The sequence below is a fragment of the Euleptes europaea genome, chromosome 10 (genome assembly GCF_029931775.1).
Source record: "Euleptes europaea isolate rEulEur1 chromosome 10, rEulEur1.hap1, whole genome shotgun sequence".
NCBI classification, from domain to species: Eukaryota; Metazoa; Chordata; class Lepidosauria; order Squamata; family Sphaerodactylidae; genus Euleptes; species Euleptes europaea.
In genome coordinates this window covers 11,773,323-11,845,411 of record NC_079321.1, presented here as the reverse complement: position 1 = coordinate 11,845,411, position 72,089 = coordinate 11,773,323, and positions in this window count along the sequence as shown.

Genomic DNA, 72,089 nt, shown 5'->3' with positions numbered 1-72,089 from the left:
GTGATCCTTCGGCTGCCAGAATTTAGAAAAAGCACATGACTCCCCAATCAGGAACATGCTCCGATCAAAACTCTTGATGATGCAGCGTCGGTTATATAAACTCGTCTAGAACGGCTAATGACACAGTGCAAAATCCCCCTGCACTGTGAACTGGGTTATGAATCTGGCAGAGTGGGATTTTTCCACTTTCCCTTTCTGCTGAAGCCCATTGATCCCCATGGAACTCTGTTGAGGCGAAGAGAACCTCAGGAACAGTAAAAAGGGGGGAAACTGGCCAAACTGGCAGGAGGAGGGAATCGGCAAAAACTCGCCCTCCTCTTCTCCACCAATGGAATTGTTGCTTTGCTAGTGAAGGGCACCTTTGAATCCAGGCCAAACTCTTTTGCACGCATTATGACTCTATAAAATTAATCTATCATTATAGCTTGAGGGGGAAACCCATTACTGTTTTAAACGGTTTATTTTTCATATATAGCAATTCAATTCTGATAGGAAAGTCTCCTCTAGGTGGTGGCAAGTGCCATCAAGTCACAGCAGACCTATGGCAACTCCTTAGGGTTTTCAAAACAAGACAAACAGAGGTGGTTTTGCCATTGCCTGCCTCTGCATAGCGACCCTGGAATTCCTTGGTGGTCTCCCATCCAAGTGCTAACTGGGGCCGACCCTGCTTAGCTTCTGAGATCTGATGAGATCAGGCTAGCCTGGACCATCCAGGTCAGTGCCCAAGCTAAGTATTAAAGGTAATATTTTATTAAAGTTAAAAGTTAAAACTGCTAAATACTCTCAATTAGGGTTGCCAACCTCCAGGTACTGAAAGACAAAAGACAGCACTGATAGCTAATTGGTGATTATTCAAAATAACAGGCGAATTCAAACATTGCAGAACAAAGGGGATTACAATCTTGACCACGAAGATACCGTGCTCTAACCCGACTCTCAGTACATGAGACCGGGCGCTTTCTTATCACCCTCAAGCTCGGGCAGACATGTTCACCCAAAGCGTCTGGAAGTTTATCTTGTGTCCTGTTAATTCTCAGAACTTTGAACTTCACTTTGTATATTTTCTCGGGACTTTTTATTGACACCATACCTTTGTTCTGCAATTGTTGATTTTGCCTGTTATTTTGAATAATCACCAATTAGCTATCAGTGCTGTCTTTTGTCTTTCACTACCATTACTCAGCACGAGGTTATTTTTGAAAACCTCCAGGTACTAGCTGGAGATCTCCTGCTATTACAACTAATCTCCAGCCGACAGAGATCAGTTCACCTGGAGAAAATGTCCGCTTTGGCAATTGGACTCTATGGCATTGAAGCCCCTCCCCTCCCCAAACCCCACCCTCCTCAGGCTCCACCCCAAAAACCTCCTGCCGGTGGCGAAGAGGGACCTGGCAACCCTACTCTCAATCTGCCCCATGGTTTCAAGGTCAGATCCCTTTCCTTCCTGATTAACTGTGCAATCCTAAACAATTGACTTCTATGGACTTAAAAGAGCATAACTCTATTTAGGATGGCGCTGCAAATCTCCCAGCCTGTCTGCGATTTTATTATCATTTCCACCATCTTCAACTCCTTAGGGTTGCATCTATTTTTTTTCCAAGAAGCATCTCCAACTTGAAAGAAAGAAAGAAAGAAAGAAAGAAAGAAAGAAAGAAAGAAAGAAAGAAAGAAAGAAAGAAAGAAAGAAAGAAAGAAAGAAGGAAAGAAACTGACTCTGCTTAGGGTTTTACTAAGTGGATTTTAGAGGTTATGTTTCAGTCCCAGTTCACTAAAAACCTTATCTGAACTGGCTCTTGAACAGGCTCACATTCAGTTTTAACTGCCTGCTTCTAGCAGCAAGCCATCTTCCATCTCACAACTGAAATATGCATGCATGAGAACGGCAAACTGTTTACGCATCATTATTATCCTTTGTTAAAACACCATCCTCCTAGTGCATCATTAACACCACAAAATATCATTCCTTCATTAGGATTTACAGATTCCTCATTTGCATTTTTTAAAAAATTACTTATTTAAATATTTCTCTTCCACCTTTTTCTAATTAAAAACCAACCTATCGAAACACAAGAGATACAACAAACCTTCCAATGCCTTAGGGGAATAGGCCTCAGAACGGGGCCTGGAGAGCTCCCGGGTTTACAACTGATTTCCAGACGACAGATCAGTTTCCCTGGAGAAACCTGTTGCTTTGGAGAGCGGACGGTATGACAGTATAGCATGCTGAGGTCCCTCCCTTCCCCAAACCCCATGCTTTCTAGGCTCCACCCTCAAAACTCCAGGAATGTCACCACTCAGAGTTGGCAACCCTATAAAGTCTTTATTATGTATGCTTGGGTTATACACATGGCTGGAGACAGTTCCAACATCAACTGCTTTCTTCAACTAACGGGAGAGGGAGAGGAGAAAAACTGGCTACTGCACAACAACCCAACCGATATACAATTCCCAACCACCCGGATGGCCCAAAGTCCAGGGACTTCAATGCCATAGAGTCCAATGGCCAATAACAGCCATGTTCTCCCAGTGATTTGATCTCTATCAGCTGGAGATCAGTTGTAATAACAGGAGATCTCCAGCTATTACCTGGAGGTTGGCAACCCTACACGTGTGATTATGGTCTTTTATGCATGGCTGTTTCACTTGCGGTCATCCCTCCTATGACTTTGGGTCTTTATGTTGATTGTGCATGCCATTTCTGCCCGTCAGAGGTTGCCTCACTCTCCTCCTGCATTTCCCCGCGTTTTGCCCACGTTTTCAAATTTGAGATAAACAGGTCTCTGAAAACACGGGCAAAAACAAGGGGAAACACAGGGGGAGAGCAAGGTGACCCCTGACGGTCAGAAACGGCATGCATAATCAACACAAAGACCTAAAGTCGTAGGAGGTGTGACCGCGAGAGAAACAGCCATGCATAAAAGACCGATGTCACTTTCCCATGTCATCCTCAGGTAACGTACCGAGGCCGCTGTGTATCTGTAATGCAATTTAGTATTTGCCAACAAGTTACTGGAACCTGGCGGACACTAGGGTCAATTTTGGCTCTGGCTTGGAATCAAGTCCACCCTAGCTAGAACTTCCAAATCCAGCCCAGATTCTTTTGGGAGGAGAATTTGGCAGCATCCCTAAAAGTGGTCCAAAAGGAAAGGCAAAATAGCTGAATCCACAGATTCAATGTGTATAACTGGGCCAGCAGAATGGCCGAAGGAAATTAAATGCGCTTGTTGATCCATTTCAACCCTACGATTCTAAACTGTAAATAGGTGAGGAAGCCAGAATGATTCTCCTGGTAGGCCAAGTGAAATATTTGCCATGGGAAAGGCATTGTGGGGTCTGGCCCACCCTGCAAATATTTATACTAATAGTATTCCTGTTGCTGCGCGATACTTATATAGGAAAGGAAACGCAGTCTCTGTTCATGCTGGGGGGCAAGAGTTGGAGGAAAGTGTGATATCTGAAGGTCATAATCAAAGGCTCCAATCCAGATCCATTTGCTCTGAGTAAACACCAGATGCTTGTGCCGTTTCAGCGGGAGGAATGTCTCTGTGATGACAAGAACATCACTAGCTGGGGCAATAAAAGAACATTAGCTGGATATAAAAATGCAAATGTGCTTCCTTTTTAATTTTTTTGTGTGTGTTTTGCATAGCACACGATACATTAGCATCGGCAGAATCAAACTTCCACTGGGTCAGCTGCCTGCAAAACTGGTATGCGGAAGAATACCCCGCAGTGATGAATTACTGAGAATGTTATTAGAAATAGTGTTAACGTGGCAGGACAGGTAAAAAATGCTTTCCCCCTAAGGCTGTAAATTCTCCAAGGGCTGTGAGGACATTTAAGGTGCATGCAACTGGAGGTTTCCTTTCGAAGGCTTACTGCATCATGTGGTGGTGGAAAGCGCTGTCAAGTCGCAGCCAATTTATGGCAACTCAGTTGGGGTTTCAAGGCAAGAGACCAACAGAGGAGGTTTACCATTGACTGCCCCTGCATAGCAGCCCTGGCAGGGCTGCCAACCTGCAGGTACTAGCTGGAGATCTCCCGCTATTACAGCTGATCTCCAGACGATGAGATTAGTTCACTTGGAGAAAATGGCTGCTTTAGCAATTGGACTCTATGGCATTGAAGTCCCTCCCCTCCCCAGGCTCCGCCACAATAACCTCCTACCAGTGGCAAATAGGGAGCTGGCAACCCTAAGCTGTGGTATTCCTTGGTGGTCTCCCATCCCAGTGCTAACTAGGGCCGGCCCTGCTTCGCTTCTGAGATCTGATGAGATAGGGCTAGCTTGGGCCATGCAGGTCAGTGCCCAAGCTAAGTAATAAAGGTAATATTTTATTAAAGTTAAAAATGCTACACTCTCTCAATCCACCCCCGGTTTCAAGGTGAGATCCCTCTCCTCCCTGATTAACTGTGCAATCCTAACCAATTGACTTCTATGGACATAAAAAAGTGTAACTCTATTTAGGATGGTGCAGTGAATCTCCCAGCACCATCTCCCAGCCTGTCTGCCATTTTACTATCATTTCTACCACCTCCAACTCCTTAGGGTTCCATCTATTTTTCCAAGAAGGGATATATTGGGCAAATGACATGCCCGGTTAAATTGAGGATCACGGAATACCTGTCTTGTGTTAGAAGGAAGGAACTGTCGGCTCCTTTAACAAAACATTGCTTGGACAATAATCATGATTGTAACAAAATTAGGTTTTGTGTATTGGATTCAGTAGATAGGTGTTCTACACAAATTTCTGTTGAAAAGGCATTATCAAAATACGTTTTTAAGGAATCAAAATACGTTTTTAAATACAACACTCTTGAGCCAGTGGGATTAAACAGTGCACTGGGCTTGTCAGCTTTTCTTTAAGTATTGAAAGAATTTATTATATTTATATAAATAAAAGTTAAATGCATTAAAATGAATAAAAAGTATAGGGACTTCATGTTAGGTCCGACACTTTTCAATTGTGACTGGCAGGGGAAGGCTGTTGCCTTTAAGTATGGTAAAGGTAAAAGAAATTAATGTATGGTACTTGTATTTGATTATAAATGTGTTCATTATTATTTTTTAGGTTGATGCCTTGATAAAGATTATTGAAACTTTACCCAATCCCAGGAAATAAAGTTGGCATGGCATATGGCACAGCATAGATTGTAAGGGCAAGTAATGCTCATAGAAAAATTGGCAATTATACCAGATTTGAAAAAACTGCAAGGGCATATCATGCCTATGTATTCAGATGTGTAAATGTATATGTATGTGAGAAGCTAAATGATTGTAAGTTTGTATGTAGTATTTTCAATGCACAGTAAAAGCAAATAAGGTTTATTTGTAATTTTATTATTTCGGTATTTTTCCATATGGGACACAGCAATAATTATATACCAATTTTCACTGGTTACCAAAACCTCCAGGTAGTAGCTGGACATCTCCTGCTATTACAACTGATCTCCAGCCAATAAAGATCAGTTCTCCTGGAGAAAATGGCGGCTTTGGCAATTGGACTCGATGGCATTTAAGTCCCTCCCCTCCCTAAACCCCGCCCTCCCCAGGCTCTGCCCCCAAAATCTCCAGGTATTTCCCAACCCAGAGCTGGCAACCCTACTCCATCTTTGCATCTGCCTGTTTCTGTCTTTGCCACCTGGCTGTGACATACCAATACCGATATTAATGGCGCCCTTGGTTCTCTGGGTCTGAATTTGTTTAAATTATGAGGACTTACTAAAAGGTTTTAATGGATTTTTTAAGTAAAGGTAAAGGTCCCCTGTGCAAGCACCGGGTCATTCCTGACCCATGGGGTGACGTCACATCCCGACGTTTCCAAGGCAGACTTTGTTTGCGGGATGGTTTGCCAGTGCTTTCCCCAGTCATCTTCCCTTTACCCCCAGCAAGCTGGGTCCTCATTTTACCGACGTCGGAAGGATGGAAGGCTGAGTCAACCTTGAGCCGGCTACCTGAAACCAACTTCAGTCAGGATCAAACTCAGGTCGTGAGCAGAGCTTTTGACTGCAGTGCTGCAGCTTAACACTCTGCGCCACGGGGCTCATTAGTGGAATTTTTACTGATATGATATTTGTATTCTGTGTTTTAATCTAATGTTGTTGTTAGAGTTGCCAACCTCTAGGTAGTAGCTGGAGATCGCCCGCTATTACATCTGATCTCCAGCTGACCGAGATCAGTTCACCTGGAGAAAATGGCTGCATTGGCAATTGGACTCTATGGCATTTAAGTCCCTCCCTTCTCCAAACTTTGCCCTCCTCAGGCTCCACCCAAAAAACCTCCTGCTGGTGGCAAAGAGGGACCTGGCAACCCTTTCCCCAGATCCTACCTGGAGGCTGGCATCCTTCTTTGTAGTCTTCCCTAGTGGAATGCTGCGTTAATTCAAGGGTGCTCTGTTGGTGTATGAAAGCTGATTAACCTAGTGTTGCCAGCCTCCAGGTGTCGGCTGGAGATCTCCCGCTATTACAACTGATCTCCAGGCAACAGAGATCAGTTCACCTGGAGAAAATGGCCACTTTGGCAATTGGACTCTATGGCATTGAAGTCCCTCCCCTCCCCAGACCCCACCCTCCTCAGGCTCCGTCCCAAAAACCTCCAGCCAGTGGTGAAGAGGGACCTGGCAACCCTAGTTATTGTGCTCCAATGTAAACCACCTGAGCCTGACTTTGGTTGGGATTGGGAAAGGGTGGGTTAAAAATCTAATAAAATAAATACAATAAATAAGAATGCCAAGCAATGCTTCTTACAAGATGTATCCTGACCCACTGGGGGAAAAAAATATTTTCTGGAATGTGGAAACTGTCTCACTCTGTGTTACAAATGTCCTTATCAGTTCCCTGGAAGCCAAGAACACTAAATTGACTGAAACCTCTTCAGGGAGCCACAAATCTCTCACTGAGAAATTTTTGCCTATTTCATCAGCATTCTTTAAAGGCCAGAATGTCTACAGATAGGGTTGCCAACCTCCAGGTGGTGACTGGAGATCTCCCATTATTACAACTGATCTCCAGGCGACAGAGATCAGTTCACCTGGAGAAAACAGCTGCTTTGGAAAGTGGCTCCCATGGCATTATGCATTGTTGAGGTCCCTCCCCTCCCCAAACCCCACCCTCCCCAGGCTCCACCCCCAAAATCTCCAGATATTTCCCAACCCAGAGCCGGCAACCCTATCTACAGATCTTGGTCTTGACCAGAACCCTTCAAATGGCCTCCAATCCATTATTTAGGGTTGCCAACCTCCAGGTACTGGTTAAAGGGAAAAACAGCACCAGCTCCAATTAACAATAATCAAACTGAATTTTATAATGATTACTCAAAAATAATTCAGTATTGGTGTACTATTCTCAGCACACGTTGTGATTTATTGAGAGAAACCTCCAGGTACTAGCTGGAGATCTCCTGCTATTACAACTGATCTCCAGCCGATAGAGATCAGTTCACCTGGAGAAAATGGCCGCTTTGGCAAGTGGACTCTATGGCATTGAAGTCCCTCCCCTCCCCAAACCCTGCCCTCCTCAGGCTCCGTCCCCAAAACCTCCTGCCGGTGACAAAGAGGGACCTGGCAACCATACCATTATTCTTCAATTTACGGCATTACCCCCCAAATTTGCTTTCGGCCACATTTCCTAACTTAGGGTTGCCAGGTCCTCCCTCTCCACCAGCGGAAGGTTTGGGGGGGGGCGGGGTTCGGCAGTCACGTGCGTACATGGCCGTGCGTGATGTGCTTACGTCACTGCCGGGTTTAGTCTCAGAAGCACCGCATCGTGAAGGGGCCCTTTACCACTCAACCCGTGTTTGAGCCGTAAAAGGCCCTTTCGCTGATTATAAGACCTTAGGCAGTTCATGAGAGGGAGGGCATCTTGGCCATCTTCTGGGCATGGAGTAGGGGTCACTGGGTGTGTGTGTGTGGGAAAAGGAGGTAGTTGTGAATTTCCTGCACTGTGCAGGGGGTTGGACTAGATGATCCTGGTGGTCCCTTCCAACTCTGTGATTCTATGAGTGACGTAAGCACGTTGCATATGGTGGCTGCTTCAGGCAAGTTGCTGGACTGGCAGGCAATTGCCCGCCAGTTCCAACAACCTAGCAACCCTATCCTAACTCTGTCAGGAGATCCCTGTCTGTGCATGGGCCTGCACCTTAAATAAAGTATGCGTTCAACGTGCAGCATTTTGCAGTGCAATATTTCATGATGCGGCTAACCATACCCCGCCCCTTCCTTCCCTCCCTGAATCGGGCTTTCCGACTAGCAACAAGGGAAGATGCTCCTCTTGTTTCACTGGAACTACCAGAAGCGACAGCTCAGCATCAGCACGCGCTGTACGGGTCTTATCTGAGTGATTTCGCAAGGGGGCCAGCCGTGTGAAGCCGTGTATCCTCCTGCAGCTCTGCAAAGTCAATTTGCCTGATCAGTGGGTTGTGAAAGGCTCCACAGTCTGGGGTGTATACTCCGGGAACTGGCTGTAGCCTTCCAAGCGTGCAGGGAACGGGAAGAACAGCGTATTGAGGGGGAACCAACACAGAACGGCAATACGAATACTCATAAAACAAAGATCTGGGTTCGAGCTGACACAGCGGTAGGGTTGCCGTGTCCCTCTTGGCAACCAGCGGAAGGTTTTAGGGGCGGAGCCTGAGGAGGGTGGGGTTTGGGGAGGGGAGGGACTCCAATGCCATAGAGTCCAATGGCCAAAGCAGCCATTTTCTCCAGGTGACTTGGGGCAAAAACGCATGGTCGCTTTAGCCTCCTTTATTCCCTGTTTCAGCCAGGATTTAGCCAGGATTGAATGCACGTTCGGCGAAACGCATGCATTCGATCCTGGCTGAATTGTGGCTGAAACAGGGAATAAAGGAGGTTAAAGCGACCGTTCGTTTTCACCCTTGATCTCTGAAAGCAGAGCTGAGTCTGTGCACAGCAGAATCCTGTAGTTTGGCTGCTCGAGGAATAAGTTCACACTCAGACTTCTTACTTTAGAAAAGAAATAGAAGTTTTTTATTGTGGGAGACATGCACATACATTACAAACTCCATACTGGATAGAAAAGGCAGAGTAAAGGTTTCTAACTACCCATCAAAACTAAGATGGAGAGAGATTGTAGAACACATGTCCAAGCCTCATGGTGGACAAAAAGGAGAGAGAAGGAAGGAACTGGAAGGAAGAGAAACCCCTAAGAGTAGCATTCTGGGTGAAAGGGAAAAAGGTCCTATCTACCCACTCTACTGCCCTCCCCTGTAGCTCCAAGGCCTGTGCTAGCATTAAGCGACATTGCACAGTCCATTCCTTCCAAGAGTCTCTATCGGCTGGAGATCAGTTGTAATAGCAGGAGATCTCCAGCTATTACCTGGAGGCTGGGAACCCTACACATCAGGGTTTGGGGTGCTGACAGGGCAAAAGGATTGTGTCAGCTTCAGATGTCCAGTTGCCAATTCAGGGTTGGGAAATTCCTGGAAATTTGGGGGTACAGCATGGGGAGGGAGGGGTTTGGGGGGGAGGGCAATCTCAGCGGGATATAATGCCGTAGAGTTCACCCTCTAAAGCAGATGTTTTCTCCAGGGGGGAACTGACATCTGTACTCTGGAATTGTCATTTCAGGAGATCTCCAAGGTTAACTTGGAGGTTGGCAATCCTAAATGGGATGGAAGGGGACGGATGTCACCTGCCTCTTCTTGACAAGTTCACGGTGGCCACAGTGCTACTCCTATGGGGGCTGTTCCTTTTGTCCTCCCTCTTCCTTCTGCACCAGCCATTCAGTCTTTTCCATTCACTCTGATCTCATGAGAGAATGGAGAAGATGACTGTTTTGGAGGGTGGACTCTATGGCACTATGCGCCGCTGAGGTCCTTCCTCTCCCCAAACCCCTCCTTACCCAGGCTTAGGGTTGCCAGCTCCCGACTGGGAAATACCTGGAGATATTTGGGGTGGAGCTTGAGGAGGGACTTCAATGGGGTATAATGCCATAGAGTCCAATTGCCAAGGTGGCCATTTTCTCCAGGGGAACTGATCTCTATCGGCTGGAGATCAGTTGTAATAGCGGGAGATCTCCAGCCATCACCTGGAGGTTGGCAAGCCTACCCAGGCTCCACTCCCAAATCTCTAGGAATTTCTCAACCCAGAGCTGACAACTCTTACATAGGGGGCTGGCAGGAAAAGGGTGTGGCTGTTTTCCAGGGCTGTTTTGGCCTCCCAGTTTACCCTGATGTAGGCCTGATGAAAATAACTCTTCAGCGATGTTTAGCTCTTCTGAAGCTGAATCAGAACTTGGACTATAAGAGTTAAATTTCACATTCAACCATTGGAATTATTTTTATGTTATCAGTAAATTTACATACTTGGTGGCGGTGGCACTGGGAATTAGTTTTTGGTTTTTTTTGTTTTTTTAACACAAGAACTTCTCTGGGACTGTAAGAAAGAGCTTGTGGATGTTTGACATGCTTATTTATTTCCTGATGGAAAGTATCAGAAATCCCCTCTTGTGTGATGAGCTTATTTTCTTTTGGTGGACAGTAGAAATGAAAAGCAGCAGCTGCTACTGAGCGCACATCAGAGGAGATGGGGCCAGAGGACTGGCTGCAGGACCAGCATCGGTACAAAGAAAAAATAAATACATGTTAGAAAAGTAACAAATCATAATACCCACAAAGGCAGCCAGTCTTCAGTGACAGGGGTTGCACATCACAGGATTTATTTATTTAAAGCTTTTTTAAGTTGCCCTTCTTCCTAACTGAGCTCAAGGTGGCTTACAATATAGATAAGATACATAGGCTTGCTAGCTCTGGGTTGGGAAATACCTGGAGATTTTTGGGGTGGAGCCTGGAGAGGATGGGGTTTGGGGAAGGGAAGAAGAGTTGGTTTTCATATGCCGACTTTCTCTACCACTTAAGGGAGGCTCAAACTGGCTTACAATCACCTTCCCTTCCCCTCCCCACAACAGATGCCCTGTGAGGTGGGTGGGGCTGAGAGAGTGTGACTAGTCCAAGGTCACCCAGCAGGCTTCGTGTGTAGGAGTGGGGAAACCAACCCAGTTTACCAGATTAGTGTCTGCCGCTCATGTGGAGGAGGGGGGAATCAAACCCAGTTCTCCAGATCAGAGTCCACCGCTCCAAACCACGCTTGCTCTTAACCACTACACCACGCTGGCTCTCTCATGCTGGCCACATCCATTTCAGGGACCTCAGCAAGGTATAATGCCATAGAGTTCACCCTCCAAAGCAGCCATTTTCTCCAGGGAAACTGATCTTGGTCATCTGGAGATCAGTTGTAATAGCAGGAGATCTCCAGGATACTTGTACAGGCCAGGGCAGTATTTTGGCTGTCCAGAGGCAACCGTGTGGCCACATCCATTTCAGAAACACTGAAAGGACCAATTGCAGCCATTCTGCCACTCAATTTGCATTCACGGCATCGCCAGAAATGACTGGTCAGTGACACAATTAAAGTGGGTTAAGTTGCTAACTGGATCACTCCCAGTGAAATCCTAATCAGATTCATGGAGTCATACAATCATAGAGTTGGATGTTGACCACCAGGGTCATCTAGTCCAATCCTCTGCACAATGCAGGAATTTCACAACTACCTCCCCCACACAACTATCTCCCCCAATGACCCCCTACTCCATGCCCAGAAGATGGCCAAGATGATGGCCAAGAAGATGCCCAAGAAGATGCCCAAGATGCCCTCCCTCTCATGAACTGCCAAAGTTCATAGAATCAGCATTGCTGACAGATGGCCATCTAACCTCTGCTTCAAAACCTCCAGGGAAGGCGAGCTGACCACCTCGCGAGGAAGCCTGTTCCACTGAGGAATCGCTCTGTTAGAAAATTCTTCCTAATGTCTAGATGGAAACTCTTCTGATTTAATTTTAACCCATTGATTCTGGTCCGACCTTCTGGGGCAACAGAAAACAACACGGCCCTATCCTCTATATGACAGCCCTTCAAGTTCTTGAAGATGGTTATCATATCCCCTCTCAGTCTGCTCCTCTTCAAGCTAAACATACCCAGCTCCTTCAACCTTTCCTCATAGGACTTTGGTCTCTAAAGACAAGTGAAGTCACTGGCCTTTGAAGGAAATATCCCCATGATCTAAAACCCACTTTGTTGTTGTTTTTGACGGTCCACGGTATCCGTAACACTCTCCTCCAACACCACATTTCAGAAGAATCTACTTTATTCCTATCAGCTTTCTTCATTGTCCAGCTCTCACATCCATACATAGTAATAGGGAATACGATGGCATGAATTAACCTGATCTTGGTTGGCAGTGACACATCCTTACACTTAAGAATCTTTTCTAGCTCCTTCATGGCTGCCCTTCCCAGTCTCAATCTCCTTCTGATTTCTTGGCTGCAGTCTCGCTTTTGGTTGATGATGGAACCAAGGAATAGAAAGTCTTCAACAATTTCAATTTCCTCATTGTCAACCGTAAAGTTGTGTAATTCTCCTGTAGTCATTACTTTTGTCTTCCTGATGTTCGGCTGCAGTCCTGCTTTGGCACTTTCTCTTTTAACTTTCAGCAGTAGTCCTTTTTTTAATGTATTTCTATACATTAAAAAAATATCCTGAAAGATAGCACCACAGACCCGTCCTGAGAATACAGTAAGAGTGAAGAAAAGTAAATAACAGTGCCACTTTTAGAACTTTTTGCTAATACCCAAACCATCCTGTATTAAAAGGGAAGGGGTATATATCTCCATTAAGCATTACAGAAATGCAAGTTGCAGGATTCTTAACTTAAAACAATATCCAAGGCATCGCTGAGGCTGATCTATCAAGCTCAGCATCTCAGACAAATTTGATAACTTGGTGGCTGTATCTTGATTATCGTTGGCAGATTCCGAGGGGAAAACACTATGGGCAGAAACTGGTCAAGGTCAAAATGAGAAAAGCACCAGGTGGTGAGACCCAAATATAAGTCTATATTTGGCACCAACAAGATTATATATTTATGGCAGATATTTGGGGCACTAAGAAACAAGCGGCGGCCTCTTTCTCCTTGAGTTTGTCGGGGAAGGCTTATGTCCCAGAGTTACAGATGAAGTGGATCTTCAAGATCTATTCTAGAGACCTCTGATCATTGTAAAGTTCCTGTGTCAGAGGCCTTTTATGCACGGGTTGTTTCCGTGGCAGTCACCCCTCCCACTGACTCCCGCTATTACAACTGATCTCCAGCTGACAGAGATCAGTTCACCTGGAGAAAATGGCCGCTTTGGCAATTGGTAGGGTTGCCAGGTCTCTCTTCGCTACCAGAGGGAGATTTTTGGGGTGGAGCTTGAGGAGGGCGGGGTTTGGGAAGGGGAGAGACTTTAATGCCATAAAGTTCAATTGCCAAAGCCGTCATTTTTCTCCAGGTGATCTGATCTCTATCGGCTGGAGATCAGTTGAATTAGCAGGAGATCTCCTGCTACTACCTGGCAGTTGGCAACCCTAGCAATTGGACTCTATGGCATTGAAGTCCCTCCCCTCCCCAAACCCCACCCTCCTCAGGCTCCTCCCCAAAACCTCCCAAAGGTGGCCAAGAGGGACCTGGCAACCCTTCTGTGGTCTGTCGTTCCCCCACCCCATTCTCTTGCAATTTATAATTTAACATTTTTTACTAATTATAATGAAGGCAGGCATGATTTGGCAGCTTCCTGTGGGCTGTCTACTGCCAGCACCTCCAGGCAGTTGGCTACTTTCCCCCCCTCTATTTCAGCGTCTGCAAAATGGTCTGTGTTTGGGGGCCTTCCACCCCCCACCCCTTTGAGCATGTTTAGCATTACGACAGCAATGACGCCCAGAGAGAGCCCAGATTGCTGGGGAGTTGGCTTTGCAGCAGCATCAAGCCCCTCTAGAGCAGTGATGGCGAACCTTTTAGAGACCGAGTGGCCAAACTGCAACCCAAAACCCACTTATTTATCGCCAAGTGCCAATATGGCAATTTAACCTGAATTCTGAGGTTTTAGTTTAGAAAAAACAACTCATACATTCACATATTTTGCGTTAAAAGAAAAACACAGTAACAGAGCTTTCAATGATACAAACAACTTTTTATTGAAAGGTAAAAGTTTGCATTTGGCATGCATCTCTCCAGGACTCGTCCTCTGCTCAGCCACCGGACATTATTGTACATAAGTAAACAATTATACTGTGCCTGAACCTCCTCAAGAAGTGCTTGAAACTGTCGACAATTCAGAGCACGAGCCATGATGTAATTCACCATTTTTGTGACATCTTTGAGGACATCGTCACATTTTTTGAACAATTAATGTGATTTTTGCTGTTGTGTGCATGCTGATAATTTGTCTACCCTCGGCTCATACTTTGTAAGTTTGAGAGGAACACATGCAGCACTCAGGTAATCTGTTAGCCTGTTTCTGGAGTCAGATTTGATATAATTCAAAGCTGAAAACAGCTGCTCACAAGCATAAGATGATCCAAACAAAGTAAGGAAAGCAATCCCAAGTGCTTTCATTGACTTAAAATTATTGGGCAGAGAATTCCACACTTTAAGGATTTCATTTTCAGAACTAACTGTGCTGTCCTTTGGCATCCCTTCTATCTTCTCAAGTGTTTCACACAGGTCATAGAATTTATTTTTCCAGATAGAGCTTTCTTGAAATTCTATTAGCTCCATTTCCAGATTTTCTAAATCTAACCAGTGTAGGCAGGAAAGATCAAGTTCTTCAAATTTGGCTTTATCTGGAGAAGTAAGAAAACACAGGGTTGTCTCCATCTTACAGAACTGTAAAAATCTGTTACTAAAATTCACCTTTGCAGCTGCTACAATGCTAGAAAATTCCTTGTAGATTTCCTGATGGCTTGTAGGATTGTCTGCAAATGTTATAGAATTTTCTAAATGCTTTTTTAGACAGGCGGGGCCCCAGACAAACTGAAGATGGGCGGGGCCCCGACAAACAGCTGCCCTGCAGCTCAGCTGAGAGGGGGGCGTGGCTAGGTGCTCGGCCACAGCCTCCCGGTCCAAACTGAAGACAGGCAGGCCCGACAAACAGCTGAGCTGCCCCACAGCTCAGCTGAGAGGGGGGCGTGGCAAGATGCTCGGCCATAGCCCCCCCTTCCAAACTGAAGACGGGCGGGGGCCCAACAAACAGCTGAGAGCAGCTCAGCTGAGAGAGAAGGAGAGGCTTGACCCGGGTGCAAGGAGAGGGAGGGCACCAGCGCAGGCTTGGGGAGCATGGGCTTGGCGAGAAGGAGCACTGCCCTCACCACGGCAACACAGCACAGCCCTAGGCAGACGCGACAGGTCCGCGCGTGCCCACAGAGAGAGCTCGGCGTGCCGGCTGTGGCACGCGTGCCATAGGTTCGCCAACATGGCTCTAGAGGGTTCCTCTATCACTTTCCGGCAGGCAGTGGGTGCGGACATGGGAGTCTGGCTTGCTTGCACAGGAGAAGTTTGGGGAAGGGGGAAAGTGGAGGAAATCTCAGCGGATTGCCCATTCCCCAGCCTACGCTTCTGTTGACAATCAGCCGAGAGTGAGTGTAGGATACAATATTCTCATAGGGATTTAAAAGTGTTCGGTGGTATTCCAATGGCAAAGCTATATATATGTATTTAAAAAAAATAAAAATAAACCAGCCACCACAAGCCAGATGGACATTTAATCTATCTCCAATGCAAGATTTTAAAAGCAGTTTAATTAACGTTTGAAGATTGACGAGGCTCTGGCAGCGGGCCTTCGAATGTACTTGCTTCTAATTAGAGCACTGAAGTTGCAGTTCTGTAAATCAGTTTTTCATAGGTTCTCCTTAGGGTTGCCAGGTCCTTCTTCGCCTCCGGCAGGAGGTACTAGGTACTAGCTGGAGATCTCCTGCTATTACAACTGATCTCCAGTCGATAGAGATCAATTCACCGGGAGAAAATGGCTGCTTTGGCAATTGGACTCTAGGGCATTGAAGTCCCTCCCTTCCCCAAACCCCGCCCTCCTCAGGTTCCACCCCAAAAACCTCCCACCAGTGGTGAAGAGGGACCTGGCAACCCTACCTAGTGCAGAACAATGCATGTGCTAGGGTTGCTGGGTCACCCCAACCAGCAGGAGCTTCCTTGGGCTGGAGCGTTGCAACCTGGAAGTGATGTGGACACTCTAGCAATTGCCTCCAAAACCATAGTGTGCTGGGGCCCCTACGACAACCACTCACAGGAATAAAAAGTAAATGGTTGATAATATTAAACATATATTTATTTTCTTGGCACATCAACAAAACTGGTGTTAAAACATTAAAAACATGCTGTACAGCAGCAACTAATCAACATGATAAACATTTGAACAATACACAAGGCTTGAAAAACACAATAATACTCAGTAAGCCACACAGATTAAAGTTTGAAATTACTACGAACTTCTTATTATAACAAGCATTTGCGGCATTTCTTTTCAGAGAATTGCTTTATTATTGGCTTGAAGTCAATGGTCTTCAGGATGTCATTTTCCATGCACATGAGTGAAAGCCAGTTCAAACAATGCTGCCCCATTTTGCTACGAAGCAGATTTTTTATAAGTTTCAGTCTTGAAAAAGGACGTTCTCCTGTATAGTTGGTCACCATCATGCACATGAACGCTCCGAGTGCAATTTCAACATTCAGGAATACAGATTTCAAATTGTCTGAAATTATTTTTCTGTACAGTGCAGGGAGAGTCTCACAATTTTCATCAAGAGCCATGTAGTGCTTGAGATGTTAACATTCATTTAAAAGGTCATCATAATTCAGGTCATTGTGATACATATTAGCCAGATGTTCACACTTTTTCTTTAGTGCATCAGAAGCAATGTTTTTCAATTCACTGAAGAAAGAAAACAGATTTCCAGTCTGTGAATAAGCCTGTGCACGTTTTGTCAGTTCAAAGATTAGAGTGTCCAGAATAGGGAGGAAAGTTTCCACCCTGAACTTTTCAGTTTTACTGAGAAGTACCTCTTCTGATCCATCATATCTACTAAGACGCACACTTCGTTTTCGTTCCCGTTTTTTCCCATCACTGTAATCTGTTTCTGGACACATACTCCTGGCTTTGAATTCATATTCACTAAATTTGTCTCTAGTTTCCAGAAGATAGGTTTTCATAGACTCAAAAAGATTTGTGGCAACAAGGATGTTCATATCCTTTGATTGCAGGACCTTGCTTGTTTTGTTCATTCTTTCTAGCATGTCATTCCAAAGAATTGTGAGAAATTTTTTTTCCAGGTTTTCCATTTTTTGCTCAATCCTTCTGCCTCTTGCCTTGTATTCACTTGCTGTTCATTGTCAGGTGATAGAGAATCCAGTGCATGTTTTATTTTCTCGAAACCCCATACAGAGCATGAACAGAATCAAAATGTGCTGACCATCGTGTGTCAGACAGACGCTTGACCACAAAATCTTTTCCTACAGATGATGTCAATACATTCCAGCGATGAGTAGAACCAGCAAAAAATGAATACAGATGCTGAACAAAGTAAAAGAATTTTACAGTCTGTAGACAACACTCTGATGCTTTTACTCCCACCAAGTTCAGGCTGTGTCAGCACAGGGGACATAGATGGCAAACTCATTGAGTTGATGAATCCGTGTTTGCAATCCAGTATATCATCCAGACATATTTGAGGCATTATCGTATGACTGACCACGGCAGTTTGATAGTGGAATGTTGTTCTCATTAAGAAAATCCACAACAGTGTCTGTTAGATCCTTTGCTCCATGAGAAAAGATGGGGATGAACATCAAGAAACGTTCCACATGCTCATGGCCTTTAATGTATCAGACAGTAAATGTCAGTTGATCTGTGTGTGAGATGTCTGGAGTGGAATCTACACTTATTGAATAATACTTTGACTCTTTTACTTCTTCAAGAATAGTACAAAGAACCTTTTGTCCCATTAATTCAATAAATTCCTCACAAATATTTGCAGATAAATATGACGGATTCCTTTTTCCAGGATTTCCATACATTTTGAGATATTCTTCCAAGAAAGGTTCAAAATCACTCAGCAGCTCTAGTATACCTAAATAGTTGCCATTTTTTGCTGACCCAATAATCTGATTTTCTCCACGAAATGGCAAACCTCTGGAGGCAAGGAAGTGAATTACAGAAACTACACGTGTCAACACTTTATGCCAATATTCCTGCTCTAAGCGATGTTGCTCAAGTAATAAAGAATCTACACTTCCAGTTTCTTTATGCCTTATCAAATATGCTGTCATGCACTTTCAATGTTCTTCTCCATTTTCATGTTCTACAATAACATTGCTGTGCTTCCAGTCATTGAACCCCGATGTAGCAAGGGGTTCTACTCCAGCTGTTTTATACACTCTGCATGAGTTTGAAAGGTTGCTATCATGATTCTGACATGATGAGGGCCCACAACGAATCCAGTAATCTATTGGGTTAGTATCATTAATGTTCCATAGCCCCGGATCTGTGTCTTGGATTAGAAACTCCTTTACTGTTACAGATTTGGGTATTTCCTCTTGTAAAATGTCACCACCATAGCAACAGGCAATGATGGTATGTCTGCTGAAACTGGATGATTGATAGCAGGAATGGATGTAGATGTGGATGCTATATCTGAAGGAATGGTATGAGTGGCTGTCGTTGCACCTGTGTTGAGCCACAATGTCAATTTTGGAAGTTTTCCCATTTTCTCCTCCTCTGCAGCTCTCTTCCTCTTCTGTGCTCCACTCAAAACATTACGTTTTATTTCTGCTGAAAGGGTTATTCACCTGGAAATATATATCTTAAATATTTAGTATTTAGTCCCACACCAGTCCGATGTAGGGTTATATTATATAAGTGTGCTTGCAACAAGACCTAAATATTTAAACATTCTGCTTCCATAATGAATGTGTCATTTCTTTAATTGTACAAACAGTCTTTATTCTTAAAGCAAACTCTCTACTGTGTGCTGATTCACAAAACTGCTGGACAAGACCTAGATCTAGCTTACTGGCATAGCTAGGGTGTCTGGCACTGATCTAGCCTCATCTATGTATAGGTCTACCAGACTACATTCAACAATTTTCTCTACTTGCACAATTAAAAAGCTTATCCATTCATATATCCACAAACTATCAATACCTGGTTATTAGTACTGCATCATAAATGCATAATCTTAAATAACCACTACATGATTACCGTACAAGTGTTCAATGTTGTGATTGAATCTCAGGTTCAATCACTAATAATCTATGCATAGCCCTATACCTGGGTTCATATACAATGTATAAATAGATCGAATAATCATGCCATTGCTATTAATAGTACTACAGTAGGTCTAATGTTAGTAATGTCAACTGAGTTTAAGTGACGTAACATATATGCTAAATTACGTTATACAGCACGAGATCCATACACATAGGCCTACATGCAAGTGAGGTGGCACTGTGGCAGAGGTGACTGCAATACTAACCCAGGGATACTAAATCAGAGACAAATCACATTGTCCATTTGTAACACAATAACATTGCAGCAAATATTATTTTATAGTTTAGTATAGCCTAGACTACTGTGTAGTAGTATTTATTTATGGCAAGTCACTTAACATACACAGATTAGCATAGGGCCCCTATGCTCGTGGGGCCCCTGAGCAAGTGCCCATCGGGCCCATGCATTAAGATGGCCCTGGGTCTCCCTAAGACCTATCATGACCTTCTTCCATGGACCATTATCAAAATTTATATACACAGAAAATAAACATAACAAAGGTAGACATAGGCATCAACAAGGGGGAGGAGCTCACTCGAGCATGTGTGGAGAGCGCCTGTAGTGCTCTGTCTCTGGGTCGCACTTGTGGTAAGGCTGAGAACCCTTGAAGGCCTAATTTTGCTGGAGAATGAGCCTTGCAGAACTTGGCCAGGAGGTACTTCTAAGATGGCCTCTCAGGACCCTCCTCCCTAGCAACAGAACTCGGCAGGGCTCTCTTAGGCAAATGCCTGATCTTCGGGAAGCGGTGGTGGCGCCTCAAGCTGAGCAGGACATCTACTGAGGAGCTTTGGGATGTGGGGAAAAGGGAACAGGAGAGACGGGCAGCCTGAGACTGGCCAAGCCTCCTTGCCCACTGCCCTTTTGTGACCCGTGAGGGAAGCCAGGGGAAACTAACCAGTCAGTGCCGAGGAATCTGCATGCAGATGCAAAGGCTGCTGGGAAGGAGGAGGGGGTTTGGGTCTGCATGGCCAAGTCTGGTGATTCTAGGGTGCTGGTGATATGATTTCCCGACCTTCGATGACTCCTTCCAAGCGGGATCTTAAAGGGTGTGCAGAACTGGTCTTTGGACCGCAGTCAATGATTGCAATTGCTATTAAAAGTTGGCTGAGTGGAGAGATTCACCATGACCTCCTCGTAGCGGTCCTTTGGGTCCTATAAATACCAAATGGGCCGCCACTTTGTATTGGTGAGGCGTAGCTGCTACATCTGTGTGGTGGGCTACATATGCCCCGAGCCTGATGAGCTCCCTGGGGACTCCCTGCGGTGAGGCGAGTATAGGCGTTTGGCCCCCACTGCGGTGCGGATAGGTCTATCCAGCTTGCAGTGATTCAGTCCCCAGGACATATGCCTGCTCATGCAGGTGGACGTGCCAGCTGCACTTGCCTTTTGGCTCCCCAACTTTCACATTCAAGGGTGCCTACAAAAGACAAACCGCCTTCCGTTGACCAGTCGCAAAAATTACATACACAGAAAATAAACAGAACACAGGGAAACAGATTTGTTGAATCAAAAAAGGAGTTAATAGCACTTCTTAGTGTAATTATTCAAAGATAATAGATAGAAGAAGAAGAAGAAGAAGAAGAAGAAGAAGAAGAAGAAGACTTCCTTTTTATTTGCTGAATTTCTCTGCCTTTTAATGACAAAAGAAGAGAATCAGGAGGAGTCACCCAAGCCTGGTTTAAGCGTGATGCTGGTGAGGCACACGATCTTCCTGCTTGTGACTTGGCGTGTGCCTGGCATCTCATTTCAACAATGGTGCCAACAACCCATGCTGATATCTGGGATGGAAGTCCGGGTCTTGGTTGAAGGGCCATCAAGTCACAGCCGACTCATGGTGACTCAGTAGGGTTTTAAGGCAAGGGGCTGTGGCGCAGTGGTAGCGCATCTGCTTAGCGTGCAGAAGGTCCCAGGTTCAATCCCCGACATCTCCAGTTAAAGGGACCAGGTAAGTAAGTGATGTGAAAGACCACTGCCTGAGACCCTGGAGTGGTCCTGCTGGTCTGAGCAGACAATACTGACTTTGATGGACCAAGGGTCTGATTCAGTATAAGGCAGCTTCATGTGTTCATGTTCATGTGTCCCTAGACTTTCTGGGTGGTCTCCCATCCAAGTACTAACCAGGTCTCCCTAAGACCTTCCGTGACCTTCTTCCATGGACCATTAGCAAAATTTAAATACACAGAAAGTAAACAGAACAAAGGTAGACATATTTTTAAATGAAAAAATGAGTTAATCATTTCTTAGTGTAATTAATAGACGGAAGAAGAAGAAGGAGGGTTGGTTTTTATATGCCGTCTTTCTCTACCACTTACGGAAGAATCAAACCGGCTTACAAGCACCTTCACTTCCCCTTCCCACAATAGACACCCTGTGGGGTTGGTGGGGCTGAGAGAGTGTGACTAGCCCAAGGTCTCCCAGCTGGCTCCATGAGTAGGAGTGGGGAAACCAACCCAGTTCACCAGATTAGCCTCCGCCGCTCACGTGGAGGAGTGGAGAATCAAACTCGGTTCTCAAGATCAGAATCTACAGCTCCAAACCACCACTCTTAACCACTACCCAACACTGGAACTCTTTTGACATGCAGCCTCACTGCCAGAGCCCCTGGGCCTTGATCCCGCAGCCTCCACGAATCCTGTCAAAGCTGGTAAAAGGAAGAGAATCAGGAGGAATCACCCAGGCATGGTTTAAGCGTGATGCTGGTGAGGCACAATAAATTCCTGCTGCTGACTTGGAGTGTGCCTAGCATCTCATTTCAACAATGGCGCCACCCATGTTGATATCTGGGATGGAAGTCTAGGTCTTGGTTGAAGGGCCCTCAAGTCACAGTCGACTTATGGTGACCCGGTAGAGTTTTCAAGGCAAGTGACCCCGGACTTCCTAGGTGGTCTCCCATCCAAGTACTAACCAGGGCTGACCCTGCTTAGCTTCTAAGATCTGACGAGATCAGGCTGGCCTGGGACATCAGGACAGGACAAGAGGCGAACAGAGGGGGTTTGCCATTGCCTTCCTCTGCATAGCCACCCTGGTATTCCTTGGTGGCCTCCCATCCAAGTACTAACCAGGTCTCCTCCTGCCCTGACCTGGATGGCCCAGGTTAGCCAGAACTTGTCAGATCTCAGAAGCTAAGCATGGTTAGTGAGAACCACAGAGAAAACTGTAGCATCTCTAGGTGTTGCGACAACAAGTGAATGAAGCACGGGGAGCCATTTTGCATGGGCAGCACTGGCCCACATTAAAGGAGATTACGCAGGGCAAGCGCACAAAGCAGCATGGGTCTAGGGTTGCCAACTTTCAAAAGGGAGGCTGGAGATCTTTTGGAATTACAGCTTATCTCCAGTCTACAGAGATCAGTTCCTCAGAAAAAAATGGATGTTTTGGAGGGTGGACTGGGCGTCAACAAGGGGGAGGCGCTCCCTCGAGCATGTGTGGAGAGCGCCTGTAGTGGGCCGCACTTCTCTGGGCCGCACTTGTGGTAAGGCTGAGAACCCTTGAAGGCCTAATTTTGCTGGAGAATGAGCCTTGCAGAACTTGGCCAGGAGGTACTTCTAAGATGGCCCCTCAGGACCCTCCTCCCTAGCAACGGAACCCGGCAGGGCTGTCTTAGGCAAATGCCTGGTCTTCGGGAAGTGGTGGTGGCACCTCAAGCTGAGCAGGACATCTACTGAGGAGCTTTGGGATGTGGGGAAAAGGGAACAGGAGAGACGGGCAGCCTGAGACTGGCCAAGCCTCCTTGCCCACTGCCCTTTTGTGACCCGTGAGGGAAGCCAGGGGAAACTAACCAGTCAGTGCCGAGGAATCTGCATGCAGATGCAAAGGCTGCTGGGAAGGAGGAGGGGGTTTGGGTCTGCATGGCCAAGACTGGTGATTCTGAGGTGCTGGTGATATGATTTCCCTGCCTTCGATGACTCCTTCCAAGCAGGGTCTTAAAGGGTGTGCAGAACTGGTCTTTGGACCGCAATCAATTATTGCAATTGCAATTGATAGCCGGTTGAATTGAAAGATTCACCATGACCTTCTCATAGCAGTCCTTCGGGTCCTATAAATACCAAATGGGCCGACACCTTGTATTGGTGAGGCGTAGCTGCTACATCTGTGTGGTGGGCTACATATGCCCCGGGCCTGATGAGCTCCCTGGGGACTCCCTGCGGTGAGGCGAGTATAGGCGTTTGGCCCCCACTGCGGTGCGGATAGGTCTATCCAGCTTGCAGTGATTCAGTCCCCAGGGCATATGCCTGCTCATGCAGGTGGACGTGCCAGCTGCACTTGCCTTTTGGCTCCCCAACTTTCACATTCAAGGGTGCCTACAAAAGACAAACCGCCTTCCGTCGACCAGTCGCAAAAATTACATACACAGAAAATAAACAGAACACAGGGAAACAGATTTGTTGAATCAAAAAAGGAGTTAATAGCACTTCTTAGTGTAATTATTCAGAGATAATAGATAGAAGAAGAAGAAGAGGACTTCCTTTTTATTTGCTGAATTTCTCTGCCTTTTCATGACAAAAGAAGAGAATCAGGAGGAGTCACCCAAGCCTGGTTTAAGCGTGATGCTGGTGAGGCACACGATCTTCCTGCTTGTGACTTGGCGTGTGCCTGGCATCTCATTTCAACAATGGTGCCAACAACCCATGCTGATATCTGGGATGGAAGTCCGGGTCTTGGTTGAAGGGCCATCAAGTCACAGCCGACTCATGGTGACTCAGTAGGGTTTTAAGGCAAGGGGCTGTGGCGCAGTGGTAGCGCATCTGCTTAGCATGCAGAAGGTCCCAGGTTCAATCCCCGACATCTCCAGTTAAAGGGACCAGGTAAGTAAGTGATGTGAAAGACCACTGCCTGAGACCCTGGAGTGGTCCTGCTGGTCTGAGCAGACAATACTGACTTTGATGGACCAAGGGTCTGATGCAGTATAAGGCAGCTTCATGTGTTCGTGTTCATGTGTCCCTAGACTTCCTGGGTGGTCTCCCATCCAAGTACTAACCAGGTCTCCCTAAGACCTACCGTGACCTTCTTCCATGGACCATTAGCAAAATTTAAATACACAGAAAGTAAACAGAACAAAGGTAGACATATTTTTAAATGAAAAAATGAGTTAATCATTTCTTAGTGTAATTAATAGACGGAAGAAGAAGAAGGAGGGTTGGTTTTTATATGCCGTCTTTCTCTACCACTTACAGAAGAATCAAACCGGCTTACAAGCACCTTCACTTCCCCTTCCCACAATAGACACCCTGTGGGCTTGGTGGGGCTGAGAGAGTATGACTAGCCCAAGGTCTCCCAGCTGGCTCCATGAGTAGGAGTGGGGAAACTAACCCAGTTCACCAGATTAGCCTCCGCCGCTCACGTGGAGGAGTGGGGAATCAAACTCGGTTCTCAAGATCAGAATCTACAGCTCCAAACCACCACTCTTAACCACTACCCAACACTGGAACTCTTTTGACATGCAGCCTCACTGCCAGAGCCCTGGGCCTTGATCTCGCAGCCTCCACGAATCCTGTCAAAGCTGGTAAAAGGAAGAGAATCAGGAGGAATCACCCAGGCATGGTTTAAGCGTGATGCTGGTGAGGCACAATAAATTCCTGCTGCTGACTTGGAGTGTGCCTAGCATCTCATTTCAACAATGGCGCCACCCATGTTGATATCTGGGATGGAAGTCTAGGTCTTGGTTGAAGGGCCCTCAAGTCACAGTCTGTCAGGCCTGTGTCTCAGTTGGTTTCGTTTTCCCACTGACCAGCTCTCAAGGACTGTTATGCATACCTAAACTCTTTAGAAGCTATGAGAACCGCAGCGCTGTTTGTGTTTTGTAATCTCTTGCATTTTTTCATGCTTTTATATTACCAAGTGCAAGCCAGCAAGCTCCATTGCTGTCACCTTTTCTTTATGCTCTGTTAACCTATTTGACCAGTAAAAACCAACTTCTTTGGACCTGACTGTCTCTGATGTGGTTTTTGGTTCAGATTGGGCCAAGGGCTTACATTGTGACAGCAATCCCTTCATAATTTCTACAACCTTCCTAGTGGGATCCTGGAGGACTTGGATCACTGGGCCCTGCTGCTGGGGTCGTCGACTTGCCCTGACGACCCTACCCTCCTGCGGGATGTGTTATTGGAAGCAATACGAACTGATGCGGAAATCAACCGCCTAGTGGAACTTATTCGAGGCCAGTGGCACTCACTAGCCGCGGCACAACCTTGGACCTCTGAGGACTCGGATCAGGACGCCTACCACGACCTTTTGATCCTGGACGGGCTTCTGGATGAAGTACATGCTGCCCAGGATGACCTGGTCACCTTAACTCGATTGTTGGCGAGGTTAACTTTGCAGGAGGCTCAACAGCGCCCTTTGGCAGCGTCCCCAGTCCGCCCTGCCGTCTCCCGAGCCATGGCGGGATTGGCGCCGGAAGGTGTTTCCCTGGTGCCAAATGCGGCTGAATGTCAAGCAGAGGCACAACGGACTGCTGTCCAAAAGGCGTTACTGTTTGTGGGACTACCTAACGATACCACGGTAGCCGATCTAACTCAGTTGTTGACCCCAACTTTCAGGGCTGGGGCACCCGCGCTAGCAGTCCAGGTCCAACCGCTGCTGGGCGGGGAGACTGGACCGCTCCTCGCCCTTTTGGAGCAGGAGCTCCTGTTGATCGTTACCACAACTGCCGCCTTGAAGCTCGAAGCCGCCCAAACTCTCGCGGATCAAAAGGCAACAGAAGCGGCAACCAAAGCTCAGGCCGAACGGGAAAGGGAACAGCAGTTGGCTGCCAAACGGGCGCGAGTGGATGTACGCCCCAAAGACACCGGGCGGACCGGTCCCTCGTTGGGTCCAACGTTTTCCCCGGTCTTTGCTCCGACCCACACTACCCAACGCGCGCGTCGCCTCGCAGAGCATCTTCAGGGCTCTGACAAGTCTGATGAGGAGGACTTGTATGGGGACGGCTCCCATTGGGCCACCGGTCTGCAGACCAGTCGAGCATGTCGTATGGGGGGTCCTGAGGACGAAGTGCATCTCTTGCGAGCCCACAACCGGGAGTTAAACGATCGTATAGACCGCCTCCAGGACCAAATGGAACGCTTGTTCCGAGAAAATAAGCGCTTGCAGCAGGCACTGACGGCTCTGGTCCAACCAGTCCCAGCGCAACCTGTTCTCCCTGGCCCAGCAGTACCAGCTCACCCACCCGCTCAACCGCCAGCCGCTGGAGCCCCGGTTGTACCAGCTCAACCGCCAGCCCCTGGAGCCCCGGTTGTACCAATTCCCAGGGCACCCATGCAACCGGGACAGCCCATGCCCGGCCAATGGAAGCAGCTTCGGCTGAAAACGACCTATGATGGTTCGCTCGAGACTCTGCCCTGTTTTCTGCATCAAGTGGACAGTTACATGAGAGAACAAGGACGATACTTTCCCACGGAGGATAGCCGAGTTCGTTTCGTAGCCTCTTTATTGACAGGGAAAGCAGCTGACTGGATGGTCCTCCAATTTGACACTAGGTCCCGATCTATACGCTCCCTCAACAATTTTATGTTTGCCTTGCGGAGACGGTTTGAGGACCCCTTTATGGGGGAACGGGCCAAAGCTGAACTGTTACAACTCAGACAGGGCTCCTCTCCAGTCCGGGAATTTGCAGATGAGTTCCAGAGACTTGCCAGTAAAATTGTAGACTGGCCAGAGGCCACCCTCATTCATTATTTCAGGGAAGCCTTACACCCTGACATTCTGAATTGGTCGTATATGCGGGGTGACCCCGAGACCCTGGAAGATTGGATTTTGCTAGCTGAGGAGGTCGAAAGCCGCCGACGTTTCATTTCCCTGGTCCGACAATGGAACAGAGACAAAAGCCCCCAAAAGCCCCCATCGAAAGCACCGCTTTCCAACATGCGCAAACCTACACGGCCACCTCTGGATCGTGAAACAAGATTCCAGAGGGGGGCTTGCCTCATTTGCGGGGAATTGGGCCACTTTGCAGCGGCTTGTCTCAGCGCCCAGAGACCACTCGCCCCAGCATACCACCTCGAGCTCGAGGACGACCTCAATGCAGCGGCACCGCGGCCACCCGCAGTGCAGCGCCGGGATGACCCACACCCTCTGCACTTCACGTTGAGGAATCGGCTAACCTTCCTGCGCCAAGCGACCCCGTAGGGTCCCGGATTACAAGTGCCCCAATGGGGGACAACTCTCCTTCTTCCGACGAGGATGATCAATGGAATTCTCCAGCTCTAAACCTGAAAACCCCTCTTGACCTGTCAAAAAACGGATATGGTCTGTGGTGAGTGGAGCGTCTCCACAGACCCCTGCAGAATCTCCTGCTAAACCCAAAGCTCCTGTCATGGTGAGTGAAGTTGAAAACACTGTTTATGTGGATGTAGTGTTACAACACTATAAAGGGGGTCCCCAATTACATGTTAAGGCACTTATAGACTCCGGCTGCGGCCGCACTTTAAAAATTTTGTGCGGGGGAGGGGGGGTGATCCTCTCCAACGCTTTCCTGGACTCCCTTCGCGCTCAATGCTTAGCCGAACGCACTGCCCAGACCCTACCCCAAGGTTTACTGGAACAAGGTGGTTGTTGGTACAAAGACTCGAAATTATACGTGCCTAAAATACTTCGGAGAGAAGTCCTGCAGTTGGCCCATGGAGCTAAGACTGCGGGGCACTTTGGATTCCTGAAAACCCTCCACTTGTTGCACAGACAGTTTTGGTGGGGGGGATGCGTTCTGATGTAGACTCCTTCATTCGCAGCTGTCCTATTTGTGCCACGATCAAACGGTCTCAAGGCAAGCCTCCGGGACTGCTAAAACCGCTGGAGATTCCCAGCAGACCCTGGGAGGTGATTGCCATGGATTTCATGACGGATCTCCCCCTTAGTGGGGGCAAAACTGTACTGTGGGTTGTTACTGACTTATTTTCCAAACAGGTACATTTGATTCCGTGTGCAGGTATTTCCTCCGCCCCCAAGTTGGCCCGCCTCTTTGTGTCACATGTTTTCCGTCTACATTCCTTCCCGCGCAAGATAATCTGCGACCGCGTAAGTAGTTACGTGGCTAAATTTTGGAAAGCTTTTCTCAAGTTGGTGGGGGTGGAGCAAGGTCTATCTAGTGCTTATCATCCCCAGACAGATGGGCAAACTGAACGTGTCAATGCTGTACTGGAATGTTTTTTACGTTGTTATGTCAATTACCACCAAGACGATTGGGTTGAACTGTTGCCTTTTGCAGAATATGCTTACAATAATGCTGTACATCAATCTACAGGTTTCAGCCCTTTCTATGCTGTGTATGGTCAGGATTTCAGTCCTATTGCCCCTGTAGAGGTATCCGAGGGGGAGGGGGATCCTGACGTAGCCTCTTGGGCACATGCTCTCCACACCACATGGCCCTGGCTGGTGAGAAACCTAGACAGAGCCAAGCGCAAATATAAAGCTCAAGCTGATAAGCATCGCTCTCCCAGCAAGGACTTTCAAATTGGAGACTTGGTGTATCTCTCCACCAAAAACCTGCGATCCACCCGCCCTTGCCACAAACTCAGTGCCAAATACATAGGGCCATATCCCATTGCCCGGATCGTTGACCCTGTCACTGTGGAACTGTCTCTCCCTAAAACCTTGAGACGTATCCACCCAGTCTTACATGTCAGTCTCCTCAAGCCTCATTTCGCATCCTCGGAATGGCACCCAGAACCGCCTCCTGAGCAACCCGTGATGGGGGGGGGGGAGAAACATTTTGAAGTGTCAAAGATCCTGGATTCACGTATACGGCATGGGTCCCTGAAATACCTAATTCGCTGGAAGCACTTCCCCCCTGCCTACGACGAATGGGTGCGTGCACGGGATGTATCCGCCCCACACTTAGTGAACGCCTTTCACACCGCCTACCCTGACAAGCCGTCCCCCTTGCTAGATGGAGGGGGGCCTTAAGGGGGGCAGAATGTCAGGCCTGTGTCTCAGTTGGTTTCATTTCCCCACTGACCAGCTCTCAAGGACTGTTATGCATACCTAAACTCTTTTGAAGCTGTGAGAACCGCAGCGCTGTTTGTGTTTTGTAATCTCTTGCGTTTTTTCATGCTTGTATATTACCAAGTACAAGCCAGCAAGCTCCATTGCTGTCACCTTTTCTTCATGCTCTGTTAACCTATTTGACCAGTAAAAACCAACTTCTTTGGACCTGACTGTCTCTGATGTGGTTTTTGGTTCAGATTGGGCCAAGGGCTTACACAGTCGACTTATGGTGACCCGGTAGAGTTTTCAAGGCAAGTGACCCCGGTCTTCCTAGGTGGTCTCCCATCCAAGTACTAACCAGGGCTGACCCTGCTTAGCTTCTAAGATCTGACGAGATCAGGCTGGCCTGGGACATCAGGATAGGACAAGAGGCAAACAGAGGGGGTTTGCCATTGCCTTCCTCTGCATAGCCACCCTGGTATTCCTTGGTGGCCTCCCGTCCAAGTACTAACCAGGTCTCCTCCTGCCCTGACCTGGATGTCCCAGGTTAGCCAGATCTTGTCAGATCTCAGAAGCTAGGCATGGTTAGTGAGCACCACAGAGAAAACTGTAGCATCTCTAGGTGTTGCGACAGCAAGTGAACAAAGCACGGGGAGCCATTTTGCATGGGCAGCAGTGGCCCACATTAAAGGAGATTATGCAGGGCAAGCGCACAAGGCAGCATGGGTCTAGGGTTGCCAACTTTCAAAAGGGAGGCTGGAGATCTTTTGGAATTACAGCTTATCTCCAGTCTACAGAGATCAGTTCCTCAGAAAAAATGGATGCTTTGGAGGGTGGACTGGGCGTCAACAAGGGGGAGGCGCTCCCTCGAGCATGTGTGTAGAGCGCCTGTAGTGGGCCGCACTTCTCTGGGCCTCACTTGTGGTAAGGCTGAGAACCCTTGAAGGCCTAATTTTGCTGGAGAATGACCCTTGCAGAACTTGGCCAGGAGGTACTTCTAAGATGGCCTCTCAGGACCCTCCTCCCTAGCAACGGAACCCGGCAGGGCTGTCTTAGGCAAATGCCTGGTCTTCGGGAAGCGGTGGTGGCGCCTCAAGCTGAGCAGGACATCTACTGAGGAGCTTTGGGATGTGGGGAAAAGGGAACAGGAGAGACGGGCAGCCTGAGACTGGCCAAGCCTCCTTGCCCACTGCCCTTTTGTGACCCGTGAGGGAAGCCAGGGGAAACTAACCAGTCAGTGCCGAGGAATCTGCATGCAGATGCAAAGGCTGCTGGGAAGGAGGAGGGGGTTTGGGTCTGCATGGCCAAGACTGGTGATTCTGAGGTGCTGGTGATATGATTTCCCTGCCTTCGATGACTCCTTCCAAGCGGGGTCTTAAAGGGTGTGCAGAACTGGTCTTTGGACCGCAATCAATTATTGCAATTGCAATTGATAGCCGGTTGAATTGAAAGATTCACCATGACCTTCTCATAGCAGTCCTTCGGGTCCTATAAATACCAAATGGGCCGACACCTTGTATTGGTGAGGCGTAGCTGCTACATCTGTGTGGTGGGCTACATATGCCCTGGGCCTGATGAGCTCCCTGGGGACTCCCTGCGGTGAGGCGAGTATAGGCGTTTGGCCCCCACTGCGGTGCGGATAGGTCTATCCAGCTTGCAGTGATTCAGTCCCCAGGGCATATGCCTGCTCATGCAGGTGGACGTGCCAGCTGCACTTGCCTTTTGGCTCCCCAACTTTCACATTCAAGGGTGCCTACAAAAGACAAACCGCCTTCCGTCGACCAGTCGCAAAAATTACATACACAGAAAATAAACAGAACACAGGGAAACAGATTTGTTGAATCAAAAAAGGAGTTAATAGCACTTCTTAGTGTAATTATTCAGAGATAATAGATAGAAGAAGAAGAAGAAGACTTCCTTTTTATTTGCTGAATTTCTCTGCCTTTTCATGACAAAAGAAGAGAATCAGGAGGAGTCACCCAAGCCTGGTTTAAGCGTGATGCTGGTGAGGCACACGATCTTCCTGCTTGTGACTTGGCGTGTGCCTGGCATCTCATTTCAACAATGATGCCAACAACCCATGCTGATATCTGGGATGGAAGTCCGGGTCTTGGTTGAAGTCACAGCCGACTCATGGTGACTCAGTAGGGTTTTAAGGCAAGGGGCTGTGGCACAGTGGTAGCGCATCTGCTTAGCATGCAGAAGGTCCCAGGTTCAATCCCCGACATCTCCAGTTAAAGGGACCAGGTAAGTAAGTGATGTGAAAGACCACTGCCTGAGACCCTGGAGTGCTGCTGCTGGTCTGAGCAGACAATACTGACTTTGATGGACCAAGGGTCTGATGCAGTATAAGGCAGCTTCATGTGTTCGTGTTCATGTGTCCCTAGACTTCCTGGGTGGTCTCCCATCCAAGTACTAACCAGGTCTCCCTAAGACCTACCGTGACCTTCTTCCATGGACCATTAGCAAAATTTAAATACACAGAAAGTAAACAGAACAAAGGTAGACATATTTTTAAATGAAAAAATGAGTTAATCATTTCTTAGTGTAATTAATAGACGAAAGAAGAAGGAGGAGGGTTGGTTTTTATATGCCGTCTTTCTCTACCACTTACAGAAGAATCAAACCGGCTTACAAGCACCTTCACTTCCCCTTCCCACAATAGACACCCTGTGGGCTTGGTGGGGCTGAGAGAGTATGACTAGCCCAAGGTCTCCCAGCTGGCTCCATGAGTAGGAATGGGGAAACCAACCCAGTTCACCAGATTAGCCTCCGCCGCTCACGTGGAGGAGTGGAGAATCAAACTCGGTTCTCAAGATCAGAATCTACAGCTCCAAACCACCACTCTTAACCACTACCCAACACTGGAACTCTTTTGACATGCAGCCTCACTGCCAGAGCCCTGGGCCTTGTTCTCGCAGCCTCCACGAATCCTGTCAAAGCTGGTAAAAGGAAGAGAATCAGGAGGAATCACCCAGGCATGGTTTAAGCGTGATGCTGGTGAGGCACAATAAATTCCTGCTGCTGACTTGGAGTGTGCCTAGCATCTCATTTCAACAATGGCGCCACCCATGTTGATATCTGGGATGGAAGTCTAGGTCTTGGTTGAAGGGCCCTCAAGTCACAGTCTGTCAGGCCTGTGTCTCAGTTGGTTTCGTTTTCCCACTGACCAGCTCTCAAGGACTGTTATGCATACCTAAACTCTTTTGAAGCTATGAGAACCGCAGCGCTGTTTGTGTTTTGTAATCTCTTGCATTTTTTCATGCTTTTATATTACCAAGTGCAAGCCAGCAAGCTCCATTGCTGTCACCTTTTCTTTATGCTCTGTTAACCTATTTGACCAGTAAAAACCAACTTCTTTGGACCTGACTGTCTCTGATGTGGTTTTTGGTTCAGATTGGGCCAAGGGCTTACATTGTGACAGCAATCCCTTCATAATTTCTACAACCTTCCTAGTGGGATCCTGGAGGACTTGGATCACTGGGCCCTGCTGCTGGGGTCGTCGACTTGCCCTGACGACCCTACCCTCCTGCGGGATGTGTTATTGGAAGCAATACGAACTGATGCGGAAATCAACCGCCTAGTGGAACTTATTCGAGGCCAGTGGCACTCACTAGCCGCGGCACAACCTTGGACCTCTGAGGACTCGGATCAGGACGCCTACCACGACCTTTTGATCCTGGACGGGCTTCTGGATGAAGTACATGCTGCCCAGGATGACCTGGTCACCTTAACTCGATTGTTGGCGAGGTTAACTTTGCAGGAGGCTCAACAGCGCCCTTTGGCAGCGTCCCCAGTCCGCCCTGCCGTCTCCCGAGCCATGGCGGGATTGGCGCCGGAAGGTGTTTCCCTGGTGCCAAATGCGGCTGAATGTCAAGCAGAGGCACAACGGACTGCTGTCCAAAAGGCGTTACTGTTTGTGGGACTACCTAACGATACCACGGTAGCCGATCTAACTCAGTTGTTGACCCCAACTTTCAGGGCTGGGGCACCCGCGCTAGCAGTCCAGGTCCAACCGCTGCTGGGCGGGGAGACTGGACCGCTCCTCGCCCTTTTGGAGCAGGAGCTCCTGTTGATCGTTACCACAACTGCCGCCTTGAAGCTCGAAGCCGCCCAAACTCTCGCGGATCAAAAGGCAACAGAAGCGGCAACCAAAGCTCAGGCCGAACGGGAAAGGGAACAGCAGTTGGCTGCCAAACGGGCGCGAGTGGATGTACGCCCCAAAGACACCGGGCGGACCGGTCCCTCGTTGGGTCCAACGTTTTCCCCGGTCTTTGCTCCGACCCACACTACCCAACGCACGCGTCGTCTCGCAGAGCGTCTTCAGGGCTCTGACAACTCTGATGAGGAGGACTTGTATGGGGACGGCTCCCATTGGGCCACCGGTCTGCAGACCAGTCGAGCATGTCGTATGGGGGGTCCTGAGGACGAAGTGCACCTCTTGCGAGCCCACAACCGGGAGTTAAACGATCGTGTAGACCGCCTCCAGGACCAAATGGAACGCTTGTTCCGAGAAAATAAGCGCTTGCAGCAGGCACTGACGGCTCTGGTCCAACCAGTCCCAGCGCAACCTGTTCTCCCTGGCCCAGCAGTACCAGCTCACCCACCCGCTCAACCGCCAGCCCCTGGAGCCCCGGTTGTACCAGTTCAACCGCCAGCCCCTGGAGCCCCGGTTGTACCAATTCCCAGGGCACCCATGCAACCGGGACAGCCCATGCCCGGCCAATGGAAGCAGCTTTGGCTGAAAACGACCTATGATGGTTCGCTCGAGACTCTGCCCTGTTTTCTGCATCAAGTGGACAGTTACATGAGAGAACAAGGACGATACTTTCCCACGGAGGATAGCCGAGTTCGTTTCGTAGCCTCTTTATTGACAGGGAAAGCAGCTGACTGGATGGTCCTCCAATTTGACACTAGGTCCCGATCTATCCGCTCCCTCAACAATTTTATGTTTGCCTTGCGGAGACGGTTTGAGGACCCCTTTATGGGGGAACGGGCCAAAGCTGAACTGTTACAACTCAGACAGGGCTCCTCTCCAGTCCGGGAATTTGCAGATGAGTTCCAGAGACTTGCCAGTAAAATTGTAGACTGGCCAGAGGCCACCCTCATTCATTATTTCAGGGAAGCCTTACACCCTGACATTCTGAATTGGTGGTATATGCGGGGTGACCCCGAGACCCTGGAAGATTGGATTTTGCTAGCTGAGGAGGTCGAAAGCCGCCGATGTTTCATTTCCCTGGTCCGACAATGGAACAGAGACAAAAGCCCCCAAAAGCCCCCATTGAAAGCACCGCTTTCCAACCTGCGCAAACCTACACGGCCACCTCTGGATCGCGAAACAAGATTCCAGAGGGGGGCTTGCCTCATTTGCGGGGAATTGGGCCACTTTGCAGCGGCTTGTCTCAGCGCCCAGAGACCACTCGCCCCAGCATACCACCTCGAGCTCGAGGACGACCTCAACGCAGCGGCACCTCGGCCACCCGCAGTGCAGCGCCGGGATGACCCACACCCTCTGCACTTCACGTTGAGGAATCGGCTAACCTTCCTGTGCCAAGCGACCCCGTAGGGTCCCGGATTACAAGTGCCCCAATGGGGGACAACTCTCCTTCTTCCGACGAGGATGATCAATGGAATTCTCCAGCTCTAAACCTGAAAACCCCTCTTGACCTGTCAAAAAACGGATACGGTCTGTGGTGAGTGGAGCGTCTCCACAGACCCCTGCAGAATCTCCTGCTAAACCCAAAGCTCCTGTCATGGTGAGTGAAGTTGAAAACACTGTTTATGTGGATGTAGTGTTACAACACTATAAAGGGGGTCCCCAATTACATGTTAAGGCACTTATAGACTCCGGCTGCGGCCGCACTTTAAAAATCTTGTACGGGGGAGGGGGGTGATCCTCTCCAACGCTTTCCTGGACTCCCTTCACGCTCAATGCTTAGCCGAACGCACTGCCCAGACCCTACCCCAAGGTTTACTGGAACAAGGTGGTTGTTGGTACAAAGACTCAAAATTATACGTGCCTAAAATACTTCGGAGAGAAGTCCTGCAGTTGGCCCATGGAGCTAAGACTGCGGGGCACTTTGGGTTCCTGAAAACCCTCCACTTGTTGCACAGACAGTTTTGGTGGGGGGGATGCGTTCTGATGTAGACTCCTTCATTCGCAGCTGTCCTATTTGTGCCACGGTCAAACGGTCTCAAGGCAAGCCTCCGGGACTGCTAAAACCGCTGGAGATTCCCAGCAGACCCTTGGAGGTGATTGCCATGGATTTCATGACGGATCTCCCCCTTAGTGGGGGCAAAACTGTACTGTGGGTTGTTACTGACTTATTTTCCAAACAGGTACATTTGATTCCGTGTGCAGGTATTTCCTCCGCCCCCAAGTTGGCCCGCCTCTTTGTGTCACATGTTTTCCGTCTACATTCCTTCCCGCGCAAGATAATCTGCGACCGCGTAAGTAGTTACGTGGCTAAATTTTGGAAAGCTTTTCTCAAGTTGGTGGGGGTGGAGCAAGGTCTATCTAGTGCTTATCATCCCCAGACAGATGGGCAAACTGAACTTGTCAATGCTGTACTGGAATGTTTTTTACGTTGTTATGTCAATTACCACCAAGACGATTGGGTTGAACTGTTGCCTTTTGCAGAATATGCTTACAATAATGCTGTACATCAATCTACAGGTTTCAGCCCTTTCTATGCTGTGTATGGTCAGGATTTCAGTCCTATTGCCCCTGTAGAGGTATCCGAGGGGGAGGGGGATCCTGACGTAGCCTCTTGGGCACATGCTCTCCACACCACATGGCCCTGGCTGGTGAGAAACCTAGACAGAGCCAAGCGCAAATGTAAAGCTCAAGCTGATAAGCATCGCTCTCCCAGCAAGGACTTTCAAATTGGAGACTTGGTGTATCTCTCCACCAAAAACCTGCGATCCACCCGCCCTTGCCACAAACTCAGTGCCAAATACATAGGGCCATATCCCATTGCCCGGATCGTTAACCCTGTCACTGTGGAACTGTCTCTCCCTAAAACCTTGAGACGTATCCACCCAGTCTTACATGTCAGTCTCCTCAAGCCTCATTTCGCATCCTCGGAATGGCACCCAGAACCGCCTCCTGAGCAACCCGTGATGGGGGGGGGGAGAAACATTTTGAAGTGTCAAAGATCCTGGATTCACGTATACGGCATGGGTCCCTGAAATACCTAATTCGCTGGAAGCACTTCCCCCCTGCCTACGACGAATGGGTGCGTGCACAGGATGTATCCGCCCCACACTTAGTGAACGCCTTTCACACCGCCTACCCTGACAAGCCGTCCCCCTTGCTAGATGGAGGGGGGCCTTAAGGGGGGCAGAATGTCAGGCCTGTGTCTCAGTTGGTTTCGTTTTCCCACTGACCAGCTCTCAAGGACTGTTATGCATACCTAAACTCTTTTGAAGCTGTGAGAACCGCAGCGCTGTTTGTGTTTTGTAATCTCTTGCGTTTTTTCATGCTTGTATATTACCAAGTACAAGCCAGCAAGCTCCATTGCTGTCACCTTTTCTTCATGCTCTGTTAACCTATTTGACCAGTAAAAACCAACTTCTTTGGACCTGACTGTCTCTGATGTGGTTTTTGGTTCAGATTGGGCCAAGGGCTTACACAGTCGACTTATGGTGACCCGGTAGAGTTTTCAAGGCAAGTGACCCCGGACTTCCTAGGTGGTCTCCCATCCAAGTACTAACCAGGGCTGACCCTGCTTAGCTTCTAAGATCTGATGAGATCAGGCTGGCCTGGGACATCAGGATAGGACAAGAGGCGAACAGAAGGGGTTTGCCATTGCCTTCCTCTGCATAGCCACCCTGGTATTCCTTGGTGGCCTCCCATCCAAGTACTAACCAGGTCTCCTCCTGCCCTGACCTGGATGTCCCAGATTAGCCAGATCTTGTCAGATCTCAGAAGCTAGGCATGGTTAGTGAGCACCACAGAGAAAACTGTAGCATCTCTAGGTGTTGCGACAGCAAGTGAACAAAGCACGGGGAGCCATTTTGCATGGGCAGCAGTGGCCCACATTAAAGGAGATTATGCAGGGCAAGCGCACAAGGCAGCATGGGTCTAGGGTTGCCAACTTTCAAAAGGGAGGCTGGAGATCTTTTGGAATTACAGCTTATCTCCAGTCTACAGAGATCAGTTCCTCAGAAAAAATGGATGCTTTGGAGGGTGGACTAGACTAGGCGTCAACAAGGGGGAGGCGCTCCCTCAAGCATTTGTGTAGAGCGCCTGTAGTGGGCCGCACTTCTCTGGGCCTCACTTGTGGTAAGGCTGAGAACCCTTGAAGGCCTAATTTTGCTGGAGAATGAGCCTTGCAGAACTTGGCCAGAAGGTACTTCTAAGATGGCCCCTCAGGACCCTCCTCCCTAGCAACGGAACCCGGCAGGGCTGTCTTAGGCAAATGCCTGGTCTTCGGGAAGCGGTGGTGGCGCCTCAAGCTGAGCAGGACATCTACTGAGGAGCTTTGGGATGTGGGGAAAAGGGAACAGGAGAGACGGGCAGCCTGAGACTGGCCAAGCCTCCTTGCCCACTGCCCTTTTGTGACCCGTGAGGGAAGCCAGGGGAAACTAACCAGTCAGTGCCGAGGAATCTGCATGCAGATGCAAAGGCTGCTGGGAAGGAGGAGGGGGTTTGGGTCTGCATGGCCAAGACTGGTGATTCTGAGGTGCTGGTGATATGATTTCCCTGCCTTCGATGACTCCTTCCAAGCGGGGTCTTAAAGGGTGTGCAGAACTGGTCTTTGGACCGCAATCAATTATTGCAATTGCAATTGATAGCCGGTTGAATTGAAAGATTCACCATGACCTTCTCATAGCAGTCCTTCGGGTCCTATAAATACCAAATGGGCCGACACCTTGTATTGGTGAGGCGTAGCTGCTACATCTGTGTGGTGGGCTACATATGCCCTGGGCCTGATGAGCTCCCTGGGGACTCCCTGCGGTGAGGCGAGTATAGGCGTTTGGCCCCCACTGCGGTGCGGATAGGTCTATCCAGCTTGCAGTGATTCAGTCCCCAGGGCATATGCCTGCTCATGCAGGTGGACGTGCCAGCTGCACTTGCCTTTTGGCTCCCCAACTTTCACATTCAAGGGTGCCTACAAAAGACAAACCGCCTTCCGTCGACCAGTCGCAAAAATTACATACACTTGTGACTTGGCGTGTGCCTAGCATCTCATTTCAACAATGGCGCCACCCATGCTGATATCTGGGATGGAAGTCCAGGTCTTGGTTGAAGGGCCATCAAGGCACAGGGGCATTCTTCACGGTAGATGTTGCTTCTGTTTTGCCACGGACTAAAGAAAAACACGATTTAAATGTTTTTTTCATGGCCTCGATTTATCCCCATCAATTATCTGTAGTTTTGGTTTTCATGGGAACAAAGCATGCTGTATTTGACAACGGTTTGGTCTGCCCCTTTTGCAGGAGGCCTCCCCTTCCAACAGGCTCATTGTTTATGCCTGCCCCCAGCTCTGCCCAAACTTTGCCCAGCAGAATACCTTGAGCGGTTCACCAGCCCCAGCGCAAAAAACAAGCACCAGTCCCTCTGGTCTCCTCCATTTTTCTTCCACCCTCGCTCTGTTCTGCTTTGGGAACAGTCAGATTCCAAATTTGGGGGGGGGGGGAGGCAGCGCTTTCCTCAAAGCTTCCCTCTATTTTCTATAGGTGTGGAACCCATTGCCCTTTAATGATAGACAGGATTGGGGGGGCAGGGAATCCATGTGCCCAGAGAAGTGTTTAGCTGAAAGTGGGAATGGGGGGTGGGGGGAGAGGAAAGAAGGCCCCTGAATTGCGCGCTGGCCATGATCCAGCCGCATTGCATTGTGAAAGACAGGAGGGCTCCTAGCTTGCATGCTAGCCCCGATCCAGCCAGTGTGCATGGCGAGGGGGGGAGAGGAAAGAAGGCCCCTGGATTGCACGCTGGCCATGATCCGGCCACATTGCATTGTGAGAGACAGGGCTCCTAGCTTGCGTGCCAGCCCCGATCCAGCCAGTGTGCATGGTGAGGGGGGGAGAGGAAAGGCCCCTGGATTGCGCGCTGGCCATGATCCAGCCACATTGCATTGTGAAAGACAGGAGGGCTCCTAGCTTGCGTGCCAGCCCCGATCCAGCCAGTGTGTATGGCGGGGGGGGGGGAGAGGAAAGAAGGCCCCTGGATTGCACGCTGGCCTTGATCCGGCCACATTGCATCGTGAGAGACAGGAGGGCTCCTAGCTTGCATGCCAGCCGCGATCCAGCCAGTGTGCATGGCGAGGGGGGGAGAGGAAAGGCCCCTGGATTGCGCGCTGGCCATGATCCGGCCACATTGCATCGTGAGAGACAGGAGGGAGATAAGAGGAGGATGGCCGCACCTCTTCAGAAAAGTGATGGGAGGGAGTTTTGACTTGGGTTTTCCGCTCTCAGGATGCACATTTTCCCCATCCGATTTCTCAAAAATCCTCCCTCCCCTTTAGGGCAGAAGGGCCAACAGCCCCTTCTCTTGAAGATCCCCCCCACTGCCCTAGACTGAGCTGCTGCCACCACCACCCCCAGCGCGCGAGGAGCACATGGCGTGGCCCCGCCAGTCTCCCCCTGGAGCCGTCCGTCCAACGTCCCCCTGGGCTTGGAGGTGTGGGCCCATCTCCAAGACCCATCCCGGGCGAGGGGCGGGGAAGGTGTGCGGGGACGGAGGGAGAGAAGTGCCAGGATTCTAGTCAGGCAGGCAGCCAAAGGGGCGGTATTCTTGTCCGAGCGCGAAACTCCCCCAGCCAATCACCGTTCTTGGGGGAGGAGAAAGGAGACGTCCCGGGGAGCAAAGCAAACATTTTTTCATGGGCATCCGCGCAAGAAAACACGTGTCTACAGGAAAGATCGTTTCAAAAGTGGTTTGGATTGCCTCTCTTTTAACCCGGCTTATTTTGCTAAGGGGGGGAAACCACGGATCCGCAGTGAATAACCAAAATTTGACTCCGATGCAAATCAGCATCGAAACAGCAGCAAATCTCCGTGAAGAATACCCCAGAGTCTACTTATGGTGACCCGGTAGGGTTTTCAAGGCAAGTGACCCCGGACTTCCTGGGTGGTCTCCCATCCTGACGAGATCAGGCTGGCCTGGGACATCAGGACAGGACAAGAAGTGAACAGGTGGTTTGCCAGTGCCTTCTTCTGCAGAGCCACCCTGGTATTCCTTGATGGCCTCCCGTCCAAGTACTAACCCGGTCTCCCTAAGTCCTGCCCTGACCTGGATGGCCCAGGTTAGCCAGATCTGACCTAGCATCTCTAGGTGTTGCTTCAGCATGTGAACGAAGCACGGGGAGCCATTTTGCATGGGCAGCAGTGGCCCACTTTAAAGGAGATTAAAGGAGATTTTGTCAGATCTTGTTAGATCTCAGAAGCTAAGCATGGTTAGTGAGCACCACAGAGAAAATTGTAGCATCTATAGGTCTTTCGGCAGCATGTGAACGAAGCACAATGGCCCACTTTAAAGGAGATTACACGGGGCATGCACAAAGCAGCATGGGTCTAGGGTGGCCAACTTTCAAAAAGGAGGCTGGAGATCTTTTGGAATTACAGCTCATCTCCAGACTACAGAGATCGGTTCCTCAGAAAAAATGGATGCTTTGGAGGGTGTACTAGGCATCAACAAGGGGGAGGCGCTCACTCGAGCATGTGTGGAGAGCGCCTGTAGTGCTCTTTCTCTGGGTCGCACTTGTGGTAAGGCTGAGAACCCTTGAAGGCCTAATTTTGCTGGAGAATGAGCCTTGCAGAACTTGGCCAGGAGGTACTTCTAAGATGGCCCCTCAGGACCTCCTCCCTAGCAATGGAACCCGGCAGGGCTGTCTTAGGCAAATGCCTGATCTTAGGGAAGCTGTGGTGGCGCCTCAAGCTGAGCAGGACATCTACTGAGGAGCTTTGGGATGTGGGGAAAAGGGAACAGGAGAGACGGGCAGCCTGAGACTGGCCAAGCCTCCTTGCCCACTGCCCTTTTGTGACCCGTGAGGGAAGCCAGGGGAAACTAACCAGTCAGTGCCGAGGAATCTGCATGCAGGTGCAAAGGCTGCTGGGAAGGAGGAGGGGTTTGGGTCTGCATGGCCAAGTCTGGTGATTCTAGGGTGCTGGTGATATGATTTCCCGACCTTCGATGACTCCTTCCAAGCAGGGTCTTAAAGGGTGTGCAGAACTGGTCTTTGGACCGCAATCAATTATTGCAATTGCAATTGATAGCCGGTTGAATTGAAAGATTCACCATGACCTTCTCATAGCAGTCCTTCGGGTCCTATAAATACCAAATGGGCCGACACCTTGTATTGGTGAGGCGTAGCTGCTACATCTGTGTGGTGGGCTACATATGCCCCGGGCCTGATGAGCTCCCTGGGGACTCCCTGCGGTGAGGCGAGTATAGGCGTTTGGCCCCCACTGCGGTGCGGATAGGTCTATCCAGCTTGCAGTGATTCAGTCCCCAGGGCATATGCCTGCTCATGCAGGTGGACGTGCCAGCTGCACTTGCCTTTTGGCTCCCCAACTTTCACATTCAAGGGTGCTTACAAAAGACAAACCGCCTTCCGTGGACCAGTCGCAAAAATTAGATACACAGAAAATAAACAGAACAAAGGGAAACATATTTGTTGAATCAAAAAAGGAGTTAATATCACGTCTTAGTGTAATTATTCAGAGATAATAGATAGAAGAAGAAGAAGAAGAAGAAGAAGAAGAAGAAGAAGAAGAAGATTAAGAGAGCAGATTAAGATCCTGAGGTCTGGAGCCAATCATACCCCGCTTAAGCTCTATACAAACCCAGGGTTGCTAGGTCTCCCCTAGCCAGTGGTAGGGGATGGGGAGTACAGTTGCCAGATCCAGGTTGGAGGTTGAGTTGAACCTGGGGAGGGATAGGGACCTCAGTGGGATACAAGAGTTGAAATGGGAAGGCTAAAGAAGCAGAAAATGCCCTATTCTGTTACTTTAGCCTTCAAAATAGATGGGTTTTTGACTAATCCTGGTGTGATTGACTTGCCGACAATTCAGTCTTTTAATTGCCAGAAATCAGATATTTGCGTCTCTGTCTCTCAAATGCAGTTGCTGTACCCTGAGCGGCACAAGGTAAAACCGAACAAAGGAAGGGCTGCAGGTTTTTTTGCAGACAATCCCTTCATGGTTATGTTCAAGTCCGAGCTCTGGAAAAGGGCCAGGCCAGCTTGTGAATGTGCTCTATGCTTACAGGGATCTTATCCTGAGTATGTAAGTTTGTACTGGTCCAGCTTAATATCAGCTCAGTTTTCTTGTTTGCGTTCCAAATTAATTGTATCATTTTCTCCACAAAGACCTGGAAAAGCTGTTTGAGGATAAAGCACTTTTTTTTTAGGGGGAAGGGGGGAGACGGACATTCCAGATATAAACATGGGCAAATGACAACTATTTCTGCATTTGAATGACACAGCTGCCTCCTGAATAAGCTCAAGAAGCTATGTTTCCCTCATTCTCAAGTTTATCTGATTTGTTTTACTTCTGTCATACTGATAGGGTTGCCAGGTCCCTCTTCGCCACCAGCGGGAGATTTTTGGGGTGGAGCCTGAGGAGGGCAGGGTTTGGGGAAGGACTTCAATGCCATAGAGTCCAATTGCCAAAGCGGCCCTTTTCTCCAGGTGAACTGATCTCTATCGGCTGGAGATCAGTTGTAATAGCAGGAGATCTCCAGCTGGTACCTGGAGGTTAGGAAAACAGTACAGGATAATATATATACACAAAGTGCAAATTTTATGAGCTACTGAGATGAAACAAGGACCATATACATAACACATACAAAGCACAAATATATACAATATATACAATCCGCATAAAGCAGAAATGATTCCAAAGGTCTCAACAGAGTACCAGGTATTAGTATTGTAATCTTTGTGTATAAAGTCCATATAAAGCCACAATCATCAATGGATACGACCGTTTCAGATCCACAGCAGTGGAAATCTTTCTTCAGTCCTTCAAGAAAGTGCTGTTATACATTCATAATTCCTTCCCATGCAGGGTAAGTACAATTTGTTTCAATCAGACGTCAGCAAAGTACATCACATAGTGCAGCGTGCGGGAAACGGCTTAGGAGGAGGCACGGCTGCGCCTCTTCCCCGCCGTCCCCGGATGCCAGCATCTCAGGAATGCATGGTGACTCTCCTTAGGAAGGCACTGTCTGTGTCTGTAGGGATGTTTAGATGCGGACTGTGGGGGGAATGGTTATCCTACTTCTTTCAGTCCATACGTTCAGTAAGTCACTTCCGCAGCTAATCCTTGCATATACTTCTGACTTAATTTATTTTTTATTTAAAAATTTTCTGTGCCAATTTCCCACCCAATTCAGGGACCCCAAAGTGGGGAACATTAACACCTTTCCAAAATTAAAATATTAAAACGTTTCAGTCATTAACATTTCAAGCAAGCCTGTTGTTGTACCAGAATGAAAACAAAACAAAACACATCAATCCAAGTCAGCTAGTGCGAAACTAAACTGGTAGCGCCAACACTGATCCAGCGGCTTTCTTTCCAATGTACCTCATGTACCATCTGCCCACAGAGCATTTGCAGCTATGCGCTCATCTGCTCCTGTTGATGAACAACACCTGTCATCTCAAACCATCCTGATTCTTTCTAGCAGTGTAGAAGTTTTTCTTTATCTTCATCTAGTGAACCAGAGTGGTATAGTGGTTAGAATGTCATACTAGAATGTGGGAGACTTGGGTTCGAATCCCCAATCTGCCATGGAAGCTTGCTGGGTGACCTTATACCAGTCACCCACTCTTAGCTTAACCTACCTCACAAGGTTGTTGTCAGGATAAAATGGAGAGGGGGAGAATGTTGCAAGCAATTTGGGTCCCAATTGGGGAGAAAAGTAAGTACAAACGATGTAAAAAAAAAATCAAGACACATTTTATTTAGTTTTACTTTTAATAACATTTTACCCTGTTTTTCTCCCACACAAGAAACTCAAACCCACTTACAAAATTAACACAAAAATACTATTTAAACAAACACACTCTCTCTCACACACACACACAATGCTATAACATCCTGGTCTGGTCCTGAATGCTCTGGTCTTGTTCAGTGGCCACTGGATCCACTGTTTTGGCTACCAGCTGAGATTCAAGATCCGATCGCCACAACCAAAGAAGCAGACGCAAAATGGGATTTTATACCGGAAACCCATTGTTGGTGGCTTCTATGGACATTTATATCTTGCTGTGAGCAATTATGTATTGTAAAAATTAAAAAGTTACATCTTTGCCTATTGTGATAACATTACTTATCGTTAAAAATTGTCAAGCGGCAAGGTGTGTCCTTGCTAGCTTGAAGCACACTGCGAACTAAAAGTTGTCCTTATAAGTTGTTTAACGACTCAAGGATATAAAAAGATTGCATATCTTGAAACTGGCTTAATAGTTTGCTTTCTATGCCATAAGTGCTCAACTTTTTGATTTCTCAATCTCTGTTGGGGCGCTAGTTGTTTTTGTTTGACTACCAACTACCTGGAACTTGGCAACCCTAGGTTGAAGTGAAATGAATTTGTAGCATATTTATTCCTTGTTTTAGCAAAAGAGCTAATCACTACAAAAGGCTCTTATTTATTTTGTGATGATTTATAGCCTGGCTTTCTTTCTACTGGGGACCCAAAGTAGCTTGCATCATTCTCATCTTCTCCATTGTATCCACACAACAACCCTGTGCGTAGGGTTGCCAACCTCCAGGTACTAGCTGGAGATCACCCGCTATTACAACTGAACTCCAGCCGATAGAGATCAGTTCACCTGGAGAAAATGGCCGCTTCGGCAATTGGACTCTATGGCATTGAAGTCTCTCCCCTCTCCAAACCCCGCCCTCCTCAGGTTCAACCCCAAAAACTTCCCGCCGGTGGCAAAGAGGGGCCTGGTAACCCTACCTGTGTGGTAGGTTGCTGGCTGTGTGATTGGCCCAAGGTCACCCAGAAAGCTTGATAGCAGAGTGGGGATTCAAACCCTGAGTCTTCCCGATCCTAGTCTGACACTCTAACCCAGGAGTCTCCAGCATGGCGCCCATAGGTATCATGGTACCAGCCAACCCCTTTCCTGGTGCCCACCAAGTAGGGTTGCCAGTTGCCTCTTTGCAACCGGCGGGAGGTTTTTGGGGCAGAGCCTGAGGAGGGCGGGGTTTGGAGAGGGTAGGGACTTCAATGCCATAGAGCCCAATGGCCAAAGTGGTCATTTCCCCAGGGGAACAGATCTCTATCGGCTGGAGATCAATTGTAATAGCAGGAGATCTCCAGCTAGTACCTGGAGGTTGGCAACCCTACCACCAAGTGTTTAGAAAGTGGGAGAGGTCAGGTATGCTTTCATCCTGCCCATGTAAAGGGGATAGCCAGGTCAGAGGCCTGAAAAATTAAGATTCTGCCAGATGAGGGTTTCTAAGTAGCTCTCTCTATATTTTTGTATAAATGCAAGAAAATATTATAAAAGGCATCTTGTTAAGTTTAGCTTCTTCCTGGAATGCTGAAGACATACTAGCAGAGTTATGCACAACCTCACTCCCTGGCTAGGGTTGCCAGGTCCCTCTTCACTACTGGTGGGAGGCTTTTTAGGGTGGAGCCTGAGGAAGGCTGGATTTGGGAGGGGAGGTACTTCAATGCCATAGAGTCCAATTGCTGAAGCTGCCATTTTCTCCAAGTGAACTGATCTCTATTGGCTGGAGATCAGTTGTAATAGCAGGAGATCTCCAGCTAGTACCTGGAGATTGGCATCCCTACCTTAAAGATAAAGAAAAGTGGGGTATAAAATCCAACTCTTTTTCTTCTTCCAGCTGGGGTTACCAACTGAAGCTAGGAAAATTCCTGGATATTTGGGGGTGGCGCCTGGGGTGTGCAGGGTTTGGGGAGGGGAGGAACCTCAGCAATGCCATAGAGGCCACCCTTCAAATCAACCATTTTCTCCGGGAGAACTGATCTCTGTAGTCTAGAGATGAGCTGTAATTCCAGGGGATCCCCAGGTCCCACCTGGAGGCCGGCATCCCTACCTGGAGACCAGTTATAATTCTGGGAGATATCCAGGCCTCGCCTGGAGGTTAGCAACCCTAGGTCCAGCACAGGAGTTCTGATGTTCTGATCAAGAAGATCAGTGTCTGCCCAGAAGCCCACAATTTCATTATTTAATCTTCCTGCTGTTTTGCAGGAGATTATTTTTTAAAGCAATGGAATGGGTCAGGCTCCTTTGTGAGATCCAGGTGCTATAGGGCAATACTGCAGTTTATGGGGGAAAGGGTAAATAGTGAGCGACTTTTGAGTTTAGGAGGTCATTTGCCACCTGTGAACGATTATAGCAGCCACCGTGCTTAAGCATGAACAATAGGTATTTCAAATGTCCCTTGGAATATCCTTGAGGCACCTTCTAGCCCTCTCAAAATTTATATACGGTTTGTTCTGTACGTACTGCGTCTCAGAGGAACAATAAAGAGGGCAACCCAGATTGATGTTGCTTGCTAGAGTCGCCTTTCAGAATACCTAAGTTTTTTCTGTAAGACAGTTCACAGTGATAGGGATCTTTCCAATTCCTGATGGTGTAGTTCGTGTTGCCAACCTCTGGGGGAGGGGGCTCTGGGGATCTCCTGGAATGAAGCCTGATCTCCAGATGACAGAGCTCAGTTCCCGACTGCTTTGAAGAAGAAGAGTTGGTTTTCATATGCTGACTTTCTCTACCTTTTTAAGGAGAATCAGCCCAGCTTACAATCACCTTCCCTTCCCCTCCCCACCAGAGACACCTTGTGAGGTAGGTGGTGTTGAGAGAGTTCTGAGATAACTGTGACTAGCCCAGTGTCACCCAGCAGGCTTCATGTGTAGGAGTGGGAAAACAAACCCGGTTTACCAGATTAGAGTCTGCCGCTCATGAGGAGGAGTGGGGAATCAAACTCAGTGAGGAATCAAACTCTTGAGTCTTAACTATGGTTTTCATAATGCACAAATAGAAGGAGGAGGAGGAGGAGGGTTTGGTTTTTATATGCCGATTTTCTCTACCACTTAAGGAAAACTCAAACTGGCTTACAATTTCCTTCCCTTCCCCACAACAAACACCCTATGCGAGAGTGTGACTAGCCCAAGATCACCCAGCTGGCTTCACGTGGAGGAGTGGGGAAACAAATCCAGTTCACCAGATTAGCCTCCACCGCTCATGTGGAGGAGTGGGGAATCAAACCAGGTTCTCCAGATTAGAGTCCACCACTCCTCACCACTATATAACTACACCAGAGTGGACTCTAGGGCATCATGTGTGTGTGTAAAGTGCCTTCAAGTCGCAGCCGACTTATGGCAACCCCTTTTGGGGTTTTCATGGCAAGAGACTAACAGAGGTGGTTTGCCAGTGCCTTCCCCCTGCACAGCAACCCTGGTATTCCTTGGTGGTCTCCCATCCAAATCCTAACCAGGGCTGACCCTGCTTAGCTTCTGAGATCTGATGAGATTAGCCTGGGTCATCCAGGTCATAATACCCTGCTGAAATCCCTCCCTTCCCCAAATTCTGCCCTCCCCCGGCTCCATCCCCAAATTTCCAGCAATTTCCCAGGCCGGCATTGGCAACCCTAGGTGTAGGTCAGATATTCTGTGAGCTTCATGTGACTCAGTGGGCCCCATATAGTTGCCCAGAGGAATCTTTGGGGTGGGAACACTGCTAGAGTCAAACATGGGTAGGGATGGCGCGGGCATACTAGTTGCTTGAACAGGAACCTTCCCATAGCATGTATTTTTCTCCAGGGAGCAGAGTTCTGTAACCTGGATGCCAGCCTCCAGGTGGGACCTGGGGAGTCCCCAGAATTACAGCTCATCTCCAGACTAGAAAGATCAGTTCCCCTGGGGAGGACTCTATGGCATTGTACCCCACTGAGGCCCCTTTCCTCCCCAGGCTCCACCCCCAAATCTCCAGGAGTTTCCCAACCTGGATCTGGAGACCCTACCCTCCCATCCTCCACCTGTGGCCATGAGGGACCTGGCAACCTTATATCATGGTTGCTATGTGGAGGCAGGCAATGTCAAACTACTTCTGAAAGACTCTTGCTTTGAGAACCCTATGGGGTCGCTATAAGCTGGCTACTACTTGACAGCGCAGCACACAACTTATTTTGACAGCTCCTTCTTGTCAGCTTAAAACATAAAAATGAAAAGGTGAGCTTTAAAAAAAACCAGGAAAAAAATTAAATTGCTGCTGGATTCCAGCTTCAGTATCATGCAGGACATGTTCCATCAGAGTCCCTTGGGTGACTACTTTTCTAAAGGGCACCGAATGCCCATAATGTAGTTCTCTTGTTTTGTTTTTCATGGTAATATGGTAGAAAAGGATAAAAATCCATCAGGTTTGTGTTTGCTTTGCTTCTCCTTTCTTCTGGACTTGCCTTGACGTTGCATGTTTGGTCGAAAGACGGACCCTTTTGACCTCCAGAAGCCCTGTTGATTGGCGCGATGAAAACTTAACGAACGCAAGGCAATCTTGGCCCCAATCACACACTATAAAGTCTAATAGTTTTGTTTTCGCAGCTCTCGTTTTTACGGTTCCTTCTTCCGGTGGCTAATTGGCTACAACATTGCCTAAAGATCATGCAGTCTAAAATCAATCAGCAATTGAGGCGAGAGAGAGAAATCTTCCAAATGCGCTACAGGGCATCAGTATTTTGTGCAGATGTAATACTGGGTTTAACAAATATTACGTTGTCCTCTGGGGCCAGCCATCCCATCCCAACCAGCCTTTTGCTGATTGATTACTATTTGATGATATATTAATAAAGTGATGCATAAGAGTGCATTTGCATATCCATGGCTAATATTTAGCTGGAACAACCGTTGGGATCAATGATTGTGCTTTCAAATAAATGAGATATTGCTACACAAGTGAAACAAAATAACTAATATTATGGGATAATTTGGGGATAATTAGTTAATGGAAGTAAGGTTGCTAACTCAGGATTGGGAAATTCCTGGAGATTTGGGGGGGGGGGAACCTGGGGAAGGTGGAGTTTGGGGAGGGGAGGGACCTCAGTGGGGCATGATGCCATACAGTTCCTCCTCCAAAGCTGCCATTTTCTCCAAGCACACTGATCTCTGTTGTCTGGATTCCAGGAGATCTCCATGCCCCACCTGGAATTTGGCAGCCCTCATATATATTTGGGGGTGTTTCTGCTGAGCTACAAATGGGAACAAAAACAAAGAGAGCCAGTGTGGCATAGTGGTTAGGAATGGTGGACCGAGTTGGTTTCCCCACTCCTTCACATGAGCGGCAGACTCTAATCCAGTGAATCAGGTTGGTTTCCCCACTCCTCCACATGAAGCCAGCTGGGTGACCTTGGGCCAGTCATAGTTCTCTCTGAACTCTCTCAGCCCAATCTACCTCACAAGGTGTCCACTGTGGGGAAGGTGATTGTAAGCTGGTTTGAGAGTCCTTAAGGTAGAGAAAATCGGGGTATAAAAGCCAACCTTCCTCCCCCTCCTTCTTCATATTCAAGACTCTGTCATTGACCTTAAGCCAACAGCTGGATTTTTACCCTGGTGGAATTCCAGACCCTCAACTGGCCACCTTCACCCTTTTGCCCCTCCTGACCTAAAATATCTCATAGGATAGGTGAGAAGAAGACAAGAATGCAAGTTTGAGAATGTAGAAGACTTCCAGTAATCCCACCCACATGTTCCTATGATTTTCCAAAACCAGTTTGAGTAATGAAAAGGGAAGCCACTGTGCTCTCTAAAATATCTCAGAAGATCGATGAAAGAATGATGGAGACTTGAGTACATAAAGAAAAGAATGGAGAAGTCCTTTCTCGTCCCCTTGTCGGTGTTCACCTCTTTCTGTTTCTCAGTCTGCTGTCCGCCAAGCTGTTTCAAATCGCGTGAGCGAGGGAACAACTCAGGAGGAGGGTGTCAACGTGTTGATGCCACTTCCAGGTTCTCACTGGAATTGACGTGGTGGTGTCACTGCGACGTCTATTTCCCCATTGTTTTTCTCCCCTTGCTGCACCAGACAGTGGCAGGAGGCTGGAGATGGGGGGGGGAGGAGGTCTTCCAGAGTAGCAGGAGACCAGGCCTCCCTACTGGACCAGGATAGGGGGCAAAACGAGTCTCTGTAATGGGAAAGGGGAATCGTGGGAAATCACCACTCCACAAAAAAATCTTGTCCTAATTTCTTTGGAATGTATGGTTGGATACAGGCTGGTAGAATCGCCTTGGAAACTGAAAACCACCCGATCTCAGATGTGATACGCATAAGAAGGGCTGTTGTAATTACTACAAACATTGAAATGATTACTAAGTAAATGTTTCAATAGTGTCACCTTAACAGGTTCTATTTTCTCACTAGATGGTGATCGTAAATGTAAAGCCCAGATGGTTAAATATTCCCTGCACCCAACCGCCAGCTGTTTAGAAATCAGGATCTTTTGATAGATAGAGTATGCAAGTGTTGCTCTAAATGAGCGGTAATTTTTATCTCCTAAATCATCCCAGCGCCAAGGTTGGTTGCTGTGTCAGCTTTAAAAAAAAAAAAAAAAGTTATCGTTTTATTTCTGAAATACACAAGGAAACTGTATTGCCAGAATACTGCCAGAATGTAGGAACTGCTTTGCTAGACTATACTGACAGCCATTATATTCTGTGAATGATCACTCAGAGTAAGGCAATCTGTCCGCCTTATAATGGAACCTACTCGTGGGAATCCAGGGTGGGTAAAGACATGGACATCACTTCTGGGGAAAACCTGGTAGTAGGGTTGCCAGGTCCCTCTTCACCACCGGTGGGAGGTTTTTGGGGCAGAGCCTAAGGGAGGGCAGGGTTTAGGGAGGGGAGGGACTTCAATGCCATAGAGTCCAATTGACAAAGCGACCATTTTCTCCAGGTGAACTGATCTCTGTCGGCTGGAGATCAGTTGTAATGGCAGGAGATCTCCAGCTAGTACCTGGAGGCTGGCAACCCTACCTGGAAGTGATTTCACGCCTCTCTAGATATTACAGGAAACTTTATGGTAATACCACAAAGTTTCACTCTGTGACAATACCACACGTTCAGTTCTCCGGTTCTCTATGCTGTTATTAATTTTCTGTCTCCCCAGAGCAGGCGAGAAGTTACAATGGTGAGAGTAAAAAAACTGAAACGGCAAAAACAAAAAACCCCAAACCCCACAAAAAACAAATTAACAAAAAAAAAAAAAAAAAAAAAAAGGCAGGCAGATGCTCTGACGCCCGCAGACTTCCAGAAAGCGAAGTCATATTTAATCAGTTCCTTCCAGGCAAACACTGTGCAGGAGTAGTTTGTATTTGTATACATGCAGCATTTCAAAGATGAAAATAAGGATGTGAGCGCCCTGACCTGGATAGCCCAGGCTAGCCCAGTCTCATCAGATCTCAAAGGCTAAGCAGGGTCGGCCATGGTAATTATTTGGATGGGAGACCTCCAAGGAATTCCCGAGGCATGATGCGGAGGCAGGCAATGGCAAACCACCTCTGAACGTCTCTTGCCTTGAAAACCCTACAGGGTGGCCATTGGTCAGCTGGGACTTGACAGCCTTTTCCACCACCACCAAGTACATGAGTATGGGGTTGGGGCAAGGCATGGCAGCCCAGAGGATCAGGTGGAGGGGAGAGTGTCTACAGCTGTAGATAGGGTGAGGGATCCTCTACCCCCTGCTCCCATTGCCTGCTGCTGATCAGAGCAAAGGTGGGGGAATTAAAAAAACAACAACAACCCTGCATTGCTGACTATAAACCATAGAGTTTTTGGCAATTCCTGGAGCTACCTAAGTCACTTCATTTTTTACCAGAAGTGATGGGATACTGCAGCCAGAGTCATCCCCCACCCATATCCCTGTCCACAGCACTCCTGCTGATGCTGAGGGGTCTGGCCCAGCTACGGTTGCCAACCTCCAGGTACCAGCTGGAGATGTCCTGCTATTACAACTGATCTCCAGCCGATAGAGATCAGTTCCCCCTGGTGAAAAGGGCCGCACTGGCAATTGGACTCTGTGGCATTGAAGTCCCTCCCCAAACCCCGCCCTCCTCAGGCTCCGCCCCAAAAATCTCCAGGTATTTCCCAACCTGGAGCTGGCAACCCTAGGCCCAGCGCACAATGGCTTTGTGGGTGAAGACGCAATCCAGCCAGAAACAGAAAGCAGAAACGAAAAAACTTTGTGTTGAGCTGCCGAGTTGAAGCCTGTCAAATGTATTTATGGCAAAAGATGCCTGAGCAGCACAAGTCCTACTCATTATTTTATGTATATATTTAAAATCTTTGAAGGGTGCACTTTACAGCCAAGTCCCTGAGGCAAGGCAAAATTTGAAACAACTACAAAACAGACTAAAAATAGAGCCCATTTCTCAAAGAAAACCAGCTCCGATAAAACAGGGAGATCAAAGAACCAACTCAGAAAAAAATCAGACACAAGGAGGAAGCAATTAAAAGCTTGAGAGGATCAAGAACTCTTCACCTGTCACGAGGGTTGCCGGGTCCCTCTTCACCACCCGTGGGAGGTTTTTGGGGCGGAGCCTGAGAAGAGCGGGGTTTGGGGAGGGGAGGGGCTTCAATGCCGTAGAGTCCAATGGCCAAAGTGGCCACCTTCTCCCGGGGAACTGATCTCTATCAGCTGGAGATCAGTTGTTATAGCGGGAGATCTACCGCTATTACCTGGAGGGAGATCTACCGCTATTACCTGGAGGTTGGCAACCCTAGTTAGTAGGAAGGCTTGTGTAGAAGAAGACAGTCCGTTGGGTGCCATGGACCCAGGCTGTCTGTTGAAAGTTATATTGGCCCTGTTTCTGACATAAAGAGCAAGTGCTTCCAAAAATACATGCTTGAAATCCGACTCAGAATGCCAAGCTATCTATACCTTCCTTTCCCCCATAACCTCTTTCTTTACCTTTCGAACACTGAAACTGCCAGTAAAAGTAGGAGAATTTAAAGTTTTTTTAAAAGTAATGGAAATTTTTTAAGTTTCTGTGTGTCAGCATAATCGTATTTAATAGAAAGAGTTTGGTGGGCTTGCAGTCGATATCACCACTGAGCTCATGGTGGATTTCAAAGGACCTCAAATGTCAATTAGATTTAAAAAATAGAGCCCGTGTAAGGGATAGGGGGACTTGTTGGAGTTCTGTAAGAAAAAGTCAAAAAAATGTATGTAGGCTAATTAAAAATGGTAATTGAAATGATATCCTGACAGAAATTATTGTGCATTGGACACGGCCGAGATTTTGAAGTCACTGGGCTGTGTTAAATGTGGGTCTGTGAACTTTAGCCGTTGGCTTTCTTTGCAGCCGTATTTCTTTCCAAATAAAAGTCCAGCTGAGGGGCAGAGAGCAGAACCCTTGCCCTGAAGTCACCAAATAGCACTAAAAGATAAACAGGTTTTGCTATTTTTTAATTTGTAGAATCATCAAACCTCGCAATCAAAGCTTATTGCTATAGTGGTGATCAACCTTTATAATAGCACAAAATCAAATACAACACACGTGCACACAACCATAAAACAATACTATTCTCCCTCCAAATTTGCAGGGCCATTGCTATATTGATAACATTTCAGCACACGCAGTTTGCAGGAAAGTGTGTCTGAGTGCCAGGCCAAGCAGACACCACGGTATGGTAGTTAGCTTTCAAAATATGTAATCTTATGAATTGGGTTGGTTCCTATGAATCTGTCCCAGTAGCAGCAGAACTTCTGTCACCAGGAGTTGTCCACCAGCAGAACCCTTTCACCAAAAGAATGCTCTGCCATTGGCAGAACAGAACTTAGGATCCAACCCTTTTCTTCTGGTTCCTGCTGGCATTAGGGTACCTCCTTTGGGTTGTTTATACTTGTGCCCGATGTGTACTTATGTATGTGCCATCAAGTTGACTTGCAACTGACTTTTGGTGACCCCAGCAAGGGGCTTACAAGGCAAGTGAGAATCAAAGGTGGTTTGCCATTGCCTTCTTCTGTGGAGTCTTCCTTGGTGGTCTCCCATCCAAGTACTGACCCTGCTTAACTTTCAACATCTGACAAGGTGAGGCTATACCATGCCACCTTCCCTCCCCTTGCGCCCATAGCCCACAAATTATTTTCCAAATCTCTCTTATCATTGGCGAAGCTGTGAGTACACTGATGGCAAGATGGCCTTTGGGCACACTTTGCCTGTCTCTGGCATTTAAATCCAAGTCTAGACATTAGGAAGAATTAAATCCGTCTAAACATTAGGAAGAATTTTCTAACAGTCAGAGCTGCTCCTCAGTGGAACAGGCTTCCTCGGGAGGTGGTAAGTTCTTCCCTGGAGGTTTTTAAGAAGAGGCTAGATGGCCATCTGTCAGCAATGCTGATTCTATGACCTTAGGCAGATTATGAGAGGGAGGGCACCTTGGCCATCTTCTGGGCATGGAGTAGGGGTCACTGGGGGTGTAGGGGGGGAGGTAGTTCAGAATTTCCTGCACTGTACAGGGGGTTGGACTAGATGACCCTAGTGGTACCTTCCAACTCTATTTCTATGATTCAAGTACTTTTAGGAAGAATTCTAACACCATGGAAACTCTGGCCTGATTTTGCCACCAGTTCGAAACGCTTTAGTTCCTGTCCACGGAAAGGCTGAGCACACTGTCAGCAACAATCACGTAAAGGCTGATTAAGTTTCACAATACAGGCATTTCATTCTGACACTGTGGGCCAGGATTGTTTAAATGCAAAGCATTTCTTTGGGGCCCAAATCACTGTTTATAATAGTCTCTGTGCAGGCCTTTTTCACTCGGCTGCTTCTTTTAGGACCCATTTCGTTTCCCTTCGTTGTTTATTTCTCAAGGTCAGTTGCATAAGTTATGGTACTTTATTTTCTGTGGCTTTTTTTTCCTGTGGCTTTTTTTAAGAGGTTTTTTTTTTTTTAAGGTCTACCGTAACCGAATGAAGCTGATAATTGTCTCTGCTTTGTCAACAGACTGACAAGTCCGGTTTGGTGAAGAAATGAAGTACCTGCAGAAACCAAAGCTTATAAAGCAGATGAACAAATAGAATCATTAAGAGAAAGAATGAAAGTATTTGGTGCCGAGTTGTTTTCTGTTGCCCAAGAAGGTCGGACCAGAACCAACGGGTTGAAATTAAATCAAAAGAGTTTCCGTCTAGACATTAGGAAGAATTTTCTAACAGTTAGAGCAGTTCCTCAGTGGAACAGGCTTCCTCGGGAGGTGGTAAGCGCTCCTTCCCTGGAGGTTTTTAAGAAGAAGTTAGATGGCCATCTGTCAGCAATGCTGATTCTGTGACCTTAGGCAGATGATGAGAGGGAGGGCGTCTTGGCCATCTGCTGGTCACTAGGTGTGTGGGGGAAGTAGTTGTGAATTTCCTGCATTGTGCAGGGGGTTGGACTTGATGACCCTGGTGGTCCCTTCCAACTCTATGATTCTATGATTTTGCGGATGAACAAATAGAATCATTAAGAGAAAGTATGAAAATATTTTAGAATTCTCCAGGATGGCAGAAACTGTGTGGCATATTGAGACAAAGAAGAAGAAGAAGAGATAACCACCTTCAAGTACTTGAAGGGCTGTCATATGGAGAATGGTGCCGAGTTTTTTTCTGTTGCCCCAGAAGGTCGGACCAGAACCAACAGGTTAAAATTAAATCAGAAGAGTTTCCATTGAGACATTAGGAAGAATTTTCTAACATTGGTTCTTGTAGGTTATCCGGGTTGTGTAACCGTGGTCTTGGAATTTTCTTTCCTGACGTTTCGCCAGCAACTGTGGCAGGCATCTTCAGAGTAGTAACACTGAAGGACAGTGTCTCTCAGTGTCAAGTGTATAGGAAGATATAGTCAGAAAGGGGTTGGGTTTGAGCTGAGTCATTGTCCTGCAGGACACTGAGAGACACTGTCCTTCAGTGTTACTACTCTGGAGATGCCTGCCACAGTTGCTGGCGAAACGTCAGGAAAGAAAATTCCAAGACCACGGTCACACAGCCCGGATAACCTACAAGAACCAATGAACTCTGACCGTGAAAGCCTTCGACAAAATTTTCTAACAGTTAGAGCGATTCTTCAGTGGAACAGGCTTCCTCGCAAGGTGGTAAGCTCTTCTTCCCTGGAGGTTTTTAAGCAGAGGTTAGATGGCCATCTGTCAGCAATGCTGATTCTATGAATTTAGGCAGTTCATGAGAGGGAGGGCATCTTGGCCATCTTCTGGGCATGGAGGAGGGGTCACTGGGGGAGGTAGGTGTGGGGGAGGTAGTTGTGAAATTCCTGCATTGTGCAGGGGGTTGGACTAGATGACCCTGGTGGTCCCTTCCAACTGTATGTTTCTATGATTCTATGATTCGAAAAAGAAGGGGAGTAGGAGTAGGAGTAGGAGTTGGTTTTTATTTGTCGACTTTCTCTACCACTTAAGGAAGAATCAAACCGGCTTACAATCACCTTCCCTTCCTCTCCATACACCATGCTCGCTCTTGCCAATGTACGTAAGATCATGTTATAACCTACTTGTGGATCTGACATCCCTAGTTGAAGAACTGTGCTCTATATAACTATTCCTCCCACAGAAAGATTTTCATCTGTAACTTCCTATTACCCATCTGCATAAATAATCTTGGCTTCAAATATACAACGTGGTTGTGAAGAAGTGCGCACATTGTATATATGGCACATTGGCTCACACGCTGGGCAACATCTCCACACATTTTCCGGACTACATCCCAGCCGGCGAGAATTTCTGCTTTTTTGGAAGGCCTTTAATTCTGGCTTTCATTGTCATTTGGAGTTGCGCATTTATACTTATGGCACGTGCATTCTGCGTGGAGGCTGTTTGCTCTTTATTGGGTCACGTAAAGCCTGACAACCTCCTTCTCAAAATGTTTCAAAGGAGCTTTATCCAAATTAATGGGGGATTTAGGATTCAATGAGATGTGATTGCATCAATAGGTAGGTCATTTTGTACAAGGGAGCATAGATTTATACGACATAAATCCTGCCAGACAGATAATCTCTTCTTTTTTAATTGGATCCCTAGCTAAGTGGATCATGAGAATTCTGTAAATTTATCATACCTTGAACACACATGATGCTGCCTTATACTGAATCAGACCACCAATCCATCAAGTTCAGTATTGTCTACTCCGCCTGGCAGCTTTTTGCCACTGGCTGGAGGTTTTTGGGGAGGAGCCTGAGGAAGGAAGGGTTTGGGGAGGGGAGGGACTTCTATGCCATAGAGTCCAATTGCCAAAGCAGCCATTTTCTCCTGGGGAACTGATCTCTATCGGCTGGAGATCAGTTTTAACAGCAGGCAACCCTATCTCCAGGGTATCAGGCAGAGGTCTTTCACATCACCTACTGCCTGGTCCTTTTTAACTGGCAATGCCAGGGATTGAACCTGGGACCTTGTCAATTTAAAGCAGAAGCTCTTCCACTGAGCCACAGCCTGCCCCCAGCAAGGTATTTGACCATGATATGTTGTAAGTGAAGTGATTCAGTGCAGGCTACGTGATAATCCCTTCAGAGGGATTCACAGCTTGGAGAACTGTACTCAGTGGCTATTCTTTAATCTGGATGAAGGCTGGACTGGAATTCTTCAACATTTTGTAATTGATTTGGATGAAGAGGATCCATATCAAATTCGCACATTATACAAAGCTGAGCAGAGTAACTACACCTTAGAAGTAGAAAAGAGCAAGAGTCCAGCAGGACCTTAAAGACTAACAAAATTTCTGGCAGGGTATGAGCTTTCGTGAGCCACAGCTCACTTCTTCAGAGGGAGGGGCTGTGGCTCACTGGTAGAGCATCTGCTTGCATTGCAGAAGGTCCCAGGTTCAATCCCCGGTATCTCCAGTTAAAGGGACTAGGCAAGTATGGGATGTAAAAGACCTCTACCTGAGACCCTGGCCCAGCTCATGAGTAATTACAACTGTTGAAAGTGGCACCCGCTGAACGTGTTCGCTGAGATGTTCTTGGCATGCTGGCTTTCACCTCTATGTACCCTTTAAACAAGGTGAGGGGAAAACAGCCAATGGATAGAACCCGCCTCCCTGTTTACTCCTGCAGCATCTATTTTTGAAACCGCCTCCCTGTTTACTCCTACATAGGCTTGCCAGTTGCCTTCTGAGAGAGGGGAAACTCCTGCCCGTGCTCCACAATCCCCTGTGATCCCTCAGTGGCAGGGGTCAGGGGGAATGGGAGAGAATAACGTTGAGCAATGGGGTGGTAGGATCATGAACTCTGGGTTGGGAAATTAGATTTGGAGGTGGAGCCCGGGGAGGGTGGGTCTTGGTGAGGGACCTCAGCAGGCTATAATGTCATAGGCCATTTATTCATGGAAGGTTTTGCCTTGGATTTGCCACTCTATAGAAGCACATTTCCCCCATCCGAATTCTCAACACTCTGCATGGGGGCTTATTGTTGAGTTTTGAGAATATGAATGAGGAACTCATCTTTGTAGTCTGTAGATCAGCTGTAATCCTGGGAGATCTTCATGCCCCACTTAGGAGGTTGGCAATCCTACATCTGGGTGAAGACCCAGAAGCGACATCACCATGTGCAGTGTCTCTCTGGCCATTTATGCTTGGTACTTAGCAGCGCGTTCCGGGCTGAATTGCCCTGCATATTTTTTTATGAGTTTTTCACAGTGAACTGTCGTTCAGGAAGGGATTGCGAAGCTGGCGCATACCTGCTTCACATTACTTAAGAGCCCCTTTAACGTGACCTTTTGTCATTGCTCCGCCCCCACACCGAAGAATCCCCTGAAGGAACTATGCAAAACGACAGCCGCATGTTAGCTATGCAAATGGCTGTTGGCTAATGAAGGAACAAAGGAGCAGGTGAGTGGGGGATGGAATTTCTCCTTTTGCTCGTGAACAGTCATTTTAAAGGGCGCATTTAAAAAAAGAGCTTTGCGCGAGCTTCAAAACTGACCCTGCATAAATGGCCTCTAGGAATTCCCAGAATCTCTATGGTCTATACCAGAGAGATAAGAAGAATTTTTAAAGCACCGCTCAACACGGGTGGCATCACTTCTGGGTTTCCCTGGGAAGTGGCGTTGGGCTGTGGGACGTTCCCCCTCCCCATGTCCCACCCCCACATGCTCTCAGGATTGCCAGGTGCAGGCTTAGCAACCTTAAAAAGGTAAAGGTCCCCTGTGCAAGCACCGGCTCATTCCTGACCCATGGGGTGACGTCACATCCCGACGTTTACTAGGCAGACTTTGTTAACGGGGTGGTTTGCCAGTGCCTTCCCCAGTCATCTTCCCTTTAACCCCAGCAAGCTGGGTACTCAGCAACCTTAAACCTACATCTTAATATGCCTTGCACATTTTTCCTCTTTCTAAGGCATTATGAGTAGCTGCTCCTCGCTGCTCCCCAGCTGAGTTATATTTTCATTAAGTGTTCAGCTTGCGAAATATGTGTTTTAATTGTTGTGCTTTTTCTTGTGCTTTCAGTGGAAAGGCACTCACGTACATTTTGTAAATATAAATAAACATTCACCGCTTTCCATAAGTGGATTTAAACTTACATGGCTTAAAACCAGGTTTTAGTCAAGACAGGTCAATGGAGGTTTTATTATGCTTTCGTGAGAATAACAGAAGCAATGAGGAGTTTAAAAGGGATAATATTAAAAATATATTTTAAAGGTATTCTTGTTTAGCTAAACAGACATATAGAAATGGAAAATAAATATATTATAGTTTAGAATGTTATAGGTTAAATTGGGACATAAGGTATATTCACACCCAGTGTGTGTGTGTGTGCGTATATGTGTATATCTATCTATCTATCTATCTATCTATCTATCTATCTATCTGTCTGTCTGTCTGTCTGTCTGTCTGTCTGTCTGTCTATCTATCTGTCTATCGAGAGAGAGATAAAATTGAACAGTAGATATAAGATGTTTGAAACATCATTGTAATCCCCTATTGCCCCTTATCCCTTTCTCTTTTATGTTCATTCCTTTATTCTTTTAAAAATAAAACTTATTACAAAACAAAAAAAGACAGGTCAGTGGTTGAGATTCTGCTTGCAAAGATAAAGCTGACGGGATATTGGAATTCCAGGCACACTGATCATTAGTATAGCTTAACGCTTCTCACCGAATTTCCCCTCCAGGCTTGCTGCTGCCGTACGAATATTTTGTGAAATGCAGCATTGTTCCAAGCAGCCAGAGCATCTGGAGACCTGTTAATAAAGGATCAAAGCGACTTTCACTAGTCATCCAGAAAAATGCCTTCTCATCTCGCAGAAATAAACCGGACAGCCACTGAAAGAAATTCAGGGTCAGATGTTTCCCTTCATTGTGCAAAGAGCAAGCTCTAGACATAGGATTGCCTACTCTGGGATGGGAAATTCCTGGGTGTTTGGGGGTGGTGACTGAGGAGGGCGGGTAGGGTTGCCAGGTCCCTCTTCGCCACCGCCGGGAGGTTTTTGGGGTGGAGCCTGAAGAGGGTGGGGTTTGGGGAGAGGAGGGACTTCAATGTCGTAGAGTCCAATGGACAAAGCTGCCATTTTCTCCAGGTGAACTGAACTCTATTGGCTGAAGATCAGTTGTAATAGCAGGAGCTCTCCAGCTAGTACCTGGAGATTGGCAACCCTAAGGATGGGGTTTGGGGAGGGAAGGGACAGGACATCAGTGGGGTATTGTGCCATAAAGTCTGCCCTTCAGAGCAGCCCTTTTCTCCAGGGGAACTAATCTCTGTAGTCTGAAGATCATTTATAATTCTAGGCGATCTCTAGGCCTCCCCTGGAGGATGGCAAACCCATGTGGATGCTCTGACCCCAGAGGGGGATGTGGCTTAGTGGGAGAACATTGTCTTGCCATGTAGAAGGTCCCCGGTTCAATCCCCGGCATCTCCAGTTAAAAGATCTGGTAGTAGTTAATGCAAAAGACCTCTGCCTGAGACCTTGGAGAGCTGCTACCTGTCTGAGTTAGGGTTGCCAACCTTCAGGTACTAACTGGAGATTTCCTGCTATTACAATTGACCTCCAGCTGATGGGGGGGGGGAGGTTTCCATATTGTTTCTTAGATGGAGGAATTTCTCTCAACTGAACCTACCTCACAGGTAGGGTTGCCATCTGCCAGGTAGTAGCAGGAGATCTCCTGCTAATTCAACTGATCTCCAGCCGATAGAGATCAGATCACCTGGAGAAAAATGGCCGCTTTGGCAATTGAACTCTATAGCATTCAAGTCCCTCCCCTCCCCAAACCCGGCCCTCCTCAGGCTCTGCCCCCAAAATCTCCTGCCGGTGGCGAAGCGGGACCTGGCAACCCTACTCACAGGGTTGTTTTGAGGATAAAAGGGAGAAGGGGGAGAAATGACGCACACTGCCCTGAACTCAGAGGAAGGGTGGGATCAAAATGTAGCAAATAAATAAAACAAATAAGGCAGCCTTGCAGATGGTGATGAAAATAATCCTGCCTTTTAAAAAATGGAAGGCCTTTTGTGTGGAGTAGGGTTGGGGAGGGGCTGTGGCCCAGTGGTAGAGCATCTGCTTGGCATGCAGAGGGTCCCAGGTTCAATCCCCGGCATCTCCAGTTCAAGGGGCCAGGCAAGTAGGTGATGTGAAAGACCTCTGCCTGAGACCCTGGAGAGCCGCTGCCGGTCTGAGTAGACAATACTGACTTGGATGGACCAAGGGTCTGATTTAGTAGAAGGCAGCTTCATGTGTTCATGTGTTGCTACTAGGGATTTGTATCAGAAAAAAATCAGTATTTTCGGATCCGAATATCAGGGACTGTAAAATCATCAGTATTCCTGTTTATTCGGGATTCTGTTTATTCCCCCGCCCGAGATTCAAATATTATTGGAGCTGTCTGTGCAGCAGGGTTAAAATAAAGAGTTCTACAGATAGCATTCTCGATAGCATTTTCAACAGCTGTTCAATAAGGGAGTTTTAATTATGGCTGTGATAATTAATTGATTTGCATGTGGTTGCATTCTTGAGAGGCATTTGAAATCACGGGGTCCTACCACTAGGAGGGGAATTGGCTACCTCTTTAAACCTCTTTAAATCTGGTACCTCTGTGGAGTCCAGTGACCCTTCTACTGCTCTAATAGCCATATTGAAATGAGTTATTAAATCTCCCAGCATGATCCTTTTCAACCCTTTCAGGTTTTTCGTCCCCTCAGCCTAGCAGTATCCATAACTGAGATGACTAGAAAATCCAGATTAAAAATATATATAAATTCAAAGCTGACTGAGAGGTTCAACATACATCATTAGTACTTTATAATAATAATAATCAAATATTATAATTTATATAACTTGTGTGAAGGTATGAGAATTTGTCCAGGTATCCCTCTTCCTTATTAAGGCATTTCTTCCTAGATCTATAAATGATTTATTAGAATAAGTAAGATGATATAGAATGACTTAGAGCTGCTCCAAATAGTCGTTGATGAATGTCTTGTCACAGGTATTGAGTACTGTTTATGTATAATGTGTGTATATTCTTTGTTTTTGTTTTATGTTGTTTTGAAAATAAAAATTAATTAATTAATTAATGATATACAAATTCAGATTTTTGCAAGATATTTAAAGATAGGAATGGAGATTTCTCTCTCAAATATGTTTCCACTTCCTAAGTTTGTCATCCGTAAATCAGCAGGGCGGAAACACCCAGTGCACAAGCATACAAGAAGAAGAAGAGTTGGTTTTTATATGCCGGCTTTCTCTACCACTTAAGGCAGAATCAAACCAGCTTACAATCACCTTCCCTTCCCCTCCCCACAACAGGCACCCTGTGAGGTAGGTGGGGCTGAGAGAGCATGACTGGCCCAAGGTCACCCAGCTGGCTTCGTGTGTAGGAGCGGGGAAACCAACCCAGCTCACCAGATTAGCCTCCACCGCTCATGTGGAGGAGTGGGGAATCAAACCCGGTTCTCCAGATCAGAGTCCACCGCTCCGAACCTCCGCTCTTAAGCACTGCACCACGCTGGCTGGTTAAACCTTTGGCGGCTTAAATACCATACAGCAAATCTACTTTGGTTCAGCTGCTGAGCTAGCTGCCTTTGGGGACGACTTGGTTCTTGTCAGATGTAGTCAGAATCTTCCTGCCGGGAACAGAAACATTGAGACTGGCTAGCTAGCTTCAAGAGCTATTATTTTCATGTGTCATAACCTTCTTCAAAGCATGCACAGTGCCTAGAGATCTGCAAGAACCTGTCAGAGTTGTAACAGATTTGTTTACCTTCTTCACTTGGAAAGAGTTTGACATGAGGAAAGTGGAGTGTCCCTAGAAATTCTGGGCAGGCAACCTTGTCAGCACCTTCTGTAGAAGATTTTATTGTATCTTACTGTTTTCTATGAGAGTTATATTCCCTGACTTGGATGGCCCAGGCTAGCCTGATCGCGTCAGATCTCAGAAGCTAAGCAGGGTCAGGCTTGGTTAGTATTTGGACCACCAAGGAAGCCCAGGGTTGCTACACAGAGGCAAACACCGGAAAACCATTTCTGGACATCTCTTGCCTTGAGAGTTGTTAGAATTTTTTCCCCCAAGGGACAACTGATCTCCAGACGATACAGATCAGTTCACCTGGAGAAAATGGCCACTTTGGCAATTGGACTCTATGGCATTGAAGTGTCTCCCCTCCCCAAACTCCGCCCTCCTCAAGCTCCGCCCCAAAAACTTCCCACCGGTGGCGAAGAGGGACCTGGCAACCCTATGAGTCATGAAAAGGACATATGGTGCAGCCGGGGCAAGCAGAACCACTTTGCCACAGGTGGGAGGTTTTGGGGTGGAGCCCCAGGAGGGTGGGGTTTAGGAGGGGAGGGACTTGTGCCATAGAGTCCAATTGCCAAAGCAGCCATTTTCTCCAGGTGACTTGATCTCTATCGGCTGGAGATCAGTTGTAATAGCGGGAGATCTCCAGCTAGTACCTGGAGGTTGGCAACCCTGCAGGACAGGCATGTCCTCAAATCCCAGGCAGGACAGCCTACGGGAGGGGGGGGGCTGCGTTCTCCTTAGCCAGCTGCACATTGTGCGGGCTCGTGTGCCTTTTCACAGAACTTCTTAAATGTCACTTGGATGCAATCTCCCTGGCGTTATTCCTGGAATCTAGTTATCAAGTGCAAACAAAAGAGTTTGCAACGAATATTACCTGGCCTTCAGAACGCTCCCTTTCCTGTTACATTTTCTTTTCTTGAAATGCCAGCGAGAAACAATAAAAGAAGAACCTGTAATGTATAATTGATGTTTTGCCGCTATCTCGGAGCTTACAGCAATTAGGCCCTGGATACCACATGACTTATTCATCACCATCTGGGAACTTACCGTTCGGGAAGCCCTGCTTTGTTTATATTTCTGTGGCATGATTTTCCCCCCCTGTATCGAAGTGCTGCATTATGCTGCAAACAGTAAAATTTTAATAGCGTCCATTGCAAAGCATGGTTGAGCCATTAGGGTTGACAACCTCCAGGTGCTAGCTGGAGATCTCCTGCTATTACAACTGATCTCCAGCTGATAGAGATCAGTTCCCTTGGAGAAAATGGCTGCTTTGGCAATTGGACTCTATGACATTGGTCCCTCCCCTCCCCAAACCCCACCCTTCTCAGGCTCTGCCCCAAAAACCTCCCACTGGTGGCGAAGAGGGACCTGGCAACCTTATGAGTCATGAAAAGGATATGTGGTGCAGCCCCACTTCTCCACACGAGCAGCGAAGGCTAATCTGGTGAACTGGATTTGTTTTCCCAATCCTACACACAAAGCCAGCTGGGTGACCTTGGGCTAGTCACACTCTCTCAGCCCCACCTACCTCACAGGGTGTCTGTTGTGGGGAGGGGAAGAGAAGGTGATTGTAAACTGGTTTGATTCTTCCTTAAGTGGTAGAGAAAGTTGGCATATAAAAACCAACTCCTCCTCCTCCTCCTCCTCCTCCTCTTCTTCTTCTTCTTCTTCTTCTTCTTCTTCTTCTTCTTCTTCTTCTTCTTCTTCTACTACTACTACTACTACTACTACTACTACTACTACTACTGGAGGGGGGAATCAGAGGATGTTGTTGCCTTTCTTAAGAACATGTAAGTGTCCTGTTTTGGGGGTGTGGTTGATTAAGAGTCATGGATTTGGGGCAGAAAGGTGACTCACCTGGTGCTTGCAGCATAGCAAGGGAGAATTCGCCGCAGGGATGTCATGAAAAATATCTAGATGAGCACTCTGCTATAAGCACAGGACATTTTCTTTTCCATCTTTTTAGCAATCCAGCTATGCTCTCATTGATATATATAGAAATAGGTTAATCCATCCGTATTCCCAGAGAGGGATTTGTTCCGTTTATCACACCAATTATGTCGAATGACACCGGTGCCAGATTCTTTGGCGACTCAATAATTTGCTGTAATTCACCTCCCATCATTAAGTGCTTCTTACTGTTTATTGACACCATCATAGTGGATTCCTGTTTTCTTAAGCGAGCAGATTTGTATTGATTACTCGGATTCTTCGGTCTTCTGTATTAAGTGATCCCTGGCTATATTGACAGAATTTTCCGGTAGCTTTTGTGCAGACAAGCTTTTTCCCCCAGTGAAAGGATAGCTATATTTTAAGTTTGGCCATACGCTTCTTTTTATGGTTCGATACCTCTTGTGGCATAGTTAGTTCTCACTGTTCAAACTGGGGGTGGTGGAAAGTCTCATCAAGTCGCAGCTGACTTGTGGTGACCCCAAAGGATTTTCATGGCAAGAGATGAACAGTGGTGGTTTGCCATTGCCTGCCTCTGCGTAGCAATCCTGGACTTCCTTGGTGGTCTCCCATCCAAGTACAAACCAGGGCCGACCAAGCTTAGCTGCCAAGATCTGACGAGATCAGCCTAGCCAGGGCCATCCAGGTCAGGCCTGTTCAAGCTAGTAGGAGGTTAAATGGGTATAATCATGAGCTTGCAGTCAGAAATCTAGGGTTGCAAGGGACTGAAATCAAAACTTTCATTGACCATACAGGAAGGTAATGGAGCTTAATCTAGATATAATCAGGAATGTTTCTGTGGCAAACATATGGCCATTTATGCTTGGTAATTAACAGCGCATTCCAGGCTGAAGTGCCCCTCATATTTTTTTCAGTTTTTCACGCTGAACCGTCATTCCAGAAGTGACTGCGAAGCTGGCACATACCTGCTTTGCATTTCTTAAGAGCCCCTTAACACAACCTTTTGTGTTTGCTCCACACACACCCCCGGCTCGAAGAATCCCCTCAAGTTTACAGCGTTAGCTATGTAAACGGCAATTGCTAATGGCTATGCAAACGAAGGAACAAAAGAGCAGGCAAGTGGGGTGTGTGTAAAATTTCTCCTTTTGCATCGGGACCGTGAATAGGCATTTTAAAGGTCGCATTTTTAAAAAGAGCTTTGAGCGAGCTTCAAAATTGACCCTTCATAAATGACCTCAGTGTATAAATCAGTTCTCACTAGACTGATAGCAAAAACAAAAAGATTTTGATGCTTGGCTGAACAAGTGATTCTGTCTAGCTAGTTTGTATGGCCAGGATCCTAAACCATGTTTCCTTTCAAATTTCTCTTCATCTGTTGCAGAGGCGGTCCTCCACTGAAGACAACATTCCTGTATAACTAGGCACTTTTCTCTCATTGACAGATGTTGGTCATGTGTGAGCAGAAATGCCTAATATGGTCTGACTCATAGTGAACCCAACCATGCTGACTCCTAGGAACACAATTTAAGGGGGTGACACTCAGTGTCATCTCAAACCACCAGCATTTCAAACAAGGAAAGTTTGAACGATGATCTCGATTTTTGCGCAACGCTCAACGGCCTTGTTAGAAGGCCTTCCCCAACTTTGTCTGGTGCTGTAAATCTCTGGCAAGTAAAATTGATCTGGGAAAAATATAACATCTTACTCCCCCCCCCTCTTCCCCATCACTTCTTTTCTTTCTCATTACAATATTATGTCTGCTATAATTATATTATATATTACATTCGTTTAAGTAGCCCAAGGATAGTTTTATTGTTATTGCAATCTCGTTGTCAAGATCCTAACGTAAGTTGTACTAGTCATATTTCATATTTCTTGTACAGCCATTAAAAGAAATTTCAGACATCGGGTACTTTTCCTCCTCCGAAACAAGTCGAGATGTATGGGATCATTCTCAGTGTAATAAACACTTTAATACCTGAGTTTCTTGAACATTTTATTTAAAACTTTTTGCCATGCATGTACAAGCATATATTCTTATCTGCCCCCCAAAATAATTTCATTTGGCTCTGAATCTAGTAGTCCTATTACATTTAATTAAAATATGGAAGAAAGCTTAATTAAAATATGGAAGAAAGCTTGCCCACAGTTGTAAGGGGTGGTGGTGAGGAAATATTCCACACATTAATGTTGAGGTCTATAGCTGAGTAAATCTGGAGTAAGCCTTCATTCCAACTGCAATCATGCAGGGTGAGTTCACAATCATTTTACCACAAGATAAAAATTCCTATAATTATGAACATATGAACATATGAAGCTGCCTTATACTGTATCAGACCCTTGGCCCATCAAAGTCAGTATTGTCTACTCAGACCAGCAGTGGCTCTCCAGGGTCTCAGGCAAAGGTCTATTCACATCACCTACTTGCCTAGTCCCTTTAACTGGAGATGTCAGGGATTGAACCTGGTACCTTCTGCATGCCAAGCAGATGCTCTACCACTGAGCCACAGCCCCTCCCCCTGGTTTCATGCTTATTTCATCAGCTAGATTCAAGTCCAGTAGCACCTTAGAGACCAACACGATTTTTCAGGGTACGAGCTTTTGAGAGTCAAAGCTCCCTTTGTCAGGCAACCAGCTTATGGTGACCCTGTGGGGTTTTCAAGCCAAGAGATGTTCAGAGGTGGTTTGCCATCGCCTGCCTCTGTGTAGTGACTCTGGACTTCCTTGGTGGTCTCCCACTCAAATACTAACCATGGCCAACTGTTCTTAGCTTCTGAGCTCTGATGAGGTCGGGCTATCCTAGGCTATTCCAAGTCAGGTCATATTTTTTACAGGAATGTACAAATACATTCCCTTTCCATTGCTTGTTTGTTCATTGTTGACTCTCCTGAGTGATCTGTTTGGTTTTATGCCATTTTTATATCATAGGTATGATTTATGGCATTTATATCCCTTCTAGATGTGAAAATAACACCAACATTGTGTAAATATAAAAGGGAAAAATTCTTTGCGAGGAACCAGAAAATGGGACATAAATACAGATGAGTTCAGTTCAGGAAAGGGAAAAGGAAAGGGGCATTTTGTTTCCCCAAAGTGGAAATTCAGTAACTCCTCTAGCTGGCAACTGCCGTGTCTCTGGTAGGAGATGCATTGAAATGGCCAGAAAACGCTACAGTAAACCATTTTGTTTTCTCCTTCACATTATACATCTCTGAACCACTGCAGTAAGAGCAAATTGAAACATAAACCAAAGGAAGTTGTGAGGTTCCATCCAGTGTGCCGCAGTCCTTTCTTGTGAACGTTGGTTTGATGAGATTTGCCCCATAAGAAAGGATTGGAATTTAGATGGAATCCATTCTTTGAATAATAACCAGGATTGTGTTGGTGGACCCCAATAAATACACCAAACATGATGTTTATCCAGCCTTATTCCTGTCTGAACAACATTAGTGTTCATCTGTGGATAATTAGCTGGGCCTTCCAAATGTGTTCTTTCAAGGAAAGCTTTAATGACAATAAAATGAGGGGTGGGGGGCTGAAGAGAGAGGTTCCCCTTGGAAGAACGGTCCATTATATTGAGAAATTAAACCGAGGACAGATTACTCGCACACTCTGCTTCCCCTCGTTTTAAGTAATGAGCTGTTAAATCTAATCACTGTGCCTTCCAAGGAAGTGATGCAGATTTTAGAAAACAAAACAACAAGACCGGAGAGCAGCTGGGCGACCAACTCGTGAGATTATTGAACGATGGTGGGTGCGTGCTATTGCTGGATAATTTTCCGTGGATCCGACCTCCTCGTGGAGCAAAGTTCAAAGGCTTCTTCCAGCCTAAGGAAACTTCCAAATGTCAAAAATGTCAAAAAAAAAATTTAAGTAGTAGTTTATAGATTATTATCATATGTAATTATTTGTATATTAAGGGGGGACTGAAGAAGAGATTAACACAAGAAATCGAAATGGCCGTATCCCCACCGGTCTGTGGCTTCACTTCGTGGGAACCTTCGTGGAACCACCGTCTTATATGAATACTAACCTTTTGGACTGTAGATGATCGTTCTTGATTGTTCATGCTCCTTGATGGTGTACACGTATGATGTTATTTGTTTGTATGACTAGTTGTGATCAGTGTATATTTGTGTAGCTTTATAAATTTTGCACTTTGTTTAAGTTTTTCACATCTGTGCTGATTTCCAACCCTCAGGTGGTGGCTGGAGATCTGTTGGGATTACAACTGATCTCCAGGCGATAGAGATCAGTTCAGCTGGAGAAAATGGCTGCTTTGGAAGGTGGAACTCTATGGCATTAGAGAGCGAGCGTGGTGTAGTGGTTAAGAGCGGTGGTTCGGAGCAGTGGACTCTGATCTGGAGAACCGGGTTTGATTCTCCACTCCTCCCCATGAGCGGTGTATGCTGATGTGGAGAACTGGGTTGGTTTCTCCACTCCTCCACATGAAGCCAAGCTGTGTGACCTTGGCCTAGTCACAGTTCTCTTTGAGCTCTCTCAGGCCCAACTATCTCACAGGGTGTTTGTTGTGGGGAGGGGAAGGTGATTGTAAGCCTGTTTGATTCTTTCTTAAGTGGTGGAGAAAATCAGCATATAAAAACCAACTCTTCTTCTTCTTTTTCTTCTTCTTCCACTCTCAGTGTAACCTACCTCACAGGGCTGTTGTTGGGATACAATAGAGGAGAGGAGAACTATCTCAGCCACCTCGGGTCCCCATGGGGGAGAAAGGTGAGGTATGAATGTAGTAAATAAATGAATGTGCTTGGGGAGTGAATCTGGTATTATCTATCTATCTATCTATCTATCTATCTGTCTGTCTGTCTGTCTGTCTGTCTGTCTGTCTGTCTGTCTGTCTGTCTGCCTATCTATCATCTATCTCTTTTGCCATTGAGTCACAGCTGATTTATAGCGACCTTGTGGAGTTTTCAAGGCAAGAGATGTTCAGGGGTGGTTTGCCATCACCTGCCTGTGCGTCACAACCCTGGTATTCCTTGGTGGATTCGCTTCCAAATAATGACGAGGGCCGACCCTTCTTAGCTTCCGAGATCTTTTTTTTTTTTATATAAATTTTATTAGGTTTTATACTAGAAGTTTTCCGTTACATTGAACAACATCTATAACAATATCAAATTTCAATTCTAACTTAAAGTTGTTATAGTTCCATATCATATAATAAAAAAAGAAAAAAGAAAAATGGAAAAGTTTTTAGACTTCCCCTTCACCTCTATCTGCCTCTTAATAAAAAGTTCATCCCGTCGTAGGTAATCTAATCTTAATAAACTATCAATACCATATATAGAAAAAAAACCCATAGTCTGTTAGTAAATATACTTATACTTAATCATTATAAAAAAGATCAGAAATAATCCTCTGGATCAGATTAGAAAGTATTCTTCCATTCTTCCCATTTTTAACTCATATTCACAATAATGCATCCACGCCCCCCATTCCCCCAAAAACCGAACGTCATTTTCTTCATTTAGAATGGCTGTGAGTTTTGCTATTTCTGCCACTTCAAACATTTTAACAATCCAGTCTTTTTTCTCAGGAGTTTCTAGCCCTTTCCATTTCGCTGCATAAAGCAGTCTCGCAGCTGTTGTGGCATAAATAAAAAAAGTTCTTTGTATTGCTAAGTCGTCTGGAATCATACTCAATAGCATCATTTCTGGTGTTTTGGGTATATTCTTTTGTAGTATTAATCTCAATTCATTATAAATCATGTCCCAGAAGTCTTTGGCTTTGTCACAGGTCCACCACATGTGATAAAAGGAACCAATTTCTTTGTTACATTTCCAACAAGTAGGGGACATCGTTTTATAAATCTTTGCAATTTTCTTGGGTGTTAGGTACCATCTATACATCATTTTATAAATGTTTTCTCGCACTGACTGTGCTTTTATTCCTTTTAGATCTTTGGACCATAATCTTTCCCATTTATTTAAAACCATATCATGTCCCACATTTTGAGCCCAATCGATCATAGTTGGTTTAATCGTATCCTGCTCACAATATATTGTTAAAAGGAGATTATACATTTTAGAAATCAGTTTTGTATTATTATCTAGTAAAATCCTTTGAAAAGAAGATTTTTCTTTAGAAAAACCTTTTTTAGCATCTTGTACAAAAACTGATTTGATTTGGTAGTATTGGAGCCATTGTAAATCATCCTTAAGAAGTTGAAAGTCTTTTAGTGAGCATTTCTTTCCTTCCCAATTAATTAGATCTTGATAAGTAATAAATTTGTCTGGTCTAAGTGGGCGCAAAGTTAGCATTTCTTGAGGCGATATCCACATCGGTGTTTCTGGTTCCAAAATGTGTTTATATCTCATCCAGATACGAAGTAAAGAGGACCTGATTATATGATTACGAAATGTTGCTTGTAATTTAATTTTATCATACCACAAATAACCATGCCATCCACTTAAATTATTATAACCTTCCAAGTCTAACAAACGTATATTTGACAAGTTCATCCAGTCTTTTAGCCATACTAAAGCTGCCGCTTCAGCATAGAGTTGAAAGTTAGGCAGTGCTAAACCTCCTCTAGTTTTTAGATCCACCAAGTATTTATAAGCAGTCCTTGGTTTTTTCCCTTGCCAGATGAAGTTTGAAATGTCTTTCCTCCAAGTTTCAAAATATTTAGTTTGTGATATTATTGGTAAATTTTGGAATAAGAAGAGCATCCTCGGTAAGACATTCATTTGGATCGTTGAAATACGTCCCATTAGTGACAATTTTTTGTTTGACCATATAATCATATCTGTTTTAATCTTACCCCATAACTTGAGGTAATTGTTGGTTATCAGATCTTTATTCTTTGCAGTAATCCAAATTCCCAGGTATTTAACTTTGTTAGCTTTCTCCCAGCCAGTATATGATATAAATTCCTGTTGCTGTGTTTCCGATAAATTTTTAAATATTAT